The following is a 72,089-nucleotide window of genomic DNA, read 5'->3' as shown; positions in this document are numbered from 1 at the left end:
GCTGAATTAATATGCTTAGTGTAGATGCATGCACTCGACTTTATACAATCTGTTCCCAAAAATCGACTTCTGTAAAATCAGAGTACTTTCGTAGTGTAGACATGGCCTTAGGTCTTGTCCTCACTACAGTGAAGTCGAATTATACCTCAAGTGCTGTCTCTAACTCAAGTCCTGTCCACATACAAAACTCCTTAACTCGAGTATGATTATGCTTTTAACTCAAGTTGGCTGGCCCATCAAGGGGTATAGGTTAAACCCGGAGTCAGCGCAATGCACCAGCTGCTAACAGGACTACTCTGTGCAGCTCATGTTTTATTTTTCAATGTGATTACTCATGCCTGAGGTAAGCTAACTCAAGGGGAGTTAACTCAAGTGTAGATAACTTGAGTAAGATTTAGTTTAGTTCATAATACAGTATACTTCATGGGCCAGATCCTTAGCTGAGGTAAATTGAAGTCAATAGAGTTATGTTGATTTATACCAGCTAGGGTGATCACCTGTCCCTAATTGGGAAGGACAGTCCTGAAATGTACATTTCAAGTCCCAGTCCCAGGCTGAATGACTCCAGGAAAAACATTTGTCCCGAATTCCTGGCAGCATCATTCCGTGCCTGCCTGAGACTCAGTGGTGGTGCCAGCCTCTTCTTGGTGGGGGGTGGGGCTGAGGAGGGCCTTAGCCCCCCCTCGCCATGAGACCCCTCCCTCTGCTTCTTCTCTTTCCCCTGGGGCCCCACCCCTAGCCAGGCCAGAAACTGTAGCCTGGCAGAAGTTAGAGCCACCCAGGGATCCTAGGCTGCGGTGGAAAGCCCCATACCCTCCACCTGCCCTGGGCGGCACACCCCAGGGGGCAGGGACATGGGCCAGGAACTGATCTTGGTCAGGTGGAGGGTCTGGGGCTCCCCAAAGCAGCCCAGGCTCCATGGGTGGCTCTTACCACTGCCTAGCTTCAGCTTCTGGCCTGGCCAGGGGGCAGGGCCTCAGGGGGAAGAGGAGAAGCCAGGGGAAGGGCCATTGAGGGGGCGGGACTCCTGCATGTGTCCCATTTTTGCATTTTGAAAAGGTTGTCACCCTAATATTACCAGTTGAGGTCTGTCTCTGTTATCTCTGTGGGTCTGGCCTCAGCTGTAAGTTCTGTTCATATTCTCCTGGACACCGAACAGACTATGACCTACCTTTTTGAAAGTGGCCTCTCATTTTGGGAGATTCAATTCAATTTTCAGGACCCCAACCTAAGACATTTTCCAAAATCAGTAGCCACTTTTGAAAATGTAGGGTTATCACTAAAAACTTAAACAATGAGGAGTCCTTGTGGCACCTTAGAGACTAACAAATTTATGTGGGCATAAGCTTTCGTGGGCTAAAACCCACTTCATCAGATGCAGCGAGTGAGAAATACAGTAGGCAGGCATAAATATTACAGCACAGGAAAAGATGGGAGTTGCCTTACCAAGTGGGGGGTCAGTGCTAACAAGGCCAATTCAAACAGGGTGGATGAAGCCGATTATTTAATTTATTTTATTATTTATTTATTATTTTATTATATTTATTAATTGGCCTTGTTAGCACTGCTCCCCCCCCCCCTTGGTAAGGTAACTCCAATCTTTTCATGTGCTGTAATATATATACCTGCCTACGATATTTCCATGCATCTGGTGAAGTGGGTTTTAGCCTATGAAAGCTTATGCACAAATAAATTTGTTAGTCTCTAAGGTGCCATGAGGATGCCTCGTTATTTTTGCTGATACAGACTAACATGGCTACCCATCTGAAACCTGTCACTAAAAACTTAATGACTTAATGAAAAGGCAGCATTGTCCAATGAACTCCAGATCACCAACATCATTTATGATCACATCTTCATGGAACTTTAAACTGCTATATCATTTTAAAAATTATTAAAACTTTGCATGAACTTATTATTTAAAGATTGCAAGGTGCTTTACACATTAATTAAACCTCAGTCATAACACCCTTGACAGGTAGGCAAGTGCTGTATTATTATCCCCATTTTACATGTTGGTAAAGATGTTATACCAATAAAATAAAAACCAGCAGGATCTTATTAAAGGGGAAAAGGCAAAATGCCACATTTATTGTGAATACAGAAAGAATCATAGTAAGCAGTTATAGTTATAATATTCCATTCAATTTTATATTTATGCACACATTCATTCATACACACACACACACACACACACACACACACACACACAGGTTCTGTAAGGTTGTTATCATAGTTACCAGCCTTAGAGTTGCTCATGCTAAGCCACTGGCCAGGTGGCTGGACACGAGGAGGGAGCAGGGCCTTGTCAGATGCACATCTGATGCTCCTGGAAGTTGGTTTGCAGAATCAGACCCCCAAAGTTCTCACTTTCTAGAGTCCATTTTTATAGGAATTTATTCCTATGCCAGTCTATGGGAATTGCTTCATCATGCTGTTGCTGAATCAATCAGCAGATGGCACACTCCTGACGGCTCTGTGCTGCCAGATGTTATCTTGTTCTTTGGTTCTCCCATTCTTGAGGCTGTTGGGTGGATTCCAGTCTGCCCTCCGGGGGGTCCTCTGGTTATTTCCACTTGACGCCTTCTTCAGCCGTTGGACACTAGATTCTTAGGTGCATCCTCTATCTCTATTTTAATCACAGTTGTTAACAAAGCGAGATGAATACAACTAAAGGGCGGGGAGTCTCTGGGTGCTGTTTCTGTTGTTACAGAGTATTGCTTTGAGTCTCTCTCTGTGTGAGTAGTTGTTGTTACAAAGAATTGTTTTGAGAACAGACTCTGTCTTAGAATGTACCAACACAATTAGCAGCTTGCAAGTTTCACACATAGAGGGAGAGAAACAGTACCAAAAACCAAGAGACCTCTTAATTAGTAATACCCTGGAATTTAAACTATGGGGAATCAAACTCATTTGTGATTTTAATACAGAACTTCTTTAATATGATCCAACATAATCCCCCTTTTGACACTAAGATTTATAATTGTCAGTGTCACTTTCTATTTAGCCTATTCAAGAGAAGGTACTGTGAGGCAATTTGAGTTTGTGATTCCAATTCATCCCACATACATGATCCTAGTGATCTGTACTACAAGGTTCTGGGGCAACAGGCAAGATGAGGCACACCCACTTTTGAGGAGTCCATTCGGTACAACCTCTAGTGTCCAATAGCTTCCTCCCTCCCCAGCCCACTGGCTCGAGGTCCAGGATAGCCAGAAGGATCCCATGTGTAATAAGGGGAGTGGGCTAACCTTCAATACCTTTGCCTCCAGGGACTGTTGGTGTGCAATTTTGATAACAATTTCTCCCATTAACAAGTCTGGTTTTACAATACTGGAAACATATTGCATCCATTCATATTGATAAGTGTCAAACAATGATCTCTTTCTTTGTTTTAACAAATGCATCAAACCCTTAATATTTCCCAATATGACCCAGAACATTTCGTGTTCCAAAGTAGCTAGGGCAAGTGTCTGCATTTCAGTGCATCCCATAGCTATGGCTGTGTAGTTTCCTATTTCTAAATTTTTTCTTATGCATAAGCTATGTGGTAGTACTAAGCCATTGCCAAAGATTCAGTCAGGCTTTAAGGTTACCCAGACCAATTTGGACCAAGACTTCATTGGCACGTACTTGTTTTTTTATCAGGTTGTCCTGTAGCTGGGAAAGAGAGCTTAATTTATTTTTAATTACCTGCAGGTCTGCAGTATTTTTTTTTAAACATACAACAGTGCTAGCAACAAGACAAGATAAAACATAGAACACAAAACACAATTCCTATTGTGACAGTAGATTCATGGTATTGGGTTGCTCTTCAGCTGGCATCAGCTTTTCCTGATTTTCTGAAAGACAAAAGAACATGTTTCTACCCTTTTTTGGGGGTGGCAGATTATTGCTTAAAATATTTCTTTTACAAATACCCTTGTTGATTGCAGGCAAAACAGAGGAATTACCCCCATATTTTCCTGGTTTTGTTCTATAGGCAGGCCAGGTTTCAATGGCTTCTATCTTTTAAGAGTTATGGGGAAATTATCCCACTGGTTAGTCATTAAATCCATGAGGTGGGGTACCTCAGTTTTCCTTCTTATACAGCAGACCAAGTTTATAACGTTTTTCCTGCTGTGTTAAGCTTTAAGTTTATTTACAGGTAATAGCTGAGACGCATCATTATCATATGACCTAAAAGGATTTTTCCAAAAAGCATACACACTATACATTAAAAGAAAAGGAGTACTTGTGGCACCTTAGAGACAAACAAATTTATTTGAGGATAAGCTTTCGTGAGCTACAGCTCACTTCATCGGATGCATTCAATGGAAAATACACTGGGGAGATTTATATACACAGATACACAGAGAACATGAAACAATGGGTGTTACCATACACACTGTAAGGAAGGTGATCACTTAAGATGAGCTATTACCAGGAGGGGGGGGGACGGAGGAGGAGAAAAACTTTTGTAGTGATAATCAAAGTGAGCCATTTCCAGCAGTTGACAAGAACGTCTGAGGAACAGTGGGGGCGGGGGGGGGGGGAAACGGGACCAGAGAGTCAGAGAACACTTCAATCTCTCTGGTCACTCGGTTACAGACCTGAGGGTGGCTATTCTTCAACAAAAAAACTTCAAAAACAGACTTCAACGAGAGACTGCTGAATTGGAATTAATTTGCAAACTGGATACAATTAACTTAGGCTTGAATAGAGATTGGGAGTGGATGGGTCATTACACAAAGTAAAACTATTTCCCTATGTTTATTCTCCCCCCCCGCCCACCGTTCCTCACACGTTCTTGTCAGCTGCTGGAAAATGCCCACCTTGATTATCACTACAAAAGGTTTTCCTCCTCCTCCCCCCCACTTACAATGTGTATGGTAACACCCATTGTTTCATGTTCTCTGTGTATCTGTGTATATAAATCTCCCCAGTGTATTTTCCATTGAATGCATCTGATGAAGTGAGCTGTAGCTCATGAAAGCTTATGCTCAAAGAAATTTGTTAGTCTCTAAGGTGCCATAAGTACTCCTTTTCTTTTTGCGAATACAGACTAACACAGCTGCTACTCTGAAACCTGACACTATACATTGTTACAGGAGTACTTATTATCATTACATTTATTAAAATTATCTTGTTATGCCATGCCTTTTATTTAGACAATTTGTTTGCTGTCTAGGTATGTACTTTATCTGCAGCTCCTTTGTGCTGCTAGTTCTTTCCTTCCTTTATCATTTAGGTAATTTGCATTTTCACAGACACTTCCTGCTTTTGGATTTAAAGCCATCAGCAGCTCAGAGACTCTATCTTAAAAGGGACACAATCAACTTTCACCAGAGTTTTGATTATTTTTTTAACTTCTGCTTCCAAAACGCACAGCAATCTGAAAAAGAAAACCCAACCTATTATGGCTCCCTTTGGAGCCCTAATAGCATTTTAATTAAGTAGCATGGTATGTTTGCATTTCTTTTTCTCCTTCTACAATATACCATGCACATGTTCTGGGACAAATGCACATTTCTTCCACAATGACAGGTTTCAGAGTAGCAGCCGTGTTAGTCTGTATTCGCAAAAAGAAAAGGAGTACTTGTGGCACCTTAGAGACTAACAAATTTATTTGAGCATAAGCTTTCGTGAGCTACAGATGCATCCGATGAAATGAGCTGTAGCTCACGAAAGCTTATGCTCAAATAAATTTGTTAGTCTCTAAGGTGCCAAAAATATCCTTTTCTTTATTCCTTCCATAGTTTAACTTCTATAACATTATCCATATTAATTTTTACATAAGGTGTAACTATTTCTTTTTTTTTTTTGCTTACAGAGTTTTCATGTATCTTTATCATAGTGACAGTCTGATTACTCAGAGCCATTTTAAAACTCAGTATTTTTAACATTGCTTCTTTTTGTTTTGTGCACCTCACCCCTGCTGTTGGTTCAGAGGGGCACTGTCTTTTTTAATTTCTTATTATTTATTTATTTATTTGCTACAGCTCTCATCTGCTAATTTTGTTACAAAAACAAACAAACAAACAAAAAGAATACAGAATTTTTTTTTCTGTTTTCCTGATTTTGACTGCCCTGCTGCAGCCACAACTTAAAAACATTTAAAATTTTGTAAAGCATTGAGTTACCTTTTTGGGATTTGGCGCCAAACAACACTAATTTCCTGTGTCTAGCAAAAAGGTCTGTCAGTTTTGCAACTTTGAATTAAAGAGTCAAATGGATTTTTAGTGGCATTATTTAAAACAAAAACAAATCATTTGGTCCTCAGAACTTTACATATTTACACACACACAGAGATAGATACATACACATTTTCTTTTCCTTAACATCCCTTCCACACTGCTCTGTTTTTTCATCTTACATTCCTTTTATAGATCTGAGGCAGTTAAGTTCCAATAGAACCCTCTTATGTTCTTTTAGCAAATTTGACTAAATTGTCCAGTCAAATGATTTTAATCAGTTTATTTTTGCCTGGCTAATTTACAGACATTCCTTTGGAAAAGGGCCCATTTTTCCTTCAGAATGGCTGCAAAGAAACCAAGAATGCTCTTTCTCTAACACTTTTCCTTTTTAACATTTTCACAAAGTTTAGCTGCTTAATTCCCTCCAGCCTCTGCAGAGTTAGCTTTTTCACTCTCTTTTCTCTTTGTAATTATGAAGGGGGTGCTGTACATAGGACCTTCTCCCCCTTCACTGCTACCTGTTTAGAGGCAAAGCCCATCTCAGACTCTTAGTGACTCACAAAAACTATGATTTGCAGGTGCTCTGCCCTGCTTCAAGGTTAATTTCTTTACCATACCTTGGAGCACATGATTCTCTCTTTCAATTTTCTCAGAGGCTTCGGCTTGGTCTGCCAGGAATCTTCCTCTCTTTTTGCATTCCTGGACTACCTCTTTCACTATTTTCAGCTGACTTTGGGTATTTGTAGCCAGCACCTTCCAATTGTCTGCTCCCTTTTTCGTTTGTGCCTTTTCCTCTTTACATGAAGACAAGCGGAGGTAAGAATCCAACAGGCCTCCCACAGCAACCAAATTGCTGCTACATCTCTTTTGGCAGCACTAGAAGGTTTGTATATGAGGATATACTGAGCCAATCTATCCTCTAGGTCTGAAATAGTGCAGACATCAGCTAGGGCTTGTTTAGTCCAAGTACTGTGCCCAAATTTTTGAAGGATTTGTTTAAAAGGTGTAATTTCTTTAACAAAAGGTGAGGTTGGAGTTCCTTCTGACTCCATTCCTCTCTATGGTACTGGCTTACCCTGTTTTCTTTTAAACATCTTAACACAGTATTTCAATCTCTTTGTCACTCCTGGTATTACTCAGCGAGTGACAGAGCCTAGATTCTGAAATCGCAGCTTATCAAATTTCCTCGTTACACCTGGTACAGGTCAGCGAGTGACAAAGCCCAGAGTCTCTGATCCTGCTGCTCCTTGTTCCAGCGAGCAGCACTGCCTGGCCCTTAGGCCTTCTTGTTGCCCCGATACTTCAGTGAACAATAGGACTTGGATTCTGTAATATAAATATAATGTAATATAATATAAATTATAGCTTAATTTATACACTTTCCCCTGCTGCCTTCCCGGAGGCCAGCAGGTCTGGTTAACCTGATCGTTTTTAGTAATCTTAGCTTAATTTATATACTTTCCCCTGCTACCTTCCCGGAGGCCAGCAGGTCTGGTTAACCTGATCGTTTTTAGTAATCTTAACTTAATTTATACACTTTCTCCTGCTACCTTCCTCATAGAAATGCCTAGCTCAATAGAGCTGGCACTGTGCACACCAATATTTACAATAACTCAGGTTTTTTACCAATATTTCCCCTTTTGCAATTCTCCACCAAAATGTTATACCAATAAAATAAAACCCAGCAGGATCTTATTAAAGGGGAAAAGGCAAAATGCCACATTTATTGTGAATACAGAAAGAATCATAGTAAGCAGTTATAGTTATAATATTCCATTCAATTTTATATTTATTCACACATTCATTCATACACACACACACACACACACAGGTTCTGTAAGGTTGTTATCATAGTTACCAGCCTTAGAGTTGCTCATGCTAAGCCACTGGCCAGGTGGCTGGACACGAGGAGGGAGCAGGGCCTTGTCAGATGCACCTCTGATGCTCCTGGAAGATGGTTTGCAGAATCAGACCCCAAAGTTCTCACTTTCTAGAGTCCATTTTTATAGGAATTTCTTCCCATGCCTGTCTATGGGAATTGCTTCATCATGCTGTTGCTGAATCAATCAGCAGATGGCACACTCCTGACGGCTCTGTGCTGCCAGATGTTATCTTGTTCTTTGGTTCTCCCATTCTTGAGGCTGTTCGGTGGATTCCAGTCTGCCATCCGGGGGGTCCTCTGGTTATTTCCACTTGACGCCTTCTTCAGCCGATGGACACTGGATTCTTAGGCTGGCACCTCCCTGATCATTCAGTTATTATCTACACCAAGCATCCATGCACATACATCCTCTATCTCTATTTTAATCACAATTGTTAACAAACCGAGATGAATACAATTAAAGGGCGGGGAGTCTCTGGGTGCTGTTTTTGTTGTTACAGAGTATTGCTTTGAGTCTCTCTCTGAGTGAGTAGTTGTTGTTACAAAGAATTGCTTTGAGAACAGACTCTGTCTTAGAATGTACTAACACAATTAGCAGCTTGCAAGTTTCACACATAGAGGGAGAGAAACAGTACCAAAAACCCAGAGACCTCTTAATTAGTAATACCCTGGAATTTAAACTATGGGGAATCAAACTCATTTGTGATTTTAATACAGAACTTCTTTAATATGATCCAACAAAGAGAGGCAAAGGGGTTAGCCACAAATTTTCAAATGCGGCCTCTAAATATGGGTGCCTCAATTTTCAGGTGCCCAGATTTAGACAATAAAAATACAATATAATCCAATGTCTGGAAGTAGAAGCTAGACAAATTCAGACTGGAAATAAGGTATACATTAAAATTTTAACAGAGAATAATTAACCATTGGAACAATTTACTAAGGGTCGTGGTGGATTCTTCATCACTGGCAACTTTAAAATCAAGAATGGATGTTTTTCTAAATGCTAAACTCTAGGAATTATTTTTTGGGAGTTCTGTGGTTTGTGTTATACAGGAGGTCAGATTAGATGATCACAGTGGTCTCTTCTGGCTTTGGAATCTATGAATCTACCTTAAATGTCTAGATTTGGGATCCTGAAAATTGAGTCACCCAAATTAAAAAGCCACTTTTGGAAATCCGGCCCTAGGTGCCTTGTCCAAGATAACACAGTGAGTCGGTAGCATAGTCAGAAATAGATCCCAGTTCCCTGCTTTATTCACTAGATGCCACTCCTCTGTTGTTGTTGTTTTTAAAATTAAGTGTCTGATCTAATTTCTACTGAAGTGATTGGAAAGACTTCCAGAAGTCTTGGATCAAGTTCACAGAGCCAAATTCTGCCCTGATTTACACATTCATAGATTCATAGATACTAAGGTCAGAAGGGACCATTCTGACCATCTAGTCCGACCTCCTGCACAGCGCAGGCCACAGAATCTCACCCACCCACTCCTATGAAAAACCTCACCCATGTCTGAGCTATTGAAGTCCTTAAATCATGGTTCAAAGACTTCAAGGAGCAGAGAAGCCTCCCTCAAGTCAACCATGCCCCATGCTACAGAGGAAGGCAAAAAACCTCCAGGGCCTCTCCAATCTGCCCTGGAGGAAAATTCCTTCCCGACCCCAAATATGGCAATCAGCTAAACCCTGAGCATATGGGCAAGATTCACCAGCCAGATACCCAGGAAAGAATTTTCTATAGTAACTCAGATCCATCTAATATCCCATCTCAGGGGATTTGGCCTATTTACCCTGAATATTTAAAGATCAATTACTTACCAAAATCCCATTATCCCATCATACCATCTCCTCCATAAACTTATCGAGTAGAATCTTAAAACCAGATAGATCTTTTGACCCCACTGCTTCCCTTGGAAGGTTATTCCAAAACTTCACTTCTCTGATGGTTAAAAACCTTCGTCTGATTTCAAGTCTAAACTTCCTGGTGGCCAGTTTATACCCATTTGTTCTTGTGTCCACATTGGTGCTGAGCTTAAATAATTCCTCTCCCTCTCCTGTATTTATCCCTCTGATATATTTATAGAGAGCAATCATATCTCCCCTCAACCTTCTTTTAGTTAGGCTAAACAAGCCAAGCTCCTTAAGTCTCCTTTCATAAAACAAGTTTTCCATTCCTCGGATCATCCTAGTAGCCCTTCTCTGTACCTGCTCCAGTTTGAATTCATCCTTTTTAAACATGGGAGACCAGAACTGCACACAGTATTCTAGGTGAGGTCTCACCAGTGCCTTGTATAATGGTACTAAAACCTCCTTATCCCTACTGGAAATGCCTCTCCTGATGCATCCCAAAACCGCATTAGCTTTTTTCACAGCCATATCACATTGGCAGCTCATAGTCATCCTATGATCAACTAATACTCCAAGGTCCTTCTCCTCTTCCGTTACTTCTAATTGATGCGTCCCCAACTTATAACTAAAATTCTTGTTATTAATCCCTAAATGCATAACCTTACACTTCTCACTATTAAATTTCATCCTATTACTATTACTCCAGTTTACAAGGTCCTCCAGATCCTCCTGTATAATATCCCGATCCTTCTCCGAATTGGCAATACCTCCCAGCTTTGTATCATCTGCAAACTTAATTAGCACACTCCCACTTTTTGTGCCAAGGTCAGTAATAAAAAGATTAAATAAGATTGGTCCCAAAACCGATCCCTGAGGAACTCCACTGGTAACCTCCCTCCAACCTGACAGTTCGCCTTTCAGTAGGACCCGTTGCAGTCTCCCCTTAACCAATTCTTTATCCACCTTTTGATGTTCATATTGATCCCCATCTTCTCCAATTTAACTAATAATTCCCCATGTGGCACGGTATCAAATGCCTTACTGAAATCTAGGTAAATTAGATCCACTGCATTTCCTTTATCTAAAAAATCTGTTACTTTTTCAAAAAAGGAGATTAGGTTGGTTTGGCACGATCTACCTTTTGTAAAACCATGTTGTATTTTGTCCCATTTACCATTGACTTCAATGTCCTTAACTAATTTCTCCTTCAAAATTTTTTCCAGGACCTTGCATACTACAGATGTCAAACTAACTGGCCTGTAGTTACCCGGATCACTTTTTTTTTCCTTTCTTAAAAATAGGAACTATATTAGCAATTCTCCAATCATTCGGTACTATTCCTGAGTTTACAGATTCATTAAAAATTCTTGCTAATGGGCTTGCAATTTCAGGTGCCAATTCCTTTAATATTCTTGGATGAAGATTATCTGGGCCCCCCGATTTAGTCCCATTAAGCTGTTTCAGTTTCGCTTCTACCTCTGATATGGTAATATCTACCTCTATATCCTCCTTCCCATTTGTCATGCTACCATTATCCCCAAGATCCTCTTTAGCCTTATTAAAGACTGAGGCAAAGTATTTGTTTAGATATTGGGCCATGCCTAGATTATCTTTAACCTCCACTCCATCCTCAGTGTTAAGCGGCCCCACTTCTTCCTTCCTAGTTTTCTTCTTATTTATATGGCTATAGAACCTTTTTACTATTGGTTTTAATTCCCTTTGCAAGGTCCAACTCTACTCGACTTTTAGCCTGTCTCACTTTATCCCTACATGTTCTGACCTCAATTAGGTAGCTTTCCTTGCTGATCCCTCCCATCTTCCACTCCCTGTATGCTTTCTGCTTCTTCTTAATCACCTCTCTAAGATGCTTGCTCATCCAGCTTGGTCTACAACTCCTTACTATGAATTTTTTCCCCTTTCTTGGGATACAGGCTTCCGATAGCATCTGCAGCTTTGATTTAAAGTAATCCCAGGCCTCCTCTACCTTTAGATCCATAAAATCTTCAGTCCAATCCACTTCCCTAACTAATTTCCTTAATTTTTGAAAGTCAGCCCTTTTGAAATCAAAAACCTTAGTTGCAGATTATTTTTGTAAAAAGAAAAGGAGTACTTGTGGCACCTTAGAGACTAACAAATTTATTAGAGCATAAGCTTTCGTGAGCTACAGCTCACTTCATCGGATGCATTTGGTGGAAAAAAAAGAGGAGAGATTTATATACACACACACAGAGAACATGAAACAATGGGTTTATCATACACACTGTAAGGAGAATGATCACTTAAGATAAGCCATCACCAACAGCAGGGGGGGGAAAGGAGGAAAACCTTTCATGGTGAAAAGCAGGTAGGCTAATTCCAGCAGTTAACAAGAATATCAGAGGAACAGTGGGGGGTGGGGTGGGAGGGAGAAATACCATGGGAAATAGTTTTACTTTGTGTAATGACTCATCCATTCCCAGTCTCTATTCAAGCCTAAGTTAATTGTATCCAGTTTGCAAATTAATTCCAATTCAGCAGTCTCTCGTTGGAGTCTGTTTTTGAAGCTTTTTTGTTGAAGTATAGCCACTCTTAGGTCTGTGATCGAGTGACCAGAGAGATTGAAGTGTTCTCCAACTGGTTTTTGAATGTTATAATTCTTGACGTCTGATTTGTGTCCATTCATTCTTTTACGTAGAGACTGTCCAGTTTGGCCAATGTACATGGCAGAGGGGCATTGCTGGCACATGATGGCATATATCACATTGGTAGATGCGCAGGTGAACGAGCCTCTGATAGTGTGGCTGATGTGATTAGGCTCTATGATGGTATCCCCTGAATAGATATGTGGACAGAGTTGGCAATGGGCTTTGTTGCAAGGATAGGTTCCTGGGTTAGTGGTTCTGCGCTACATTGCGACATTGATGACATCTTCATCATCTGGACCCATGGAAAAGAAGCTCTTGAGGAATTCCACCATGATTTCAACAATTTCCATCCCACCATCAACCTCAGCCTAGACCAGTCCACACAAGAGATCCACTTCCTGGACACTACGGTGCTAATAAGCGATGGTCACATAAACACCACCGTATATCGGAAACCTACTGACCGCTATTCCTACCTACATGCCTCTAGCTTTCATCCAGATCATACCACTCGATCCATTGTCTACAGCCAAGCGCTACGATATAACCGCATTTGCTCCAACCCCTCAGACAGAGACAAACACCTACAAGATCTCTATCATGCATTCCTACAACTACAATACCCACCTGCTGAAGTGAAGAAACAGATTGACAGAGCCAGAAGAGTACCCAGAAGTCACCTACTACAGGACAGGCCCAACAAAGAAAACAACAGAACGCCACTAGCCATCACCTTCAGCCCCCAACTAAAACCTCTCCAACGCAGCATCAAGGATCTACAACCTATCCTGAAGGACGAGCCATCACTCTCTCAGATCTTGGGAGACAGACCAGTCCTTGCTTACAAACAGCCCCCCAATCTGAAGCAAATACTCACCAGCAACCACACACCACACAACAGAACCACTAACCCAGGAACCTATCCTTGCAACAAAGCCCGTTGCCAACTCTGTCCACATATCTATTCAGGGGATACCATCATAGGGCCTAATCACATCAGCCACACTATCAGAGGCTCGTTCACCTGCGCATCTACCAATGTGATATATGCCATCATGTGCCAGCAATGTCCCTCTGCCATGTACATTGGCCAAACTGGACAGTCTCTACGTAAAAGAATGAATGGACACAAATCAGACGTCAAGAATTATAACATTCAAAAACCAGTTGGAGAACACTTCAATCTCTCTGGTCACTCGATCACAGACCTAAGAGTGGCTATACTTCAACAAAAAAGCTTCAAAAACAGACTCCAACGAGAGACTGCTGAATTGGAATTAATTTGCAAACTGGATACAATTAACTTAGGCTTGAATAGAGACTGGGAATGGATGAGTCATTACACAAAGTAAAACTATTTCCCCATGGTATTTCTCCCTCCCACCCCACCCCCCACTGTTCCTCTGATATTCTTGTTAACTGCTGGAATTAGCCTACCTGCTTGTCACCATGAAAGGTTTTCCTCCTTCCCCCCCCCCCCCCCCCCCCGCTGTTGGTGATGGCTTATCTTAAGTGATCACTCTCCTTACAGTGTGTATGATAAACCCATTGTTTCATGTTCTCTGTGTGTGTGTGTGTGTATATAAATCTCTCCTCTTTTTTTTCCTCCAAATGCATCCGATGAAGTGAGCTGTAGCTCACGAAAGCTTATGCTCTAATAAATTTGTTAGTCTCTAAGGTGCCACAAGTACTCCTTTTCTTTTTGCGAATACAGACTAACACGGCTGCTACTCTGAAACATTTATTTTTGTGAATCCTTCCATTTAGTTTGAACTGAATTAGCTCATGATCACTTGAGCCAAGATTGTCCCCTACAACCATTTCTTCTATGAGGTCCTCGCTACTCACCAAAATTAAATCTAAAATGGCATCCCCTCTAGTCGGTTGAGCAACTACTTGATGAAGGAATCCATCAGCTATCGCATCTAGGAAAATCTGAGCCCTATTATTATTACTAGCACTGGTCCTCCAGTCTATATCTGGGAAGTTAAAGTCTCCTATGATCACGCAGTTTCCATTAGTATTTACTTGATTAAAGACATTAAAAAGGGCTCTATCCATATCCAAATTAGATCCCGGAGGTCTATAGCACACCCCAAGCACTATCATAGGAGAGGCTTTACTAGTTTTCTTCCCCAATGTAATTTTTGCCCAGACGGACTCTGTCTTATCCATTGCATCGCTTCTTATTTCTTTACATTCTACCTCATCATTGATATACAATGCTACTCCACCCCCTTTACCTTTGTTTCTGTCTTTCCTAAAGAGCACATACCCTTCAATACCTGTAGTCCAGCCATGACTATTATTCCACCATGTTTCTGTTATCCCTATAATATCTGGTTTCACTTCCTGCACCAGTAGCTCTAGTTCCTCCATTTTGTTACCTAGACTCCTCGCATTGGTGTACAAACATCTTAATTTTTGCTGTTTGGACTCGCTCACATTTTGTACCCTATTAGGCACAGTCATTCTACAGCCAGTATAACCTATTAGACTAGTATCCACACCGCCCTCGCTCCTTATATACATTCTCCTACCCACGGCTGTATCCTTTCTTACTTCATCTTCTTCCCTCTCAATGCTAAAATCTGGCGTGGAGATTTTCTGGACATCTCCCATCCATCTCCCCCCCAATTCCTTGATTTTCCTTGATTACATTGATTTTCATGGGATTATCTGGGGTGTTAGCCAAGACGAATATGGACTATACGGTAGCCACTGAGTACAGTGGTTAGCTACATATGCTCAAACTTGTGGGAATATCTAGGAGAGGTCATTATTGAAGGCTTCATGGGAGAAGTAGTGCATTATAAGGATGAATTTGAAGAAAGAGAGGGGATTTGGAACTCAGGAAGAGGAATGCATGTTTTCCCCCTGAAACCAGGCAAAACTGGGTATTTCTTCTGTGTATTGCTTTTAGTTCTTCAGTTCATCCTCAGTTCAGTGCACCCAAGTGAACCCCAAATTCAAAGTGAAACTCAGGGGTGGTAAACACATATGAAACAAAGCCAGAAAAAAAGTGTTGCATTGAAATCCTGCAAATTGAAAGCTTAAAGCTTTGCATAACTCTAATTATTAGAGGAAACCACTAGTCAAACAATTTTGCACACAGCAAGGTGTACAAGCAACCCTTGGCCATAGGTCAGAGTTCACCAGATAGTACCATCTCCAAAATATTTTCAAGCTTGCATAATGTTGTCTCAGCAACACTTCTGTGTAATTAAGTAAAATGAGTTTTGAGACAAAGCAAGTGGACACATAGTCAGATAACAGATCTTTGGATAAACATCTGGCTGTTTTGAGTCTCGATCACAGAAAGCCTTCTCCCACTCCCTCCCTTTTCCTCTAATTACTCACACTGGCTTTTGCAAACAACCCTTGGCTGTGCAAACAACTAAAGGTTTCAGGGAGATCACACAGCAGGCAACATACTGTCAATGGATAAATATGTGGCTTGTTTCCCAAGGTCTCCTAATTTTATCATTGCTGATGTTGAGTCATTGCTGTAAGAGTAGATTGGGCTAGCTATTTCTCACCATAAACCAGGCTTTGTACATTGTCCAAGTGGAGAAGAGAATGGAGATAGGTGCATAAGGGCATGGGAAGGGATACAAAAAGAAAGAGTATGCGGAAGGGAGGGAAAAAAGGAGAGCAGATTGAAGAATAGAATGTAGACAGGTAAATTAAAGGAGAAAGAAGGACCAATTATTTCAAAAGTTATGAAGTTGTTACAAGCACATGTACATTCAGAGAACTCTATATAAGTTTAACAATAACAATATTAATGAAAACCAAGACATTTTTATAAGAAAGAGATTGTAGCACACACGCTAAAACCTAGTCTGAAAATCCTTTTATTCCATCTATTAGGATTCATGTTCATTCTTGATTTAAACAAAGTAGTTTGCTGTGTTATATTGTTTTATTGCATTTTATTGCCATTTCTGGTAGCACCTACACACTTTCTAAACAGAGAAGACATGATCCATTTTGTAATGGTGGGAAGGCAATGGCAGACCCTTCCCCAGAAAAAACAGCCCTTCACTTTCCCAGAGTTGAAGAAATACCTGAACAATAGAAAATCATCATAAGATTGGAAAAAACAAAGTGTTTGTGATAATGCCAACACTAGAACAAATTCTGCTTTCAGTAATACTAGTGTCAACCTGGAGTAATGCTTCTGACTTCATTCCAGATTTATATCAGTATAAATGACAGCAGAATTTGGTCGTTTATGTAAACAACTAAGAGGACCTATTGTAGTTAGTACACGATCTCTACATTAATAACAGAACAGAGCTATTAAAGGAGTAAGTGGACAATCAAATATGCCCTGCAAGACAGAATGATGGCATAATTAGATTCCAAATCACACATTATACTCTACAAGGTAATATTACAGCTTGTATTCTGATTCTTAATATGATGTAGATATATATATGTTTACATTTCCTTTCTCAGAATCATAGAATATGAGGGTTGGAAGTGACCTCAGGAGGTCATCTAGTCCAACCCCCTGCTCAAAGCAGGACCAATCCCCAATTTTTGCCCCATCCCTAAATGGCCCCCTCAAGGATTGAACTCACAACCCTGGGTTTAACAGGCCAATGCTCAAACCACTGAGCTATCCCCCAAGTTACTTGTGCCATTGAGCTTAACTGGAAAATTAATAAAGAGTTTATGGCAAAAAAAATACGGCACTGATGTACAGCTGATCAATATAACCAGGGGACATTGATCAGTGGCACAGAGCAATGCTTTCATTGCCTTAAAAATCAATACTGGAGGATGACAGACACACACATATATACTCAGCTTGGTTACCAGCCACTCCACAGACAAAATTCAGAGTTTTTCTAATAAAACAAATTTTTGGTTTGTTTAGGCCAAATTAATCACTCCAGAAAGTTTGAAGAAAGTCAGCCAAAGACTAACAGACAGACTTTTGGTTTGGCGATTTGAAGCATAAACAGCCATCCTGCTGTCTTTGAACCATCCTATGCTATGTTTTTGTTTTGACCTGCACAGGAAGGTAAGTTGATCTATCTCAGTTTAATGGTGCAGATCCTCAGTTGATGTAATTAGAGTTCTGGAGCTAGTTTTCTAGGAGCTGTGACAATTTACACCAACTGGAGGATCTGCCCCCATGTATTTAACAGCCTTTCCCTCTGAGCACAAAGGGTATGGAAGAGGAACAACAATAAAACAGGGGTTCTGTATTCAAATTGAACCTTTTATTTGCTTTTAAGAAGGCTTAAAAGGAATATGTTGCTTATTGCCCTTCACTGGTGGTGAAGAAAAGAGGAAAATCAGTATTTATAGAACTGTTTGGGGTTTTTTGGGAACATCGCCATTTTGATTCTGTATTATGTCCAAACTAATTGGCAAAGTAACCATTTCTTAAGGTAAATGTTAAAAAGGCAATTTCATGTGTCACAAGCTATCTTTGGCATTTTTACAATGCTGTTTTTCTTTGGTGTTTCTATTGAATACTCTACATATTATTAACTAATCTTCTGAAAAGATAAAGATCACTACTTTCAGACCCAAATGGTGAGCTGGATTCAGTCACTCTTACTCACGCAGAGCAATGCTTTCTATAGTACCATCAATGGAATGACAGACCCGAAGAGATCCATTTTAGAAATGAGAAATGCACTCCTATTGGCTCCTCATTTGACATTACAATAAAACCTCACTAATTCTCAGTTCACTAATCCTCAGAACCTCATAGTCTTCGCAAAAGAACTAGCCTTCTCTACTGCCTTCTCAGCAAAGATCAATAATAGGTGCTATAATAGTCTCACATGCCTAAGATTTCATTACTTACACAATGCACTCCTGCGTATTTCCTGTTATAGTATGCTACTTATCAGACATAAATAAATCTAAAGAACAAAGATATATTTGATGCCAGACTTTTATTTGGTTGGTTCTTGCTTTCACAATGGATCTCCCAGTTACTAGTGAAAATGAGTGAGGTGCTATTGTTTACTTTATCATTGGAAAATGTGCATTTCATTGCATTAGCACACATATATTTGCCCTGTGATAAAGGGCACACTTGCAGGCTTTTTATGACTTAAGTTCTTTCTTTCTTCCCTTTCTTTGATCTTTGAGCACTTCTGCTCCAGACATCCAAGGTGAAATTCTGGCCCTACTGACATCAATGAGAGTTTTACCATTGATTTAAGTGGGGTAATGATTTCACAGACACCCCATTTTTGAGCCAGTTTTGTCACTTGCAGACCACATGCAACAGCACATTATTTCTGTTATCTCAGGTAAAAAGTTTCTTGCCCATTGAACACCAGATCCTCAGCTAGCTGTAAATTGGGATAGCTTCATTAAAATCAATGATAAGTACTGTAGATATAAGCAGCATTTTAGCAGTGTAGTGGGAAGGTAGGTACAGGCAGCCAGGATTGTAGGAGGCTAATCCTTTGCTGGACAGGAGGGCTGCTGATGGGTCTAGCTAACTCATGAATCACTACCCTATATTAGACCAGGAATAGCTAGAATTAAGAAACTGAGGTTACTGTGCAAGAGAGAGAAAGAAGAGACTTAAAGATAAAGAAAGGGTAGGGAATGGCAACTGATTGATATGCTTATCTAGAAAACAATTTGTACTGGTCTGAACACAAGATCCTCTTTAGGAAGCTGACACCTGGAGTGAGTTAGCCATGAACCTGGTTGCTGTTTCAAATCTTTATGCAACAAGCACAGGTGAGGTGAGCCATATAAATGCATGGATGGATGGATGGATACCATAGAATCGTAGGACTGGAAGGGACCTCGAGAGGCATTTAGTCCAGTCCCCTGCACGCACAGCAGGACTAAGTATTATCTAGACCATTCCCAACAGATGTTTGTTCAAGCTGCTCTTTAAAATCTCCAATGATGAAGTTTCCACAACCTCCCAAGGCAATTTATTTCAGTGCTTAAGCACTCTGACAGGAAGTTTTTTCTAATGTCCAACCTAAACCACCGTTGCTGAAATTTAAGCCTATTGCTTCTTGGCCTTGCCTCAGAGGTTAAGGAGAATAATTTTTCTCCCTTCTTCTTGTAACTTTTTAGGTACTTGAAAATTGTTATCATGTCCCCTCTCCATCTTCTCTTCTCCAGACTAAACAAATCCAATTTTTCAATCTTCCCTCGTAGGTCATGTTTTCTAGTCGCTTAATCATTTTTGTTGCTCTTTTCTGGACTTTCTCCAATTTTTCCACATCTTTCCTGAAAGGTGGCACCCAGAAGTGAACACAATACTCCAGTTGAGGCCTAATCAGTGAAGAGTAGAGTGGAAGAATTACTTCTTGTGTTTTGTTTACAACACTCCTGCTAATACGTCCCAAAATTATGTTTGCTTATTTTGCAACAGTGTCACATTGTTGACTCATATTTAGCTTGTGATCCACTATGACCCCCAGATCCCTTTCTGCAGTACTTCTTCCTAGGCAGTCATTTCCCATTTTGTATGTGTGCAGCTGATTGTTCCTTCCTAAGTGGAATAATTTGAATTTGTACTTATTGAATTTCATCCTATTTACTTCAGGCCATTTCTCCAGTTTGTCCAGATCATTTTGAATTTTATCCTCCAAAGCACTTGCAACTCCTCCCAGGTTGGTATTGTCTGCAAACTTTATAAGTGTATTCTCTATACCATTGTTTAAATTATTGATGAAGATATTGAGCAGAACTGGACCCAGAATTGATCCCTGTGGGACCCCACTTGATATGCCCTTCCAGCTTGACTGTGAGCCACTGATAACTATTCTCTGGCAATGGTTTTCCACTTTATAGTTTCTTCAGCTGAGTTGCATTTCCTTAGTTTGTTTATGAGAAGGTCATGCAACATGGTATCAAAATCCTTGCTAAAGTCAAGATATACCACATCTACCACTTCCCCCCTCTCCCTTGTTACCCTCTTGTCTGTGTTAAATATTTTTAACATGACATTGGAAAGGACACAACTGCCTTTTGTAAGGACAAATCATGGCCCTGGGTGTGCTTCACTGAAGGAAGCAGTAGCTCCTGACCTTCCTGTCTTGGATGCACACTGACCTGACCGATCCTGAGTGTGAGACCCAACACACCATGGGGCACTCCCTCCAATACTGGTAAATTGTCAGTGTTCAGAGGGGCCAGGAACCCCCCTAACAGTCTTTTGTTGATCCTGACCTGCTCTTCTACCCCATCCTCACTAAGACCACATAGGGTATTAAAGCTGTAGGATGCCGTCACCTTGTACAGCTCTTGCCTTACTTACTTACAGTGTTATGTGGGATTATGCAGGAAGGCTCAGTCCCCCTCCCTTTATGGCTGGGTTTGGAGGAGTAGCTTTACCACAGTGGAGCCCATCCTCTCCCTGAGTAAGATCATTTTATGGGCCATGCAGTCTGTTCAGTTCTCCCTGGCTGTCAGTCAGCCATAGGGAAGACTTCCCTTCCCCTACCCCAAGTCATGGATATTGGGGAGCTCATATATGGCAGTTTAAGGCCACAGTCACAGACTCTGCCTGTGTGGAGTGAGGGGGTTTTGCACTCAGAGAGGGGCTCCTAAACCCTTAGGAATCACAGATGTGACTATGAAGCAGGCCTAGGCAGCTAGAGAAAATACTGCTTGAGCAGGGGGTGGGCTGCAGAACACTGAAAGCCACCGGAGCACAGACTGGAAAGGTTTCATATCTCTGGCATCTCCCATTACAATATTCCAGTTAAACATAACCTAGCTCTTATATAGATCTCAAAGCACTTCACACAGGAGGTGAGTATCATTATCCCCGTTTTACAGATGGGGAAACTTAGGCAAACGTAGGTAAAATGGCTTGCCCAAGACCACCCTGCTGTCCAGAGGCAGAGCTAAGAATAGAAGCCAGGTCTCTTGAGTCCTTGGTGGTGCGCTATATATTAGGCCACGGTGCCTCCCTCTATCTATACCTATTTTATTATTTCAGTGATTTGTGCTGTATGACAAATAACAAATCAAACACACTTGCTAATGCAAGTGTTTAGCAGGAGCAGCAGCAGCACCACTACCTCAACGTTGTCAGAGTGCTATCGCCCAGGCAAAAGGAAGCAGAAGATATAAGCTGGCCAGGCAAGTGGCACCTCTCAGCACTACAGTTGCTCTATAGGCAGAGACTATCAGAGAGCAGGGAGCTCTCAGATATTTGGTGGTTGTTAATGGGCTGGGCTGGTGCAAGTGCAGCCATGGCCTGTTACTTACAGTGCTTTATGTGTATATTTTGCCAGTAATTTGTGAATACATTTTCTATCAAATCAAGTACCTGGCCGTGCTCAGTATGTCTCTTCCCTCAGTCTAATTTGTCTGTGTTTAATATTTCTTTTAAAATGTCATGATATTATTTTTCGCTGAGCCCATCTCTTGTGTTCCTTCAAGGCCTTTCTTTGCCCTCTGCGCCTCCACTCTCTCCTGCCCATCCCTGTGTAGAATTTCCCTTCAATATTCTCACTCTCTCCTACTTGGGACTGTGCTCTTGCTTCCCTCCCACCCCCAGCACACACACACACACACACACACACACTTAATCAGACCTCAACCTCTTTCATATCCCTCCACTCATCTTTCTTTCCCTGTCTTTGCTCACACTTTTCCCTTCTTCTCCTCCATGGCTGACCTTGTCTAGTCCCACAGAACTGCACGCCTTCACCATGCACCTGCCTACAGCATGACAGCCCCACTCTGGCTTTCACCAGCTGTGGTTACTACCTGCAGGGTGACCCCAACACACACCCTGTCCTGAATTTTTCCCAAACCATCAGCCGTGAATTGTCCAGCCCTCTCCTGGGCCATGCAGAGAATTAATACATCTTGTTTGCTCCTTGAAAGAGACAAAAGCATTGTTATTAACTTACCTGAGGTAACTCCACCCATCCCTGCAAACACAGCACTGAGTTGGTTTATAGTAAAAATAAAACCATTTTATTAGCAATAGTACATAGGTTAAGTGATGCCAAGTAAAAGAAATAAAAGTAAAAAAGAAACACACTTTCTAGTGACTAAAACTGAACCTAGAAAGGCACAGGCTTTGTTCAAGGTGTTTTTTCTCACCAATCTTTCTTTGTCCCAGTCATGGCTGAATTTCTCGCAGTCAGGACCTTCCACAGAAGTACAAGGTGCTGGCTTCCCATGGATTCCTAAGTAAAAGATCTTTGCCTAAGCAGGTTTCTCATCTATATTCAGTTCCCAGAGACTTCATCTCTCCTTGATTGAAGGACCCATCTTTCTCAGCTTGCAAGAGCGCTGTTCCTTTGTGTCTGTCTAGTGATAGATGCCAAAAACGGCGTCTGCCCTTGTTTATATCTTCCAAAGTTCAATTATCTTGCTTCAAGAGGGAGGATGACCTCATGCTGTTCTTCCCTTCCTGTGGACTTTCCATCCCCCTACTGATTTCTATATAAATGGGGCTTCTGTTGTTTTTGGTCACACCTTGCTTAATTTCTCTGGAGACAGGTAGATAGCAGCCTTCCCTCCTCTCTGGGTAAAACCTGTTTCTCCCTTTGTTTGGTCACAGACTCTAAAGCATAATATCAATGAGTATCCACAATTCCTGAAGTAGTGTTAATACATACAATTCACACTGATATTAATCACCTGTGTGTCATAGGCTTTCATAAAACACCTCACTAGTTATACTTTTCTAATACAGTAATATTTATACAAGCAGTTGATTCAGTTGCTTACCACTTGAGGTTCGGACCCCCTGTCTTTATAGCCAGATAAAGTTTCTCTTCCTCCCCCCCTTGTTAGGATTGTTTACCTAGTATGTAAATGGACCTTCATTGACTCTGCCTAATGACTGGGTTGGTCTAAGAAGCACACACATTCCTTTGTCTAGGGCAAGCTATTTACGAACTCCCCCTGACATGCCTGGTTTAAACACACATTAGTGATGATCCCAGCATATATCCATAACTCTTAATACCCACCAACTACATACAGCATGCAAGAATATTAATGATCTGTTAGTTATTAGTTTTCCAGTGACACATTACATGACACCTTTTAGATACAGATTATAATCATAGTGAGTTGGGATACATTGAATTGATCAGGCCATCTGAAACTCATTACCTGATAGCAGCAAGCCCCTGGCTCTCTGGCCCTGGGATGCTCTTAGGGTCATACTCTCCCATCACACACATGAACCACCCCATGCTCATCTTATACACTGCCACCATATGCACACAACCCAACTATCAACCCTCTGTAGTACCTGTCTGCTTTCCCCAAGCTGCAGTTCCCCACCTCTGCCATCCTACAAACTCTTATTCTTTCACCTGGCCTTGTGCTCCAACCCCCTCACCCATATCTGAGGTCCTATCTGCTGTGTCTCCTCCTTCTCTTCCCCCCCTTGTTGGCTGGTCTTTGACCAGTTGGAAGAGTCACAGTTCTGGGGACAGGCTGGGAGCCAATGGTACTCCTGACCACTTTACAGTGAGAAGCAGAATTCCTTCCAGTCCCTGCTCAGCAATGGGCCTTGCAGAAGAAGTGGAGGAAGAAGCTGCTGCCTCTTGTGTTTTGCTTCCTAATGGCTATAGAAAGTGCTGCAGGGAGCAATAGCAGTTTATTGGACTCAGAGGTGATCAAACCTCTTGGGGCCTAAGCCCAAACCCCATGTATCAGCTGACTATGGAACCAGCTCTACACTACGGGCAAAGACTGGGCCAGACTTTGACATAGAGCAAAACTGCTCTGTGAAAAACAAAAAGACTTTTCTTTAAGAGCGTCCCACTGTATTTCGCCATCATCTTGTACATTCTTTTGGCTTAATACATTCATATTTATTTTTTGCATTACATTTGTTTCTTTTTTTGGCCTTCCTAATATGTGACATCATGCACAACTTAAAAGGTTGTGGCAGGAAAAAGGACTGCACTGACCTACAGCAAATCAATGTGACCTAGGGGAGGCATTGACCAGTGGAACAGTGCCTTAAAAAAATCAATACTGCAGGGTGACATGCAGCCTGTGCGCGGGCCAACCAGGGATAGTTTTGGATATTTCCTCATTCTTTGGGGAGAAACTCCTGTTTGTTTAATGGAATCTATCACTCAAGAACATTTCTGTACCTCTCTGAGGCTGGTACAGGGAGAGGGGAAATATAAAACTTTAAGCCAGTTGAAAAATCACTTTGCTGTTTAGCAAGCTGAAACATTGGTAGCTATTTTAATCCTGTATAGCCAGGTAAGCAGAGATATTTTCTTACTTTCTTCAGCTTTACATAGGTTAACGTATTGAGAGCTCTAATTAAAAAGCAGAAGGCTACTGCAGACACAGTCTTGTTCACTGAAGTTGAAGGGAGTGGGTTTGATTCTTCTTTGTAAGATTGGCAAGATGTTCAAGTCTCTCTGGTTTGTCTTCTCTTCTGTAACTTGATCAGATTCAGCCCTGATGTGGGCAGGTGCAAGCTGCAATGACTTCAGTGGGAGAAGCCCTCGCTGAACTTGGCTGTCGATGCTTAGGTTGATTCTCCTTGCAGTCTGTAGCAATAGTCAGACATTGCAAAGATAGTACACCAGATCCTCATCTGGTGTAATTCATTTTAACTCTGGTGAAGTTGTTTGAGCTATGTTGATTTACATCAGCCAATGATCTGGCCCTATGGGTATATCTGAAAGCTGCACAAGGGGAATATGAAACTTCCCTACATGATTTGACTCTTACAGAAATGTGGTTAAGCTGTATGTGCTTATTTTGAGAAAATGGTAGTGCAAACAGACAAGGGTTGGCATGCACAGGAAGAGAGCAAGGGTTAAAATGCAAAGTAAGTGTAGATGGGCAAAAGCAAATTTTTTTAAGAAAAGGCAAATACACAAGACTGACAAAGAAAAAATGACAAAGGAAAAATATCTACATCCATTTCCCCTCCCTCTTCATCCTTCCTTTGTAAGTTGCCTATCTATTCAGATTTTTTTTTCTCTCTTTGAGCCAGGGACTGTCTTCGTAAATGATTGTAAAATGCTCTGCCCAATTTTGGGCACTGTCTGAATAGTAAGCAATGATAGTGAGAGGCAAGAATTACCATTCTTAAACATATCACTCTAAAATCGTTTAATTACAGATAACTTGTTTAAAAGATGAATTACTGTATGTAATACTTGTAAAATGCTCAGAAGGTGTGGTATGTAAATGCTAAATTTTGTTGTTAAATCTGTAGCAGTGGAGAACAATGCAAATTACACTCTTTAGAAATGCAGACTGACAAAAAGACTGGCAATCTCTACTATGTGACAGCAATATCCTGCATTTCTGGGAATCCCTTCACTGTAGCCCTCAGTTCCACTGTACCAAGTTCAAACTTCATGTCATACACAACTCACTGGTCCTCTCTTCTCTCTTAACTCATTGCCCTGACGTCCCTTCTCTGCCAGTAATGCCAGCTTCAACCATCAGCTTGTCTGCTTCTCCCTCAAATATTTTTCTGCTTTCTTCCACACTGCCCCTTATGCCTGGGACACCCTCCATGAACTGCTCTCTAAAGCTACTACCCATTCCTCCTTCACATCCCTTCTCAAGACCCACTTCTGCTACAATACCAATGAAAAATCAGCCAATTTATAATGGCTAAACTGAGGAGCATTCCAGGCACTGGAAGTCTGATACTGACTTTTTTGTTATTCCAAAAATATTTGCACAGTATATATAAAAATGTATGTCTGTGTATAAAAATTGCATATAGTTTGATCATTTCCCCCCTTCCCTACACTTTATAAATCACTCCTCTTTTTAGATGATAAACTTCTTGAAGGCAGAGATCTACCTGCCTGTATCTACCTCTATTTTATACAGTGTTTAGCACAATGGGTCCTTGATCCTTTTAGTCACTATGGCAATATGAATATTTATTAATAATAGCAGTTATTATAATAATAATAATTGTGGGTTTCTACTAGATGTTAATAGCACAGTGAAAATAATAATAATAATAAAAAACCCCAATTCCTGTAATCTCAAACTTCAAACCTCTCATGGAGAACTATTTGTGGATCAGGTTCCAGTATCAATCAGATCTCCCTCCTTTGGGGGTTGGTGATATCTGTGAGTTTAGTATTAAACCTCTAATCTGTTTCTGTTCTTTATTTAATATTTTAGCAGTAGCCTCTGAAAACTGTGCATTGTGTATATAGTGCACTAACCCTGATAAGGACATGTTATCTAAAGATTTCATTCTGATTGAACCAGCTGATGAAGAAGCACACCATACTGAAATACAATCAATCTATCGTCTGTACAGTACTAAAGTGGGTCATATAGAAGTCCTCTCACATCAGAGGGGATAGTAGAAAGAAATTTCTGTGGTGGGAACATCATGGAGTTTCCCTATCTCTTTGTCCCTTTTCATGGGTTTCATCTTGAGAGGATGCTGTCCGGCCTGGGATCTGAAGCCTTTCTTTTCTAGATCAATGGTGTGAATCCAATCCAAATCCACAGTGACTGAAAGTTACCTTTCAGTATCCTATGTGAGAAGGACTGGAAATATGAGTTCACTTCTTAGTGGATAGATTTCCACGCCGTAAACCACTCAATCACTATTGGTATTATCTTGTAGTGTTGTTATAGCTGTGTTGTTCCCAGGATATTAGAGAGACAAGTCAGGTTAATATTTAAAAATAAAAAAAAATCAAATGAAGATTTGTTGTATTACTAAGACAAGGTGAGTGAGGTAATATCACTCCACACCACACCATTGATCTAACTTCTGATGGAGAAAGAGACCAGCTTTTGAGTTTACACAGAACTCTTCTTCAGGTATGGGAAAGGTACTCAGGTAAATACAAGCTGGAACAGATTGTTTAGCAAAAGTAGTTAACACATATTCTAAGAGACCATTCAAGGTGAAGTGGCTTGTTAACACCTGACCATGACTCGTCTTTTGAAGGTGTTGTGCGGGATTTCTTTAGAGGACTGAGAGGTCAGATACAGAGTGATCATGTTGTGAAATGTGTTCACCCATGGGTGATATGGACTTTTTGTCTTTTATCATTGTTCTGTGTGAGTTCGTTTGAGAGCATAGTGATCTGGTTTCATCCATATAGTTGTTATTGGGGCATTTAGTGCATTGGATAAGGTATGCCATATGTTGTGATAGGCATGCGTAGGACCCATGGATCTTGAAAGGTATGTTGTGGGGGGTGTTGATCATCATAGCAGTAGAAATGTGTCTGCAGGTTTTGCATCTGGCAAGATCTGGTGCTGCTTTGAATTGGTGGGTTTGATCTGTGGGGAGCTTGCTTCTGATGATCAGCTTGGCAAGGTTGCGGGGTGGTGACCTGAAGACGAGTTCCATTTAAGCTCAAAAGCTCATCTCTTGGACCAACAGAAGTTGGTCCAGAAAAAGTTATTACCTCACCCATCTTGTCTCTGTCTTTTTTTCTTTTTTCTTTTTTGTAGACTGAGTAGAGAAGCAAAGAAATGAATGGGCATGAAGTCTAAATCATGCTCTCCCTCTGAGGTCTTGTCTTCTTTGGAAATTTTCCCCAATTCCAGTAGTTAATAGCCATCTGCCAAAGTAGTTGCATTGGTGCAACACTCAAGGGTAGACAAGGAAAACAGTGATTTGCACGGTGGACTTACCCAAGTTTCAAGCAAGTATAAGAGGTGCTGGTGCAAACTGAGGGTTTCTTTGTCTGTACTTTGGGATTAGACCACTGCAATTACATCAGTGGCTGTCCTTTGGTTGCTGGCATTTGGGGAAATTCTCAATGTAAACAAGGCCTTAGAGGAAATCCTTCCAGGATTAGCAGTGTGGGGAAGCTTTACTGTTGTTGTTGATGCCAAATGTGTGCTGTAGAAAAATAGTGGCCCCCAATAGCTTAATTATGGAGTAAAGATTCACTATTGGGTATGAGTTACCAGGCATATTTTTAGTATAGAATGGGACATATTAGCAAAAAAACCTGACAGCCAGAAAATATAGAGCCGCTGCTTTTCACAATACAACGGTCTTTGCACTTTTCTGAAGATGAGATGACCTGGCACTATTAGCTACTGTGTGTCTCAGGCAAATATCTGCTCTCCACAAATACCCACAGAACTACATGTACCTCTGCACTGGTTTTCTTTTAAATAAGTTTAGCCCTCATATAGGGACCAATCAGACAGTCCTGAAACTGAAGTCCTCTTCTCGAACAAGCACACCACACAGGCAACAGCAATGTAACCTGCTCCAAACCATGCTATCTATGCACCTCATGCCAAGCCTGAAGATCTAACCAATTGAAAGAGGATGTCTCAGTCTCATGCCTATTCAGTCCTTGACCCCACTCCTTAGATTGTTAGGAAGGAAGCACTCCTTAGATTGTTAGGATGTGAACAGCTGTTCTGTAGGAACTAGAATGAAACCACCAATTCATTTCACATCAGACACAGCCATTTCACATAGGACACTGAGCAACCAATATTTGTTTACTACTAACCAGGGCCAGTTTTGAACTGGTGGTGAACAACTCTATATAGAGTTGAGCCTTTCTTAAATAAATGGTTAATTGAAAATATCTTGCTTCATAACAAGTGTCACATACTTTAAAGTTCTTTCCAACAAAGAAAGAAAACTATTGCCTTGTAAAGTCTCACTGTTTTTTAAACTGTGCCATGACCCATACTTTCCTCTCTCATTTCTTTCCACAGGGGTGAGCTACAATGTGCACTGGAAAGTGTTCAAAGTGCATTGGGGTCGTGTTATTCCCATTAGCTGTATGTGCCATAATCTCCAATCTTCTCCTGTACTTCCCCAATGGAAATGTTATAGAGACCGACAAGATAACTGATTTGGTCTGGTTTTTCCATGGCATTCTTGGAGCTGGGATACTGGTAAGAGAGAAATTTTGTCATTGTTGTTGTTGTTTTAATTATTTCAACTTTTTAAAGATTATCAATGCCTCTGTCAATTCCAAATAACAATCCATGGGGGCTGCCTTTACATTTGTAGATGACACAACTTATCTGTGGGAAAAAGTTTAAAACTATTTGGGGTCTAAAACTGAGAAGGCATCTTTCCAGAGGGCTAAGGGGAAATCACCTATATAAAGAAATATAACTTCTTTATGAAAATCCTGGTGTCCAAAGAAATTCCAAATTACAAATATTAAAGGAAACAAAAATGTTGGCTTTTCATTATTTATGTAGTAAACACACACACCAGTTTCTTTGAGGCTCAATGTGTAAATTCAGCTTTAGGTTGTAAGTTCTCACATTTATTGAGTTGTTTTGCCTTGTTGCTCCTTTCATTAGGCACTGAAACTTGTTTGGGCTTGCCCTTATTGGAGCTGTTGTCAAAATCAAGTAGTGCTGAACTGCTCCTCTATTTTTGAGCACTGTTTGAATTCCAAATAGCTGTTACGAAAATGGTTGAACCTTTTTTTTACTTTTGGTCATTTTTCTGTGAATATGTGGGTGACCAGGTATTTGTCCACATGCATGTTTAGGGAATGCCTGTTCTTTGTGTGAATTCCCTCAGTTGTATATGCATTGTGTTTGAATAGATTGTATGAAGTGCTTGTCCTTGTCCATACATATTCAGTCATGCAATCAAGGAGCAGGAAAAAAAGCCATGCAACCGAGGTGACAAATCATATACCACAAATAATGAACAGTAAAGAGTCTAAGTGAATAGACCACAGACACTAAATAGGCTGTCATCTCCTCACATAAAGGAGGAGATGAAATGTACTCCTCACTGAATATTTATGAACAACAAATCCATAAAAATCAAAGTCTGTTCTCGGTAAGGCCCTGATCCAAAACCCACTGAAGTTAATGGAAAAACTCCTATTAAGTATAAAGGGCTTGGATCAGGCCCATATTTCACAAACAGAAAAATGAGTAAATTGTCTGCTATGAATAGCTTGCCTGGCTCTTCTTGTGTACCATCCACCTACTCCATAGGCCTATCCCTCATGCTGAGTTTTGGATGTATGAACAGGGAGTCTGAACAAAGATTAAAACTGTACCACAGGTACTTGTGAAAAATTCATACCATTCCAAGCCCAAGGGCCACTGGCTTTCAATGAAAGGAAAGACTAATGTTCAGCATGAGAGCCCTGTGTCACATTCAGAACATGACTTCTCTTGAGGGGTCTAATAAGGCTAGGCTGTGACCAGGATGGTGCGCAGCAAAAGTGGACACAGAGAAGGGAAGAGGCGTTGCACTGATCTCCAAAACACTGACAACTGCACTACGAGAAGTTATTGATCAGCAAAACAGTGCTGTTAAGTGTGTATGTTTTCCATGAAATTATGTGATAGACTGAGAAAGAGGTGTGAATAGACAAAGTGTGGGAGAAGGGGAGTATTATCCCCACGTGATAGCAAGGGAACTGAAACATGAAGAAATTAAACAACTTGTTCAAGGTCGCATAGAAAGTCAGTCTCACACTGGGAACTGAATCCAGGTTCCTGTGTACCACACCAGTGCCAGAACTACAAGAACAACCTTCCCGTTTAGTAGCCAGCTTTGGCTCATTTCAACCTTACTCTCTCCTTGTCTTCCACAGCTGCTTTTTAAAAGACATGCCCTTATAAAAACAGAACACATAACTTTATTTTGCTTAAAACCCCTCAATTTCCTTATTTTGCAAATTCAGACATTTAAGGAAAGGAAGAATGACTCATTTGTTACGAGTACTCGATGCTGCAAACGTAGAATGACACCATTGGGAAGTGACTGAACCCCCGCAACACATAGACCCCCACCTCACTGATGCCAGCGTACTGGCAAATTTTCATTCTAACCTCAAAAGGCAAGAAGATACAGATGTTCAGAAAAGCGAGACGCAACAAACAAGCCCTGAACTCCAAACAAATGAACTTGCTCAAAGCAGAGACAAAATAGCCCACTCACAGACTAGACAGGAGGCCTTCAAGGAAAACGAGGGTAGTGAGGGAAGCAGGGCTGCTGATTCAGTAGATGGCACTCTTGCCTCTCAGTCAATACTCTAAAATGCCTGAGGAAGGTACTAGAGGACACTGTGTTGCTGGGGTTGCGTTGTTGACTACCTGCACTTTTCGCAACAGGAGAATTTTTTTAATCCCAATGTCCTAGCCAAATTCCAACAGAAGTATTTTCATTCTGCTCACATAAATTCTCCACTGAGGTTCACTTACAATGGATGTTATATTCTTCGCTTTCTGCCCAGAGCACTTGTGGAAGTGTTGCGATGAACTGTTAAAGGGATACTGTCAGGTTGAAATCTAGTCAGTTTAAAAAAAAAGAGAGTTAATAGTAGTTTCAAATACACCACCTGTCCCCGAGTCCATCCTGCCTTCCATTCCCTTGTTAGACAGCCACAGTGAAATGCTTTTCTCTCCCAAGTTGCTGCATGAAAGAGCTACACAAACGACAGTGGACTCAGCTATTTTATGAACATAAAGGGGGATTTTTTGTTCTGGTTACTGGACACAGACAGACCATGTAGTTCTCCAACCAGTTTGGTCTAGGGCAGCGTTTCTCAAACTGGGGGTCCACAAGGGTACTCCAGGGGGTCTATGGACCCCGCTGATCAACTCCTCCCTCAACTCTTCCCCCTCCCTCCCAGCACCTCCTGCATACCAGGGAACATCTGTTCCCCCCTGGAGTGCAGGAGGCGCTAGGAGGGAGGGGAAGGAGGGGGAATGGGGAGTGCTCGGGGGATGGGGTGGAAAGAGGCAGGAAAGAGGAGGGGTATGGGTGGAGCAGGGGCAGGAAGAGGTGGGGAGGGGGAGGGTCTTGGGGGAAGCTGTGGCTGGGGGCAGTGCTTGGGGCTGAGCGGTGGGCTTGGGGGTCCCTACCAAAATTTTAAATCAAAATGGGGATCATCGGATTACTAAAGTTTGAGAACCGCTGGTCTAGGGAGACCCTATGTGGCGTGATAGCACATCCTGCCATGGCACAGTCATGGACGGGACTGCTGGCTACACCTTATCAACTTGACTCCAGCTAATAATTACCATGGATCAAACTGAGCTGAGCTCAGAGAGTGTTGACTGAATTGTGTTGTTTGCACCTTCCTGTGGTCTAACACGAAAGGTCAAATTCAGGGATGATGAGTAAGATGGTGCAATTTAAATCCCCTCACTCTAGTTTAGGACCAGATTCTCAACTGGTGTAAACTGGTGTAGCTCCACTGAAGCCAATGGAGCTACATTGGTTTACACTAGCTGCAAATCTGCCCTTCAATCCCCTTAATACTGCACTTAACTTCCTTAGGCCTGGTCTACACTGGGGGTGGGGGATCGGTTTAAGTTATGCAACTTAAGTTATTCACGTAGCTGAAGTTGACTTAGATCTACTCACCGCGGTGTCTTCACTGCGGTGAGTCAACTGCTGATGCTCCCCCGTCGACTCCGCCTGCACCTCTCGCTCCGGTGGAGTACCGGAGTCGACAGGAGAGTGCTTGGTGGTCGATTTATTGCTTCTAGACTAGACGCGATAAATCGACCCCCGCTGGATCCATCGCTGCCCACCGATCCAGCGGGTAATGTAGACAAGCCCTTAGAGTCAGTTGGAATACCATAGGGCTACCTAAAGTCACTCTGCCAATGCGCAAGAGAGTCTCTGTTGGCGTACCACACAGTGAAGAGCCAGAAGTAGCTAAAAGTAGCTTCATCCTATGAGCCCACTTAATTCACACATTGTTGTCCAACTAAAGCTGAGTATATGGAGACCTCGTGCATTAATTCAATATGTGCTTAACTTACAGGTTATTTTGCCAGCATTTATGATGCTGGGTGCAGGTGGAGCTGGATGTTGCGCTAACAGATGTGGGGTAAGCAACAATTTCCATGCTGAAAAGGGCAATCACTATGATCCGGGAATAACAACCCGTAAGTGGAAGCTGAGCAGATGGAAAGGAACAAAGCACGCAACCACTGACAGTCCAATCCTCCCAATACAGAAACAGGGCTTGACCTGCAGAATCCCTGTGCTTAGCATATGATTGATTGACCTCATCACAGGAGCAGCCTCATCTAGCAAGAATGTTAATATATTGGAGTGTTTATATAAACTAGTATCTATCCCAAGGCCAGATTTGGGGCATTTAGCCACAATAATAAGTACAGAATGGAGTGGGACAAAGTAGCACTACCCCCTCCAAGAAGAGCAAATCACTGCTCCAGTTTCATGGTGCACAGGGGGAGTTGGCAAACTATACCATCCTCTAGGGTGGCACAGCCTAGCCCCTTTCCTGTGGCTGTTCATGTGAGGACAGTGCCAGGGTCCTGCCTCTCCTTCCTCCCTCTGGTGATGGTTCTTTTCCATGGGTGCATGAAGGGAGAAATCTCTGTGCTCCCCTAAATGCAGGGACTGGGGGCTGTCCCTCACCCTTGTACAGAGCTGATGTGACAGCTGCCATCTTGTCCAACATACCTGGGAGTGAACAGGGTACCTACATCTAGAGGTGAAACCTGTTACAGGATGAGCTAAAGCCAAGTCTCTATAGCTGGGACTGTAACAGACTCAAATCTTCTGCAGGGCATCACTGAGACGGACCTATAACCCATATCCTCCAGTGAGTTACACACCAGAGATGGAAAGGCTCTCTGTGCTCTCTCCACCCACCACAGGCCAGGGACAATTTGTCCCTCAAAAATTACAAACATGACAGAGCAAACAAACTGTGAGGGTATCTCAATTAATCTCCATGCCTTGTACATTAATTGTTGTTTCTGATGTACTGCGGTTTTCGTTAGCCAGGATAAACTGACTTAGAAATGTTTTTCTAGTCAGTTCCTTGCTAGCAGTAGCCTGTAACTAGAACTGAGCAATAAAATATTTTCATCAATACAAAGTGAGCTGTAGCTCACGAAAGCTTATGCTCTAATAAATTTGTTAGTCTCTAAGGTGCCACAAGTACTCCTTTTCTTTTTGCGAATACAGACTAACACGGCTGCTACTCTGAAACCAGTTTACATTTAGTAAGACTCATAATGAGGTCATTCTACATTGTTAAGGTGCTTTACAAAATTTAAGGAATTTAATCTGATTTTAAGTAATTGCCTTTGATCTGACAAAGCGTTGGATGGACATGGCAACAAGTCACAACCCGATATGGCCAGCTGGTCAATTGCTCTGCAGTACATGCTATATCACAACAGGTGAAATAAGCTAAATGGGGCTCAGGTCCACCAGAATTACTGGTGCACCCCAAACACAGCTGTTCTTCCAGTCTAGTCCCTGCCCCCCAGGCAGAGTTTCAGACTGTTCCTCCCAGCACAACACTCAGCCTAGACAGACACTCCCTTCTAGCCCCCTATGATGTATTCTGGCTTTGTTCCCACTCCTGAGTCCTTGATCCCTCGGCCAGCTAAGACAATAAGAGGTATCTAACTGGCACCACTCAGCTCCACTATCCTTCCACTTGCTACTCTGCCGCTGACTCACTACTAAAAAGAAAAGGAGGACTTGTGGCACCTTAGAGACTAACAAATTTATTTGAGCATAAGCTTTCGAGAGCTAGCTCACTTCATTGGATGCATTCGATGAAGTGAGCTGTAGCTCACGAAAGCTTATGCTCTAATAAATTTGTTAGTCTCTAAGGTGCCACAAGTACTCCTTTTCTTTTTGCAAATACAGACTAACACAGCTGCTACTCTGAAACCTGACTCACTACTGCATCCCTGACTGTGAGCTGAGATCCCAAAAGTCTGGCCTTAGCCTTCCCTGCTCTGACAGCTGGTGCATACACACTTCAGCTTTACAGTTGTTATTATTTGTATTGCAGTAGTCCCAAAGGCCCCAATATGGGATCAGGCTCCATTGTGCTAAGCACTGTAAATGCATCTAGAATGAAAAGACAGTCCCTATCTCAAAGCGCTTACAAGCTAAATATAAGACAAGAGCCACCAATGACTATAACGAACAGTGGAAAAGGTGACAATCAGACTCTACAAGTAAATACATGGAGAAGAGATGGCTGACAGCAAACAGTTCTTTAATCTAGCAGAAAAAGGCATAACAAGAACCAGCGGCTGGATGCTGAAGCTACACAAATTCAGACTAGAAATAAGGTACACATTTATGAGGAAGGGTAACTATGTGGAACAGCTCACCTCGCCACATGGTAGATTCTCCATCACTCACAGTCTGAGTCAAGACTGGATATATTTTTACAAGCTATTTTACAGCTTAAGCAGAAGTTATGGCTTGATGCAGAAATTAGATGGGGAGAAGCCCATGGTAATAGAGAAATGTTCTGACTAGTGTAATAAGCAATAGTCTCAGTACACCAATGGCTCAGCCACTTTTGAGTTATTTATAAGCACCGCAGCAGAGATGAGTTTTAAGGAGAGATTTGAAGGATGATATAAGGAAATGGCTCTGCAGATTTTTTACAGGGAGCTGGAATATTCAAAATTGTTTTGCCAGTGATTCACAAACAACGACAAGGGGCTTCAGCAACGGGGGGGAAAGGGTTAATGTGTTTGTACAGTGCTTCGCATAATGGGGCCCTGATCCTCACTGGGGCCTTTGGGCGCTCATGCAATACAAATGGTAAATAAGTATAAATCTAACTATCATCCTTTTATTTGTCTCATTAAGTTCTCCATTTCAATCTGCAGTGATTTATGCAGACTAATTATATGTTATGGAATGGATCTTTCTGTTAATACATTTTAAATGATTGCCTTTTAACTTCATTAAACGCCCTTTTGTTCTTTCATTATGGGAATGGGTATAATAAATTTTGGAAAGTAACAACCTAGAGGAGCTTCTGTGTCCTGCAGGAGGGGATGTATTCCTCCAAAAACATGCTCACCACTATGGTATAATGAGAGGAAATCCCTCAAATATTTCCTGTAACAGGAGCATCGTTATCTAGTAGTCCCTTAACCTGAGCCATTTATAAGAGGTATTAGTGCAGGGCTAGCCTCTACCCACTTTTTGCAGGGAAAGGGAGGGCTTAAGGGATCAGGCAAAAATCACAGTCTTTTGGCTTTTAGTGTGTAAGAACCAGGGGAGTCCGGTGTGAGCTACAGCACTAGATCCTTCAACGGATTCCCCTACTGCCCACTAGCAAAGGTGGGTGGGTATAATGGGGAACTCAGCTTGCGGCCTGTAAAAGGGAATAGCAGACATACTCAGGCCTGAGCTGCCCAACCATTCCTGGAGACATTGTGCCTAAAACAGGAGCACAATCACCCCAGGAGCTGCCTCCAATGTCCTGCCCTTCCACTCTGCACAATTAAGGGCAACAAGCTTAAAGCCCACAATCTTGTCCATAATTTGGGTCTCCTGCCTCATGATGCAGAAGTAACATACCATAAAACTTCTCTGCTATATATCATAATGCACAAGGGGGCCTAATTAAGCTTTGCAACCTCAATTCTGGCTTTTCCTAATTTCTGAGTGCTTGATGTTTCAATCTTGGCTGTAACTTTTTTGTAGCATCCTACGTTTTAAAAAAAGCATACTGAAAAAAACACAGAAATTCCATCATGTGGAACCATAATAACCTTCACATGTTTCATCAATAGGTTTGGAACTGTTAGATCTACAACACAAACCTTTGCCATTTGACCTAAGGCAGTAACCAATAACAGTAGTAGGTTGTAGTAGTAGTAGTAGTAGGTTGACATCCTCTATGTAGATCAGCCACTCAAGGAAAATGAGACACACTTTTACCAGTGGGTTTTACAGATATTTGTTGACAGCAGAGAACATTGAAACTCAGGAATCCCAAGTTTGATTCCATGTTCTGGACTGGAGAGTTCTCCAGTGGCTAAAGACCTTTCTCCTTCTGCCCCCTCCTGTCTTAATCTTCATCTCCCGCCCCAGCTTCTGTAAATCTCCACCACAAAGCTACTTCCTTCTCCTTCCATGCTACCAAGGCACCAGCAACAGAAGCATTAAGATCACTGGACAATCTTCCTGGTGGCACCACAGCAGCTCCCAATAGCTCAGAGGAGCAGCTGCAGGGAAATTCCTGCTCAGCCCCTGTAGTCCCAGCATGGAGCATACTCAGTCATGGTGGAAAAACAATGTATTTTCCCTCATGTTGTTCCTGGAATTGGCTGAACCATTTTATCCAAAACTTTCTAATAAATAAATCCAGGCTGAGCCAGACACCCAACATGGAAAATTTTATCCCAAATGGTTAAAGTTTGGCAAAGTTATAAGCAACCAAAAGCACATCTTATAACAGGAAGTATTAGGCAACCCTAATTAAAGGCACCACTGGTAGCACCACTTATAAAAGTTTTCCATATACAAACAGCAACCATATACTTTTAGATCATTAAAAGTGGCTGGCTGAGGGAATCAGTCTTATAGGCTGCCAACACTGGCGGAACTCCAGACAATTAAAGGGGTAAACACCAAGGAAGGAGAAAAACTATTTGAGCTAAAGGACAATCCTAATATTTAAGTGCTAATGTTGATTTATTTAATCCATGCCTGTTGGGTGTGGTGCTCTGTTCCCCTCTAGTGGCACCTAGATCTCCTAGAAGTTAATGAATCTGCTACAGCCTTGGCTAAAAGCTTTTAACTCATGCAGTAGAGCAGTGGTCTTCAAACTTTTTACCTTGCGCCTCCTCTTATCCCTGTCCTCACCCCCCACCCATGGAAGCAGGAGCAGGGCCATGGCTCCGGGAGGGTGGGTAGCAGGCAGGAGTAAGGGGGCTGAGGCTGGGGCTACAGCAGAGGGTGGGAGTGGATCCTGGGTGGTTGGCTGACCCTTCGCCAGAGCCCCAGGTGCAGGGTGGGCAGCTAGGACCCCGGGCACAGGGTCGGTAGCCACGGCTGGGAGCCAATCCCTGGGCATGGGGCCAGCAGCAGAGCTAGACAGTGCTCGCTCCCCGTCCCCCTGTGGGGGTTGGTCTGAGCCCCAGCCTCACCCCCCCGAACATTACTCTGCATCCGCCTAGGGGAATACTCCCCCAGATTGTAGACCTCTGCAGTAGAGGGTCATGCACTAAGCTTTAGAGCAGGGGTGGGGAACGTTTTTCTATCAGGGGCCTTTGACCCACAGAAAAAGTCAGTCGTGGGCTACACATAGTCCTGCAGGGGGGTGCAGAGGCTCGGGACTTCCTCTAGGCTCTGGGGTGGGACCAGAAATGAGGGCTTCAGGGTGGAGGAGGGGGCTCCGGGCAGGGATGGGGGGTTGGGGTGCAGGAGGGGGCTCTGGGCTGGGTCCAAGGGGTTTGGAGTACGAGAGTGGGCCCAGGGCTGGGGCAGGGAGTTGGGGTGCAGGAGGAAGTTCAGAGTGCAGGCTCCAGGAGGGAGTTTGGATGGGGGGGTTCCAATCTGGGACAGGGGGGTTGGGGTGCAGCTGGGAGTGGGGGGTCTGGGAGGAAGTTTGGGTGCAGGAGGGGGAGACTTGCAGCAGGCCGGATGAAATGAAGCAGTGAGCCAGATCCAGCCCGCATGTCATAGATTCCCTATCCCTGCTTTAGAGGTCCCAGGTTGATTCTACCTGCCAATGACCAGGGTCTATCAGAGGTACATTGACACAAGAACAAATGGGTATAAACTGGCCATCAACAAGTTTTAGGCTTGAAATTAGATGAAGATTTCTAACTATTAGAGGAGTAAAGTTTGCCAGCAGCTGGGAATGGGCGATAGGAGATAGATCACTTGATGATCATCTGTTCTGTTCATTCCCTCTGGAGCACCTGGCATTGGTCACTGTCAAAAGACAGGATACTGGGCTAGATGGACCTTTGGTCTGACCCAGTATGGCCGTCCTTATGTTCTTATGTTCTGAAATTGCCTTCCAAGGGGAGCAGTGGGGGGCAAAAAAACTAACTGGCTTCAAAACTGAGCTTAATACATTTATGGAGGGGATGGTATGATTGCCTGCAATGGCACATAGCCAATCTGCAACTGCTAGCAGCAAATATCTCCAATGGCCGATGATGGGACACTAAATGGGTAGTCTCTGAGTACTATAGAGAATTATTTCCCAGGTGTCTAGCGGAGGGAGGGGGGAGGGTCTTGCCGACATGCTCTGTAACTTGAAGTCTTTAAATCATGATTCGAGGACTTCAGTAATTCAGCCAGAGGTTCTGGGTCTATTACAGGAGGGGCTGGGTGAGGCTCTGTGGCCTGTGATGTATAAGAGGTCAGCCGAGATGATCAAGATGGACTTTTCTCATTTTACAGTCGGGGAGCGAGCCTCCCAGCCCAGGTAGAGAGACTCGCACTAGCTCTGCTTGAGCCAGCACACTGAAAACAGTAGCATGGGCGGCAGCTCAGGCCAGCCACCCGAGTCCAAGCCCACCTGGCCCCCTGGTCTGAGTGTTGGTGCTAGCCTGAGCCATTGCCTAAGCCACAACATCCACACTGCTATTCGAGCTAGTGCAAGTCTATCTACTTGGGCTGGAAGCATGCTCCCAGCTGCAGTGTAGACATACCCATCCAGTCCTATGTTCCTAAAGGTCTGGGCTTCACCCACCTCTGCAGGCAGGTGGGATGCAATTTGCACCTTTCTTCAGTCCAGGGGGTAGCTGCACCAGAGTTGGAAAGATTCAACAACTTCAAATTCCTGCAGCAGAGAAGCAGGCCCCAAAGTACGGTTGTTATTATTTATTGCCCAAATGCAAAACAGCTAAAGAGGGGTTCCTTTTCCATTCACAGTCTGAGGTGTCCATAATACTCTGTGACCATACAGATGATGTTCAGGGCCTTCTCCCTTTCAGATGCTGCTCTCTGTGCTGCTGGCTGTGCTGGGAATTGCAGGAGGGGTATACTGTGTGGTCATCTCATCCTTGGGACTGATTAATGGGCCTCTTTGTGACACCGGTGATGGAGAATATATCTACCCTTTCCGGAATGACACACTGACGTAAGTATGATGTACTGACTCTTCCAAACTGCAAGGGCCAATTTTCCTTCAAACAGGAAATCTAGGTTTTTCTGAAATGAATTGATGTTCTGCGCTATCAGATCCTGAATCTGTATTATTCTGAGTGAGCAGGCCCCAGCCATCCTTCACTTGGTCCAAGTTCTCTGCCTTATTCTCTGAGAAGCTGCCTGCTTTTGTTTTGGAGGACACAGGTGCTTTGTTTCCATTGAGCTATTGACCAGACTTGTGTGATGGCTGTGCGATAGAATCATAGAATCATAGAATCATAGAATATCAGGGTTGGAAGGGACCCCAGAAGGTCATCTAGTCCAACCCCCTGCTCAAAGCAGGACCAAGTCCCAGTTAAATCATCCTAGCCAGGGCTTTGTCAAGCCTGACCTTAAAAACCTCTAAGGAAGGAGATTCTACCACCTCCCTAGGTAACGCATTCCAGTGTTTCACCACCCTCTTAGTGAAAAAGTTTTTCCTAATATCCAATCTAAACCTCCCCCATTGCAACTTGAGACCATTACTCCTCGTTCTGTCATCTGCTACCATTGAGAACAGTCTAGAGCCATCCTCTTTGAAACCCCCTTTCAGGTAGTTGAAAGCAGCTATCAAATCCCCCCTCATTCTTCTCTTCTGCAGACTAAACAATCCCAGCTCCCTCAGCCTCTCCTCGTAAGTCATGTGCTCTAGACCCCTAATCATTTTTGTTGCCCTTCGCTGTACTCTTTCCAATTTATCCACATCCTTCTTGTAGTGTGGGGCCCAAAACTGGACACAGTACTCCAGATGAGGCCTCACCAGTGTCGAATAGAGGGGAACGATCACGTCCCTCGATCTGCTCGCTATGCCCCTACTTATACATCCCAAAATGCCATTGGCCTTCTTGGCAACAAGGGCACACTGCTGACTCATATCCAGCTTCTCGTCAACTGTCACCCCTAGGTCCTTTTCCGCAGAACTGCTGCCGAGCCATTCGGTCCCTAGTCTGTAGCGGTGCATTGGATTCTTCCATCCTAAGTGCAGGACCCTGCACTTATCCTTATTGAACCTCATTAGATTTCTTTTGGCCCAATCTTCCAATTTGTCTAGGTCCTTCTGTATCCTATCCCTCCCCTCCAGCGTATCTACCACTCCTCCCAGTTTAGTATCATCCGCAAATTTGCTGAGAGTGCAATCCACACCATCCTCCAGATCATTTATGAAGATATTGAACAAAACGGGCCCCAGGACCGACCCCTGGGGCACTCCACTTGACACCGGCTGCCAACTAGACATGGAGCCATTGATCACTACCCGTTGAGCCCGACAATCTAGCCAGCTTTCTACCCACCTTATAGTGCATTCATCCAGCCCATACTTCCTTAACTTGCTGACAAGAATGCTGTGGGAGACCGTGTCAAAAGCTTTGCTAAAGTCAAGAAACAGTACATCTACTGCTTTCCCTTCATCCACAGAACCAGTAATCTCATCATAAAAGGCGATTAGATTAGTCAGGCATGACCTTCCCTTGGTGAATCCATGCTGACTGTTCCTGATCACTTTCCTCTCCTCTAAGTGCTTCAGGATTGATTCTTTGAGGACCTGCTCCATGATTTTTCCAGGGACTGAGGTGAGGCTGACCGGCCTGTAGTTCCCAGGATCCTCCTTCTTCCCTTTTTTAAAGATGGGCACTACATTAGCCTTTTTCCAGTCATCCGGGACTTCCCCCGTTCGCCACGAGTTTTCAAAGATAATGGCCAAGGGCTCTGCAATCACAGCCGCCAATTCCCTCAGCACTCTCGGATGCAATTCGTCCGGCCCCATGGACTTGTGCACGTCCAGCTTTTCTAAATAGTCCCTAACCACCTCTATCTCTACAGAGGGCTGGCCATCTCTTCCCCATTTTGTGATGCCCAGCACAGCAGTCTGGGAGCTGACCTTGTTAGTGAAAACAGAGGCAAAAAAAGCATTGAGTACATTAGCTTTTTCCACATCCTCTGTCACTAGCTTGCCTCCCTCATTCAGTAAGGGGCCCACACTTTCCTTGGCTTTCTTCTTGTTGCCAACATACCTGAAGAAACCCTTCTTGTTACTCTTGACATCTCTTGCTAGCTGCAGCTCCAGGTGCGATTTGGCCCTCCTGATATCTTTCCTACATGCCCGAGCAATATTTTTATACTCTTCCCTGGTCATATGTCCAACCTTCCACTTCTTGTAAGCTTCTTTTTTATGTTTAAGATCCGCTAGGATTTCACCATTAAGCCAAGCTGGTCGCCTGCCATATTTACTATTCTTTCGACTCATCGGGATGGTTTGTCCCTGTAACCTCAACAGGGATTCCTTGAAATACAGCCAGCTCTCCTGGACTCCCTTCCCTTTCATGTTAGTCCCCCAGGGGATCCTGGCCATCTGTTCCCTGAGGGAGTCAAAGTCTGCTTTCCTGAAGTCCAGGGTCCGTATCCTGCTGCTTACCTTTCTTCCCTGCATCAGGATCCTGAACTCAACCAACTCATGGTCACTGCCTCCCAGATTCCCATCCACTTTTGCTTCCCCCACTAATTCTACCCGGTTTGTGAGCAGCAGGTCAAGATACTTTCATGGGACTGTATGAGATATGAGCCTTGACTCCTATTAAAGTCAAAGGGAGTCACATGGCTAAAACATCACACAGTTGGATGGAAATCTACCAAATTGAGCCCTCTCCTACATCCCTCTGAAAAGCAAAGCAAAAATCTCTTCATTGGCTTTTTGCAAGTGAACCCTGACAACATCTTGCAAAGTGGACTGGAGAATGCTGATCAGATATTGCAACTGGGTCAGATATTACCACAGATTATGGGCACATTTTTGATATTCTGTGGACTTTTGTATTTTGCCATTAAAATTTGTCCTGAAACAAAACACAGTATCTTATGCAGGCAGCCATGTAATGCAAACCTAATTCTCCATGGCCCTGCACCTTATGTTGTCATTTACACCTTTGCAAAGTGGGCATAAAATGCTACCAGACCACTGTGTTAGAGTTTTACATTCACTTTTCACTTTGCAAATGACTTCTAAAGATAGCAAGAAGGAGAGAATCAGGCCCAATCTTTGAGTATAATGCTTAACAGATGAAGTCTTTTTGAATCACTCTTCATAATAAGTTGTCAATTATTTTTTCTACTTACAGAGACAATTATTTGTTTAATCAGACAACATGGAGCATTTGCAAAGAACCTGAAAACATTATTATGTGGAATATTGTCTTGTTTTCTCTTCTCTTGGGGATTGGTACAATTGAAGCTGTTCTTTGTTTTATTCAAGTCATCAATGGACTTATTGGATTCATATGTGGCACATGCATGAGGAAAAGAAAGGTGAGTATCTGATGTAAGATATCACAAAGTAAATATTATTTTTACTAGTTTTTATCAGACTCTATGATAATTTTATCCCCACTTTTGACAGAACCCCAGTAAATTGTTCTGATAGTGTGTAATATCAGATATGTAAACAAATGATGCAAATCTCAAGGACATTTTAAATAGTTGGACAAATAACAAAAAGTAATGCCCCATTTAAAAAACATAACACTATTTATTCCCACGTGGAGAGGGGACAAAGAGTCTAATGCTGTGGTTATTTAGGACTACCTTTTCAAAAGCAACTAGTGATTTGGGGAATCTCAATTTGCAGGTACTGAATTTGAGCTACATAAAAAGATCTGATTTTTAGATGATACTTAGCACCCACCCTCTGAAAAGCAAGTGTCTCAGGTTGGGCACTCAATAACTGAGGCACCCAAAATCATTAGTTTTCAGAGTAGCAGCCGTGTTAGTCTGTATTCGCAAAAAGAAAAGGGGTACTTGTGGCACCTTAGAGACTAACAAATTTTCGTGAGCTCACGAAAGCTTATGCTCTAATAAATTTGTTAGTCTCTAAGGTGCCACAAGTATTCCTTTTCTTTTTTCAAAATCATTAGTCACTTTTCAAAATGCAGGGATTGAAGCCCATCTATGGATATACAGGTTTCAAGATCATGTTATCTGTGGGTTGTAATGAGGCAGAAATCTTTTCTTGGCTTGCAAGTCTCTTCTTTTGCAAGAAAAACACCTTTACATTTTGATTTCTCTCCACAAGGAGGTTGCCATTTATTTTAACTTAATAAGATTCCTGTAGCAAGCCTGATATCCATCTGGAACTTTAATTAACTTGACATTCTTTCCTTCCTTGCCTTTCAGACACATATTGCTGGAATGTAAATCACCTACAAAGAATGCTAGTGACAAGCATAGACCTGCGGGGATTCATGTGTAATCATAATGTGTTGTGCTGTATTTGTGGGGACAGAGGGACCCCAAGATGTTCAGGAGTTTCAGAACAACTCCAGAACATTTTATAAAGATATCTGGATGGGAGGGGGTGGATTATATAAAACTTTTGAGGTCACAGATTCTTTTTTGTCTCCTCTAAGATCCCAGGCTAAGTCTCTGGTACTGGCAACATGATGCTGTCTTTTCAAGAGCACCTGGCATATATAAACATTCAATCACAAACATTCTCCAATTAAAATTCATTGCTTACCCCGCAAGTGCTGCCCTGTGTAGAAAGCATGTCACTTTGAAGTGCTGACTGTTGTGTATGGGAATCTGGACTGAATGTAATCATTGCTAATATAAAGATTTATCAGCTTTACTGAACTCATCCACACTGGTTGGATGTCTAACGATGCTCATTAATGCTCCCCAAACCCTATCCTGGCCCTGTGTAAAACTGGAATGGATTCTCTGGCAATGCTCTATCTATGTTTGCAGTGTTGTTGTAATCGTGTCGGTCCCAGTATATTAGAGAGACAAGGTGGGTGAGGTAATATCTTTTATTGGACCAACTTCTGTTGGTGAGAGACAAAAGCTTTTGAGCTTACACAGAGCTCATCTTCAGGTCATGCTCTTTCTATTTCTATCCCTTTGGTACGTAAGCAGTGGTCTTCAGTCAATACCGGACTCAGAAAGGGTATTTTCAGGACCTAGCAGTAGCGATATTGTTTAAATAAGGCCAATATTTGTAGCACTGTGGAGGCCCTGTGCAGCAGGCAGTTGGCCAGTTTCTAACCTGCTTTAACCTCTGTGGAGCCAGCCTCCACTCACACTTCTGTGGGTGCTGTAGGAGGCTGTGGTGGTCTGTAAAGTGCTAATGCTGCACTGAAAATCAGCACTTCAAAGGTAATAATGTTGCACATTGGGTAACCTTGGAGATGCATTTGGCCCAACATGCAAGGCATGTTGTGTAGCAACCAACTAGCCAATAACTAGCCTTATTGAACTATAAGGAGGAAAAAAAATTCAGACTCATTTCCAGGGGAGTCTGATATGCACATCCTAGTGTAGAACATATTCATATTCAGTATTTAATTTTTTTAAATTGCATATCTGATCATTCTTGTGCACGCTTTTCTGAGAAACTGAAGCTAGCCCTGAGAGGCACCAAATGGCATCATTCTCAGTACTACAGCAAGCAATGATCCCACAAAGTGCTGATTGTGAGACCAAGCCCTAAATGCTAAATCCGTGTGATTGATAAATTCCAGAAAGTCTGTGAATTCTTTGTCATTTTATTGGCCACTTCAAAGGCTAATTCCTAAATTGTCACTGATTCTTCTGCTTAAGACAAAAAGTAGTAAGATATTTTACATATATATCAGAAGCTCTTCAAAACTGCCTAACTGTAAAGTTAGGTTACTTTGGATCTGTTTTGCAAAAGGAGAAACCTTTGTTTCCTCTTTCAAAAATGTTTTTTGACTACTGCATTTGATCACACAAATGGACATTTTTCCCTGTCCCCTTAGGAATTTTCACACAGAAGTATCCGGTCACTCATGCTGTCACCTGATATATGCATGCAGATCCCTCATTCAAACAAATAAATGCCAGTTATGTTCAGGCAACGGGTGTATTTTAGGGGATGCAGCTTAAGCACCAATATTTAAAATTTTTGCCCATCATGTTTTAAAGCATATTCTCTTAAATAAAAGCAAGAGAGAAATACACAGGTTGGCTAAGGTTTTCAAATACTAATAAAGGATGTGGATGCATCCAAATTCTGTAAGTGGCTCCAAAAGTTCCAGCTGTTCTATACAGTGAAGTATGCAAGGGGCTATGATCAGAGATGAGGTTCACAGTACTACTGTTCCTTTTACAGCAGCAATCTTTTTAATTTAAAACTGATGAAAAATTAAATAAAATGCGGTGTTTTCTTTGGCTAAATTGTGTAAATTTTGTCCTTTCACTGCATGCAAACGCACTGCAGATTATCTCACGTTTTACAATTTAAATGGGTTGCTTATTGTCATGTCCTGAGAAATGTGCAGCTGCTGTAGAGTGACCTGTATGAACGTGCTTCTAGTGTATTAAACCCGTAGAGCCTGATTCTCAGTTACACTAAGGGGCCATAATGTCCCTGAGAATTCAGGCCTTTGTTCCTAGCACTTCAGCAGTGCTTCATAGACAGTATGTGATCAAATGGTTCACAGCCACTGTGCTGCAGCCATTAGTTTACACAGACAGAACCTGCTAGCAACCAGCTCCTTTCACCCACCTCTCCTCTTCATACAGGTCCATGTGTCTGCCCCACCCTTACACCAGCTGTCATGAGGGTCCTCTCCTAGGCCAGCTGGCCTGACTCCCTGGTACCACTCAACTCTCCAGACGCGTCCTTAGTGCTGCTTGCTTCACTACTGCCTGCCTGCTTCTCCTGCTCCTGCAGCACCAGCATCTACTGTCTGCCACTACCTCTCTGCTCTGGCTGTATGCTCCTGCTCCTAGACTCACCCTCCTCCATCACTTCAGCCCTGACACAGCCAATCATCACCCACCTGACCACCCCGCACCCACTCTATGCCAACTAGCCTCCCTCCTACTGCTATTTCCTCCCCACCTCCCAAGGAAACCAGAAGTTAACTGGCTGGAACAGGTTACTCTCTATTATGAAGAGCTGCCTCGTTAGATGTTGTTTCTTCAAATGGGTTTCTGCAGTGGAAGCAAAGTAAGTGGACAGGCGGCTTGCTGCTGAGAGTTTGGTTGCAAAGAGGGGAGACGTTAAGGGAAAGCCTATCTTGAATATGGGTCAGGCAGGAGCTTTGGCACAGAAGAACTGTTTTGAATGTGTAGCTGTGACAGTGAAACTTGTGAGAACTTACTGGAGCAGCGTTTTCAAGGAAAAGCTGCTTTGAAACTCATGTAAAGAAACAATAACTGATTAGACAACTCTTTATAAAACCATATAATCTCTTACACTGCATCACAGCAAGCATGAAGGAATAAAACAATCACTAATAAACTCTACTGAGCCTGTAGGAAAAACATTAACTCTGTTAAAAAGAGAACCCAAACTCTTGTCAGCTAGAACTGGGCAAATTATTCATTTTGAATACAATTTCTTTGCAAATTTATCCTTTTCTTCTGTTTGCAAATTATTCCTGTGCTGACCCTAATTTCTATCTCTTTATTCATTATTCATATGTATTTCTCAAGTAGTTTAGGCAAACAAATTTCAGCCTATCAGATATTCATGAGCAGTCTGCTAGGACTGGTCACTTAAGTCACATGGTATCATTTCTGCTCCCTGATTGGATGACTGAAACTTTTTAAACAGGAGGAGAATAGATGATGAAAAAACCATGCTTCTAATGTTCTGATGAATGTACCCAAACTGTGGTCACTAGTTGGGAGTAGCACTGCCAACCATCCCAGTCTCGCCATGAATCTCCCAGAATCAGGCTCTATCTCCTGGAAGCTAAGGAAGCCAAACCAGGAGATTTTAGGTGCTAAATGTCCGGCGGCACAGGGGGCTAAGGCCGGCTCCCTGCCTCCCTTGACCCCGCACCGCTCCCAGAAGCAGCCGGCACGTTCCTGCAGGCCCTGGTGGGGGACAGGGGGGTCTCGGCATGCTGCCCCCATCCCAAATGCCTACTTTGCAATTCCCATTGGCCAGGAACTGCAGCCAATGGGAGCTGCGGGGACAGCGCCTGCAGGCGGTGCAGTGCATGGAGCCTCCCTGACCCTCAGCCCCTGCCTAGAAGCCGCTGTCAGAGGGATTTGTTGGTCACTTTTGGGAGCTGCCCGAGGTAAGCGTTGCCTAGCCGGAGCCCACACCCCTCACCTCCTCCCACACCCCAACCCTCTGCCCCAGCCCAGAGCCTGCACCCCACAGCCAAACTCCCTCCCAGAGCCCGCACCTCCTCCACATGCCAACCCCCTGCTCCAGCCTGGTGAAAGTGAGTGAGGGTGGGGGAGAGTGAGCAACAGAGGGAGGGGGGATGGAGGAAGTGGGGGCAGGGCCTCAGAGAAGGCGTGGAAAAGGGGGCAGGGCAAGGATGTTTGGGTTTGTGCAATTAGACAGTTGGCAACCCTAGTGGGGATGAAACCTACGTCTTTTAGCACCAAACCCACAGGCTCTACCATTTTACCTGAAGCAGTAACTCCTTTAGCTGTTGCATCCGATGAAGTGAGCTGTAGCTCACGAAAGCTTATGCTCTAATAAATTTGTTAGTCTCTAAGGTGCCACAAGTACTCCTTTCCTTTAGCTGTGAGTATGCAGCAGGCTGTTATAATTGCTGGGGCCAGCTATTAGACACACATGCACACACACACACCACAGCCAGTGCATTACACTCATATTTCTTAAACCTCCAGCAATCATGAAGTTTAAATGAATTCCCAGTAGCCATTCAAATACTTGAGAATGATTAATATTAGGGTCCTGTACATGACAGTGAACCAAACCAAACACTTTTATTCACAAAAATATATGCCAACTACTTTGTGGCTTATTTGACCAGCTCTTTTCCCAGCCCAGGAATAGTCTGTTAGAGCCAGACAACCAGATATCAAAAGGAAGATGGCAGCCCTTTGGTTCAGATAGTCAGAATCCACATGGCTGTTGAAGACAGTTTCTGTGCCTAGGACAACTCCGAGTGCAATGTCATTATTAAGAACTGGTGTAGCCAGGAGATCAACCAAAACCCAAGCAATTTCCTCAAGTAAAGGGGTCAGGGAGGCAGATAAGTGATTACACAAACATATATACTGAGTGTGTGAGAGAGAGAATCAAGCAGACATGTGCCAGCTCCAGGGGTCCTGCTAACCTTAACAAGCCTAAAACATCCATCCTGATCAGCTCACATAAACAGTCACTGAAGGTTTTGCTGCCTGGTGACCATCTCTATACTCAAGTCAGCCCAGCTTGTGCCAGTATTCAGAGAAAGAAACTGACATGTCTGGTCTCTAGAATAAGTAAGAAAAGCTAAGTGTATTTCTGTAATCTCTTTGTTACAAGTTCTCCTGCATTAGAGGTGTTTAATGTAATCTGTATGTTCTCAAATAGATCACTATTTGTTTGTCTCATCCACCATGGGATCATTTGTTTTACGAATATCTGTAAATATTAAATATTATTCTAAAGGTGTTTTCTAGTTTGATTTGTGCTAGGGTGACCAGATGTCCTGATTTTAAAGGGACAGTCACGATATTCAGGGCTTTGTCTTATGTAGGCATCTATTATCCCCCATCACACTTACTATCTGGTCGCCCTAATATTGATGGGAAACTTGGCTGTGATCATCCCCAAAGGGAACTAGGGGACTGAGTAAGAACACAGTCCCCTGGGGTTTGCATGTGTTTAGAGCTCAAGCCTGTAACTGAGGCCTGGTCTACACTGGGTGGGGATGGGGGGAATTAATCTAAGTTACGCAACTTCAGCTACGTGAATAACGTAGCTGAAGTTGACGTACTTAGAACTACTTACCGCGGTGTCTTCACTGCAGTAGGTCAACTGCTGATGATCCCCCATCGACTCCGCCTACGCTTCTCGCTCCGGTGGAGTACCAGAGTCGATGGGAGAGCGCTCGGCGGTCGATTTATCACATCTTCACTAGACGCGATAAATCATCCCCTGCTGGATCGATCGTACCATCCCCTCCATAAACTTATCAAGCTCAGTCTTGAAGCCAGTTAGGTGTTTTTCCCCCACTGATCCCCTTGGAAGGCTGTTCCAGAACTTCACTCCTCTGATGGTTAGAAACCTTAACCTAATATCAAGCCTAAACTTGTTGATGTCCTGTTTATATCCATTTGTTCTTGTGTCCACGATGGCACTTAACTTAAATAACCCCTTTCCCTCCCTGGTATTTATCCTTCTGGTGTATATATCTGTACTATGTTTTGTTAATAAACTATGTTGATGGAGTAGAGGTCATGCTTGCATGGAATTACTGGGGACCCAAGAGGGAAACTGAGGCAATGAGCCACCTACTGGCCTGCCCCAGGCCACACATTTACAATACAGACCAAAGTGGGGATGTGTAATCTAGAATTTATGGGGCAAGTGTTCAAGAAGATAACCAGATGCTTTGCATTGAGCATAACTGCACATTACAATGGAGGATAGGTGCCTCAGGTCAAATGGTAAGGATATATCTGTCTATGTTAGGCATTTATTATTCACTTCTCAGTCTTGTATCTCAGCACTCTATATAAAAGACTGAATAAAAGCATGTTCCATTCTGAATGGACTATACTTTTCTTGCTATGCTGAAGCTCACCCACAGCTACATTCAGACTCGGAAATGCACTTGGAGAAAAGAAAAGTTCCTAGAAGTGATTTGAGTCTTATTATTATTTAATAGTGATTTGGGCCTTACTCAATTCTATGGTCTGCACTATACAGGAGATCAAACTAGATGATCACAATGATCCCTTGTGGCCTTAGACTCTATGATGTCCTTCTATTAACGGAAGGTCAACCAGGAAGACTAATGCAGTCTCTATGCCATACTCAAGCCTCAAACTATACCTAAAGGGGCCAAGAACACCAGATATTACCTAAGCTGCAAGTTTCAGCACTGTAATGTGCCAGTATAGACAGTGCATCAGTGCTGGGAGCTACACCCCTCCTGGAGGTGGGTTTTTTAGAGGGTGCTTTAACGTTGCCAGTGAAGACATGCCCTTAGTCAAGAATTCTTGATTTAAGACCCAAATGCTTTCTTCTTTTCTGTTTAACTCTAAATATAGGCGACTCCTCTATAGAAAGACTAAACCTCCTCTGTCCTTCAGAAGAACAGTGTGTATCTCTTCTTGAGTCTTTAATTTCTCCAATTTAGAAAACTTATTGTTTTATCATTTCTGTCCCTAGAACTTTCTTCTTCTCTCTCTTTGTATCTTTGAGTGATATAAAGTTCCAAAATGTGTAGCCAATTCTGTTTAATCATCGTGTTTTACATATTTCTACAAAAAAAATGTGTTCTTATCATAGTCAGTCACTGCTGTCTTGGAGGCAAAATCTGCATCTTCCTCCACTGTTTTTAGAGGGGCCCTTCCTTGTCTACTTTCTATTTGGACCTCAGATACATACCAATATGGTTTTCAAAGGACTAGACAGTTGCATGATGGTGTATACAGCATCTGTAGCTATATAAGCCAGGCTACAGTTACAAGAGCAATCATTCCTAATGTTTCTAGGCATAAACTGATCACTTACTTCCATTTAGGATCTCAAAGAACTTTATGAACATCAATGAATTAAGCCTCATGTGAAGAGGGGAATAAACTTAATTCTCAATTTTATAGCTGGGAAAACTTGAGGTACACAGAACTGAAGTCACTTATCAAAGGGCACTCAGGAAATCAGTGGCAAAGCAGGGAACAGAAAGACTATCTTTTTCCTTTCAATAGCAATGTAATATTACACAACTAAGTACATTATGGGAAGGTTATGTCTTCCTCTGAAGCAATTAATCTTATTCACTGTTGGAAGCAGGATGTTGCTGAAATACATGAACATTGGTCTGTTCCAGTATTGCAAATCCTATGTTCCTACAATGTTTATTACTGACAATAGAATGTGTGGGGGTGCAAAGCCATCACTTGTGTGACTGCAATGAGGATGTTGTTACTGACTTTTAAACAAGTAAGGTTTGTGTGGTGAGAAGCTCCACATATATCTCTGCTCCTTTATGAGAAAAACATGACTCTGAAGCATTGACTTGTAGTTTATAATACAGCTGAACTTAAACAAGGTTTGGAGGCCAAATGTGGGTGGCCCAGACTGGTAATGGATATGGAAATGTCACCTGTAGGTTGCACCTGGTAATGAAGTGATGCTGTAGCTCACGAAAGCTTATGCATTTGTTAGTCTCTAAGGTGCCACAAGTACTCCTTTTCTGTAGATTGCTGTGTCAAATTCAGTCTAGCTCAGAGCTGACAGAATGTTCCTGCCATCCAATAGTTGCTTTGAGACACCCTTGTGAAATGAATGTGAGATCTCAGTCCGGGTCTTAGTAGTGGATAGGTGTCCAGATCTTAAAAATCATTATCACAATTAATGCTAATTGCCTAAGGTAAAGACTTTACTTAGAGCTAAATTATGCCCTCCAAGGCACACACGCACAACTGCCATTGACTTCAAAAGATTAAAATCTGGCCTTTAATTTGACAAATTAGTTCACATTTCTACTTTTCTTTGAAAATGTAAATTGCTGTACAAATGCTAAGTATTCTTATGCAATAGACTCGTCAGCAAGCAAATCACGTGCAATTTACTTTTTCTCCTTGAGAGGCAATTTCATCCCAGCACAATGTGTTTCTCAGTTACGTTTTTTTTTTTTAAACCTCACCTCCAATAACTACATTTTTTTCAGTTGTGTGTATGTACCAAATCCCACTGTGTGGCCAGATCCTTTAAATAAAATCTGCCTAGAGACAGTAAAAGTAGTAACCTTAGGTCCTTAGCCCTCTCACTAAAAGTAGATCTTTGAGAGTTGTGTGAGGATATATGACTGTTCTACATGTGAACCAAATCTAAACAGTTACCATGCATGAGCACAGAAGTCACTTTCCCACAAAGAAATACTCATGTGCCTTTTTTTATAAAGGGTTAAAAGGTCACCTCTGATTAAACAGAAAGGGAGGATGATGCAGTACTTTAAATATTTTTTTATTTGTTTTAAACATTAGCCACATTAGTTATAGTCAGAAACTGCTCGGTTTAAGTTGTTTGAGGGCATGGAAAGGGAAGAAAGTGTTTGGAGACCCCTAGGTTTTAATCTGGCCAGATTTGATAAAAACAGTCACTCTTGTTTGGAAAGCTGGTACAGCTCCAAGATAAAATGAATATTTATGGCTGTGTTATTAACCCCTAGGGCTCCACATCCTGCAATTGGCTCTGCTCACGGTCAGAGGCAGGGCCGTCCCTAGCCATTTTGGTGCCCCAAGCCTCTGTGGGGGTGGGGGACTGGCCTCAGGCCTCTGCGGGGGGGGGGGTTGGAGGGGCAAGCTGGCTCCAGGCCTCTGCGGGGGGCAGGAGCAGGCTTGGGGGCAGGGGGGAAACCACCCCTCCAGCCTGAGCTGGCGGAGCAGGCTGGGGCCAGGTCTCTCCTCTTCCCAACGGTGAGTGCAGGGCAGAGCCAACCTCGCACTCATGGGGCGGTGGGAAGTGAAGTGACCTGGCCCTAGCCCACTCCGCTCTGCTCCCCTGGCTCCCAGGCTTGGGTAGAGCAGGGGTTGGAAGACGTGGGGCTGGGCAGAGCAGGGGCAGGGGCCATGGGGAAGAGGCAGAGCAGGGGCTGGAGCAGTATACAGCTGCCTAGGGCACCAGGAAATTTGGTGGCCCACACTTCCTGGTGCCCTGCACAGCTGCGTACTTTGCATATAGGTACGGACAGCCCTGGTCAGAGGGATCAAAGGCAGCTGAGAGATCTAAGAGAATCAGCCTGGACATTTGATCCTCCACCATGACCAGGAGAACATCATTACCCAGCATCACCCAGCTTATGCAGGGACAGCTGGCCCACTGCCCTTGTGAAGCAAATCCCTGAAAATTAGAGTTGGCAAAAAAATTTCTATCAAAACTGTTTTTCAACATTCTAAAAGTGGCTGCTTTCTGTCAAAAATTTAGATTTTTTTGTTGAAAAACTGAGCACCTAAAAAACAAAAAACTTCATCCAAACACAGAAATATTTTGATTTCCAAATGCTGCAGTGTAGTTCAGTTGCCTCATATTCCAATTCTCTTCTATGGGCTGGGCTCCCTGTCCAGACTACATCTCCCATGATGCACCATGGTCAGTACTCCCATGATGCACTGCCTCCACTCTCCAAAAAGGGGATCATGATGAACAGCTCATAGAGAAAAGGAGCTTCAGGCACAGACTACAGCTCCCACAAAGTACTGTGACAGCATTTCTAAATTAAAATATTTCAGTTTTGGCCAAAGTTTTCAAGTATTAAAATTTGCACCAAAACTAATTTCCATGGAAAATTTAGACTTTTTTTTTTCATTTTTCAATGTTTTCCAGGGTTGAGGAGACATTTTAAAATCAGCTCTGACAAAAATCTTCTCCAGCAGCAAATCTAGTGTTTTCTTGCTGGCTTTTACTATATAGGAAGGATATGGATTCAGCTCCCAGCTTATTTTACCTCTGTATTTGGCAACAGTGCAATTGCTGTGACAAATTGGAGAGGGTTCAGAGAAGAGCCAGGATAATGAACAAAGAATTAGAAAACACACTTTATAGTGATAGACTAAAGGAACTCAATCTATTTAGCTTAACAAAGAGAAGATTAAGCGGTCACTTGATTACAATCTATAACTACCTCCATGGGGAACAAATAACGGGCTCTTCAATCCAATAGAAAAAGGTATCACATATCCAATGGCCAGAAGTTGAAGCTAGACAAATTTGGACTGAAAATAAGGTATACATTTTAAAAAGTGAGAGTAATTAACCATTGGAACAACTTATCAGCGGTCCTGGTAGATTCTTCTTCACCAACAATTTTTAAATCATGATTCGATGTTTTTCTAAAAGATATGCTCTAAGTCATGAATTATTTTGGAGAAGTTCTATGGCCTGTATTATGCAGTGGGTCAGACTAGATGATCACAATGGTCCCTTCTGGCCTTGGAATCTATGAATCTAAAAGTTATGTTTAAATACAGCAAATACAACTTCTTGATACAGAATTTAGATTTAATGTCCACATAGGCTGGATCTGGGTGACTTATCCAAAAAGTAACATGAAAATTCTTCACAGCAAGAAAAACTCGACTTAGTAAACAAGAGAAGACAGCCCACATTCACCAGGCTATTCATTACCTGGAACAGTTTCACTTTCTAGGACTTTGCAGATGCTGTGATGAAGGTGAAAGTTAGTGCCTCTTAGTAACATACCACACTGAAAATGTATATTTAAAATGTACAGTATTTCTCACCTAGCTTTTTATATCTATACATTTAGGGCCAAATTCTGATACTCTTATTCAGGCTGAATAGTACCTGATTTTAATAAATCACTAAAAGACTACAGTACTATTCAGCCTTTTTCTTTTTTAAATGAAAACAACCACACTATTTCTATTTGTACAAATCCCCCTGTCAGATTGAAGCAAAGTTTACACAAATCTTGCTTCCTCTGCCATTTCTAATGAATTTTTCATATTACAGTTTGATGTCAGATTCATCTGTTTTGTCAAAAATTTAGTTAAAAACCTCTCATATAATTGCACTTTGAACACATCTCTCACTCAAACAAAATTTTTGCTGTTAGATTAGAATTTCTGGGCCACAAACCCAGCAGCATGAAGGACCTTGAACTGGCCTTCATTCTGCTATCAGTGCAATCAGGACAGCTTCATACTGCTTCCAGAATGTTTTGAGAACACTGTACACAGAGGGATTGCCAATGGATTGTTTACAGAATGCTATAATAAAATTTTTTTAAAAAAACAAGGTTCTCCTCAGGTCTTTCTCTTCAAGACTCTCCACAGCCGCAATCAATGTACGTTAGTTCTTAGTGTAGTGTTAAACTAAAGGTCATCTGTGAGCTCTGCCACGTGAGTTTCACAAAATTGCTGCCCCCTTGATCTCTGCATGAGGTGGTGTGTTTGGAAGAAACTGTTAAGATGTTTTGGACTTATAAATTCCAGCTAAGAATGCAAATGAAGGACTGTTCAAGAAACAATCTTTGATATGATCCTGGCATCAAGGATCATATCTCAGTGGACAGAAGGAGAAAGACTGAAAGTCTACTGCCCAGAGCAGGATTTCAGCCACAGATCAACCAAAACGCTGACATCTAAACTATATAAATTACTCACACCCGACTATGTAAGGGATTCCTATTGGAGGTTCGTTATCTGTTTGAAGGACAGCTTCTTAAATTTATCAAAGAAAGATTTCTCTTTCTAATTACCTGAGAAACATTCTAATAGGAGTTAGTTAAATACAGCCTCCAGAGAAACAGCTGTGTTACCTGTTATTTTATGGTACGGTGCAACACTGTCTGCACCCCTGCCTGCCTTTAGTAATGGAACTGATGTGAGCTTGAATTGAATAAGGCATTGCTACTCATTCAGCTGATCATTGATTTTTTCTTTCCTGAATTTCTTTTTATTATAATGATTTTTTTTTAATTTCAGTCAACTTTGTTCAGACAAGATTCTCATCCACATATGTGCTGACCTCATAATGAGAACCAAGCAAAACAGATACTGATTATTCACATGCCAATGCATTCATACAAAATATTACATTTCCCCTCATTGATTTCAGACTGACATTATACAACACATAAATGCTTATTTGCCTTAGTCCCAATCCCTTATCTACCCCACTCTACTTCCACCCAGAAGGCAGGATTGGATATTTCCTCAAGAAGGGTGGAGACTGAAAGATGGAGACATAGCATCCAGTACCTTGACCAAAATTTTGGCTCATAATTCTTTTTGGTACTGTGTGAGCACTACTGAATCCATATTCATCTCTGTGGTCCAGAATAAACTGCAGAAAATGGCTCTGAATATACCTGGCTTGGTAGCTTTAATTGTGTTTTATGCAATAACTTTAGCCATTGGAATTTGGGCTTCTTGGAAAAGCAAAAAGGACCAGAAGAAAGGGAAACCAAGTGAGATGATCATAGTGGGGAGCAGGAACATGAATTTTTTCATTGGATTATTCACTGCAACTGGTAAGTGTTCTGAAAGGAAATTTGTTTATCTTATTAAAACATTCAGGTTGAGCTTTTCTCATTCACAACATAAATTTGCTCTTCTAAGTCTGGGATATGGAAGTTTTATTAGCATTGTGGGCCAGATTGTGCCAGCTCTACTCACACTGAGCAGTCCCTAATGCCTTGAGTAGTCCCACTTAAATTAGTGGGACTCCTTGAGGAATATGATACTACTCAAGTGGTTCTAATTTAGGGCAAGATTCTGCTACCTTCACTCGTGCATCCGATGAAGTGAGCTGTAGCTCACGAAAGCTTATGCTCAAATAAATTTGTTAGTCTCTAAGGTGCCACAAGTACTCCTTTTCTTTTTGCGAATACAGACTAACACGGCTGCTACTCTGAAACCGTTCACTCGTGTTGAATACCTTACTTGTTATATGGGATATGGTGCTGCTCATCATGAGTAAGGCTATCAGAATCTGCCTATAAAGAAGGATGTATATATAGTTCTTTAAAGCATTTACACACTATGCTTCTGACACCTCTTCTATTTCTTCTGTGTTTTCCCATCATCAGAGATTTTTCCCTCTTACCTGTCATTAGGGGAATGCTGTCCCAAGTGACATTTGTCTGGCCAGCAGATTTGCTTAGTTTTAGTCTAAGCTGAAGACTCACTTTTTTGAATGCAGTATGTGTTTGACTGTTGTTTTAAGGGATTTATTTTCTTAAGCACACATTTGCTATTGTAAAGGACCATGATACATGGGAATTATGTTCTATAAATTATTAAGGAACAATAAATGAAATGCTATTTGCTCCTGCTATCTGCTCCAGCCAGTGTCTACCATAAACAAAAATAGAAATAAAAATAAACTTATTGCTTGGAAATATTCTGAACATTAATGAGTTTTCCATGCAAATGTAGCTATTCACTTTGAGTATCACCTCTCCAGAATTTTACTCAGGCCAGGTCTACACTGCAATGTTTTGTCAGCATAGCTATGTTGGACAGGGGTGTGAAAAACTCTCATCCCCCAGCCAACACAGCTATGCTGGAAAAACCCCCAGAACAGATTCAGCTATGCTGACACAAGAGTACTTCTGTTGCCATAGCTAATGTCATCCAGGAAGGTGATGTTATTATCCTGGCAGAAAAACTCCTGTCAATCTACACTGCATCCCCTATAGGTGCTTTTGCCAGTATAACTGTATCCACAGAACCTGTGTAGTGTAAACTAGCCTTTAGAGTCAGATTCTGATAAATGTGATAATTGTGAAGTAAAAAAAATCTGGAGTAAATGTAAGTGTGAGTAAACACTCACCAATGTGAATAGAGGTTCACAATCTGGCTCTGTACTTTTCAATATGTTTTATGAGAGTAGTAAGGCAATATATGTCTCATCACTATTTCTTCTGCCCCCCCCCCTTTTTTTTCAGCAACATGGGTCGGAGGAGCATATATCAATGGTACAGCTGAAACTGTCTATCTTCCCACAAGAGGACTAGTGTGGGTCCAGGCGCCAATAGGATTTGCTTTGTCCCTTGTTATTGGTAAAAAAAAAAAAAAAAGCATGTTATAAATCTTTTTTTTTTTTAATCCAGTGTTATGAATCTAAAAAATTCAGCCTCTCCCAGTGTTGACCGGGTCTTTTCCCTGCTACCCAGAACATACAGGTTCACAGACAGACTCTTGAGCTGAAGAAGTATGTCTTTTATTTGCTGATTCAATGAGAGATCAGTCCACCGAAACATGGCACAGCATAGGGTTAAATGCTAGCGCATACACACATTCAGGTGCTCACCTTAAATACATTGTTACAAAATTAATCATTATAGATGTAAACACTTTTCTGCCTAACACTAAGATTAGTTTGCTAACTCAGTTGTTTACCTGATCAGGTTGTTGACCAAGATGTTCCCCTGATTGAACCGCTGACCAGTTGTTCATCTGATTGAAGTGCTGGCTCAGCTTTTCACTTGGCTGTTCCCCCTCCCTGCCAGACAAGCAGACATCTTTTCATATGTCCCAACATCTACAATATACATTCTACATATTACATATTCTACACTCAGATAACTGTCAAATACTCAGGCTCTTTAAATTATTCTGAATGAAGTGTCAGATAGTGGACATCCAAAAAGTGATATAATTGGCCTTTATTGGACTATGTTCCGCATACATACAATAGATTCAGGATGAGAATTCAAGAGATTAATAATGGGAGGATTAGGGCCTAAAATGCAGAACTCAATGGGGCTCTGTGCAGATGCAGAGATTCACCCGCATGAGACAATCTACAGCAAGAGAATCTTATTTGTGCGTTTTGCTTGCATGTGATATTCTGTAATACTATTTTTCTCCAATATCCTTTTGGCAGTAGGAACATCATGCCCTCAACAAAATGTAATTCTTTCTTTGAAATGTTTGTGGAGCTAAAAAGTATCACCATGATTTCCCCACCAAAATACATTCTCCTAACACCTTAAATCTCAATGCATGTTTGCTACAGAAGACCTAGCCAAGCCCCTGAGTGGACAGTCACCAGTCAGCTGTAATTGTACCAACTTTGGAGCCCATGTTCTTCCAAGCCAACTGGATCTGGTCAGCATCCAGTCACTGCTTCTAACTCTGGGCCTCTCAGAATATGTCTACACAACAATGTAAGCCTAAAATTAGTGGGGCTCAAGTTGACCTGACTCAACCGTGGGCTTGAGCATTTACATTGCATTTTAACCCGAGGTTAAGGATTTTCTGACCCCTGGTGTGCTCACTTGTAACACTGATAGACCCCGGTCATCGGGATTGAACCTGGGCTCTTTGGAGCTAAATACATGAGCCTCTACTGCATGAGTTAAATGCCATATGGCCCTTAGCTAAGGTTGTAGAGCAGACTCATTAATCTCTCTCTAAGTGGTCTCGGTGCCACTACATATGGGGTTCTCAATCTTTTGTACTGGTGATCCCTTTCCTATAGCAAGTCTTTGAGTGTGCCCCCCTCCCTTATAAATTAAAAACACTTTTTAATATATTTAACACCATTATAAATGCTGGAGGCAAAGTGGGGTTTGGGGTGGAGGCTGACAGTTTGCGACCCCCCATGTAATAACCTCGTGACCCCCTGAGGGGTCCCAACCCCCAGTTTGAGAACCCCTGCCCTAGATGGGACAGAACCACACACCCAAGAGATGTGTGAGTTACACACACACATGCGCATGCGCGTGCACCAGGGTCAACACTCTCGGCCTAGGAATGTGTTGCACTGTGAGAAAACTCTACTGTCTATGCTGTTGACTAATGCTAGCTATTGATGGGACTCAGGTGCCCATAAGGATCACATGAGTACATAAGCTGCATAATTAGCTTATTTGGTGGCTGTCTCAGTAGAATGACTGGGGTTTGAGAAGGCTTTATACTGAACTACCATCTAACCAGACAACTAGGCTCTCCACCAGTTTAGGATGAGTCAGGAAAATGCACATGTGCAGCTGTTCTGAGGAGAATTAGCACATCAGGCTCCCGGGCTGTCAAACTATGAAAGTGAAACTTCACAATTCTTAATTTCTGAAATGGGATGTTCAGTGATGGTGTTTTCGTTTGGCTGGTTTTTTATTTACTTTTGTCTGTCTGTTTCAAAGTTTGACATAAAAGGCAGGTTTCAGAGGAAACACATTCCAGCTCGGCTGGCAGCAGAGCAGTGAAGTGCATCCCCATGTGCTCCAGCACCTCCCAGGATCCCTTATTCCTGCCCCGACACACCCTGGGAGGCTGTGGGGAAGTTTGGGGGCTGGCTCCCACTCACTGCCCTGACAGCACACACTGCCTGGGCACTCTGCACATGCAGCCCCCAGGGGGGCCGGAGAGCAGAGCGGAGACCAAGCAGCAGCCCTGCAGGGAGGGAAAGCGGTCAGGGTGTTGAGGGTCATCTTTCCCCGGCCATGCTGAGCTGGGAGTTCTGGTCCCCCCCCCCCCCCGCAGGGCAGTCGCTTGATCCCTGCTCTTCTCTCTAGGACCCCCGCCTTCCCTAGGGTTGCATGTCCAGTAGACAAGGGGTTAACCTGCTGATTCGACCTGCTGCCATTTGCAAAGGGAGGTGCAGCTTCCATTTGCAATAGAGTGCAACAGATGGCATCACAGATCGTCGGCATAGAGAAGACTAAGGAAGTTGCCCGAAGGAACTCTGGGATACATTCAGAGGACTTCTGGGACCCGAGTCAAGCTGGGACCCCGTGCACAAAGGAAAGCAATAGAGCTCGAACGCCAGGTCCCAGTGCCAGCTTAATGTTTGCCCGGACCCTCCAGCCCTGCAGGGTCCTGGGAACCTAGGTCCGAGCCCTTGGTTAGCACAATTGGTATGTGGACGCAAGGGAGTTAGATTTGAGCCCAGGCTTAAGCCTAGGCTTACACTGCTGGGTAGACATACCCTAAGGCCCACTAGTGGGTCCAGACCTCTTGTCTGGCCCCCTCTGTGGGTGCTCTGGATTGTAATTTAACTCTTTGGGGACACATGGCAAGTAAAGTAAAGAACACAGGCTTTGCTCTGGAGCTTTTAAAATCACAGTAAGCTTTGCTGTCAAAGCATACAAGAGTTACAGATCTCTAGGAAAACAACAGGAGCCTGAATGCTCTTTTCCCTGTGTCTACTATGCTCATCCCTTCTTGTGAATCCTTAGGCCTAGTCCATGTGTCAAGTAGGTAGGCCCCGTGGGCCCTTTACCTTCTGAAGTCTCTGTTGTTCAGCAAGAGAGTGAGGACCAAGAGCAGATCTTACCTTTAAATAAGGTTTCAGTCCCCTTTGTCACGTTATCTATTGACCAGCTTCATGATCTCAGTCAGGTGGTTGAAGTCCTACTCCCCTGGGAGACAAACTAGGCGAACCAGTTTCCTTTAGCCTGGCCACTGGTTTCAGCAAATCCAGTGTTCTGACAAGCATCACGGATGACTCTTGTGTTAGTTGCTTTAGGGAGGCGCCCTGCATTACAATAAGCTGCCTTGGTCTGTCCTTGGCATCTCTAGGCAGGCACAACGAGACACTCCAAATGCAAGTCATATTCTTCAAAATGGCAGTTACAATGTCAAGGGCAGGTCACAATGAGATACAGCCATACACCAGTCCATCACATAAAGCTGGAATAGTGGGTGTGCAACAGTGCCATTTTAAGCCAGCTTCCCCCGGAAGCATGTAGTAGGAATTTAGCAGAATCCTACAAGTAGAGACAAGAAAGAGCTGCTCTTACACTGGGAAATATCTGCCCTGTGAAGAGCACTATGAGCTTGATCCAAAGCCCACTGAAATCAATGGAAAAATGCCTACTGACTTCCATTTCAATCAGGCCCTAAAGCAGTAGCCTATGGGCACGGCAACCCTTTCTCACATGAGTAATCCTTACCAACACAAGAAGCCCCATTCAGAGACTGCAGATCCAGTCCAGCACCCATTCCTCATGTCAGTAATCCCCAGACAAGCAGTCCTGAAGGCATCAGGATTTGGCACTACATACATTCATCAATTTTAATGGAACTACTTGTTTGAGTGAGAATTGCCTATATGAGGACGGAGTGTAGGACTGAGCTCAGTTCATGAGGTGCTGACATTAAAAACAAGATAATTTAATTTTGGAGGAGGCATAGGGGAGCTGCAGGTTTCATTGTATGTAACTGAGGGCAGCATTTATCTCAGTATGTTGCATGGCATCTAGCATTCACAAAATCAAGGACAAACCTATTGCCTTATATCGACCAAAGCACCTGGGCAGCGGGTAGCATAGACAGGGGAAGGCTGTGCCTCCCCAAAGAACCTGGCGTGGCCTCGCCCACACTCCACCCAGAAAGCCCCCTTTTGCTTGCTCTTGTCCTTCTCCCTTGGTCCCAGCCCAGCTGGTCACTTGTGTTCAGGGAAGCAGGCTGGGGCTGGGGCTAGGGTTAGGGTGGCCATGGCCTGCCTGCGGCCGGGACTTGGGGTGGCTGGGGCTACCTAGCACTGAAGGGCCCTCAGGCACTGGGGCCACACTGTCCAGTGCTGAGGGGGGAGATGCCAGAGCTGGGACTGTCCGCCCTGTGCTTGCGGGAGCTCGGGGATTAGGGCTGGCGGACATGGGGAGGGTGGGGCTCTGAGATCCAGCGGGGCTTCAGGCAGGCGCTAGCCTCCCTGCGCCAGTGGGTCACCCACTGCCCATGCCAAAGTGCACTTTTTTCAGATGATGTAAGACCCTTTACAGTGAAAACTCTGTAGGGCCTTGCATTGCCTGAAGAAGATGGTTACTGATGAGAAGTGCACTTTAAAAAGCTTGGTAAATGTGGATATTTAATGAGGTGATCAGCTGATGGACATTTTAACAGGAAACATTAGCAAATTATTCCAGTGTGACCGGTGAACATTGACTAATGCTGGCTTTAATGCAGATATCATTTGGAGCAAAAGGACAGTTCTGACAATTTCTTAGGAGATGTGTATAAAATTCAATGACAATATTATCATTTCTGATAGGTGGCCTCTTCTTTGTAAATCCAATGAGATCCAAAAATTATGTGACAATGATGGATCCTCTCCAAGAAACATACGGGAACATGATTGGAAGCCTTCTCTTTATTCCACCTTTAATAGGAGATATATTCTGGTTTGCAGCTATTCTTGCTTCATTAGGTAAATATATTTGCTCAGCAGTTGTATTTGATAGAAAGATGATGTAGCAAAACACAGAGGACAAGGGAAAGACAGCCATGGATAGCTCTGCTTTACACCACCTTTTGCGGATTATGTGTTCATCGCTAATTCATGAAAATATATTATTTATTCCCTTTCCTAATGTTTCTTGTGCATGTTTAAAGTAAAACTGATGGAAATATAAAATTCACATTTCCATAGTACTAGGTAATGATGTGTATTTATTTACTGTCATCCTGATATTATAAATGAGGAAACTGAATTGCAGAGAGCTTAAGTGACTTGGCCAAGGTCACAAAGTAAGTTGGTGGCAGTACAAGAAACAAAACTCCAGAATCCTTGGCTTCTAGCCAGGTGCCCTAACCGCTAGACTACATTACCATTGGTATCATTTAACAACTTATTTGTATAATAAGAAACTTGCATATATAAGACCTGTTATGATTGTTCAAACTGTCTTTGTCTGCAGGGGCAACAATGAGAGTCATTTTGGATATTGGAGGCTATTTGGCCATAATCATATCGGCATGCACTGTTATACTCTACACTTTACTGGGAGGGCTATACTCAGTTGCATACACAGATGTGATACAGCTGATTTTTATTGTGCTCAGCCTGGTAAGTTCAATGCATTTCTGTGTTATCTGTTTACTCAATATTTCATAATCAAAGATGAGAGACAAAATTCCTCTCGCATTTTCACCAGTCTCAGTCCAAAGTAGGTCTATTGACACTGGTCTCAGACCCCAAAGCTCTACTTTAGGTGTAAAAACAAAAAGGCCCCAGGACTACATAAAGCCAGTTTTTCAACTCTTACTTGGGTTGAGTAGCACTTACTCATACTGTCTATTCACATGAGTAAAGATAGCAGAATCTAGTCCGTAATTATCTTGGCTGGAAATAAACAAAACCCAAGGAGACGGTTATCCAAAAACGCCAATTAATTTAAATAAAGCAACCATGCTTTTAACTACACGATGCAAGACACAAGGCGTAATTCTTCCAGTCTACTCTGCACTGATTAGGCCTCACTGGAGTATTGGGTCCAGTTCTTGGAGCCAGATTTCAGGACAAATTGGAGAAAATCCAGAAAAGAACAACAACAATGATTAAAGGTTCTGAAAACATGACCTATAGGGGAAGATTGAAAAAGTTGAGTTTGTTTAGTCTGGAGATGAGAAGACTAAGATGGGACATGGTAACAGGTTTTCAAGTATATAAAAGTTTGTTACAAGGAAGAGGAGGAAATTTATTCTTGTTAATTTCTGAGGATAGGACTAGAAGCAATGGGCTTAAATTGCATCAAGAGAGGTTTAAGGTTGGACATTAGGAAAAGCTTCCTAACTGTCAGGGTAATTAAGCACTGGAATAAACTGCCTAGAGAGGTTGTGGAATCTCCGTCATTGGAAGTTTTAAAGAGTAGGTTGGACAAACACCTGTCGGGGTGGTCTAGATCAGTGGTTCCCAAACTTGTTCTGCTGCTTGTGCAGGGAAAGCCCCTGGAGAGCCGGGTCGGTTTGTTTACCTGCCGTGTCTGCAGGTTCGGCCAATCACGGCTCCCAGTGGCCACGATTCACTGCTCCAGGCCAATGGGAGCTGCTGGAAGCGGCGGCCAGTACATCCCTCGGCCCACACCGCTTCCAGCAGCTCCCATTGGCCTAGAGCAGCGAACCACAGCCACGGGAGCTGTGATCAGCCGAACCTGTAGACGTGGCAGGTAAACAAACCGGCCTGGCCTGCCAGGGGCTTTCCCACCACAAGTGGCGGAACAAGTTTGGGAACCACTGCTCTAGATAATACTTAGTCCTGCTTTGAGTGCAGGGGACTGGACTAGAAGACTCTTGAGGTCCCTTCCAGTCCTATATTTCTATGATGACCAGGCAGATGCAGGACAGGGCCCAAGAATGGGGGAAAACAAATTACTCTTTGCACCTCCTTTGTGCCTGGTGCACAGCTGAGAATGTACTCAATCTCTCTGTGTCTGAGTTTATCCAACATTACAACAGTGACAATAATTCATATATGGTGGCCCTTTCTGATGGACTCTACTTTTTCTGTTGATAACAGAACATTGACATACCAAATTCTTGGCATAGAGGATATGATACATGGAGTGAAGATTTTAACCTTAATGCATTAGTGAATTACAGTGGGCTGGCACTAGGATGACCAGATATCAAGTGTGAAAATCAGGACAGGTGGTGGAGGATCATAGGCACTTATATAAAACAAAGCCCCGAATATTGGGACTGTCCCTATAAAATCAGGACATCAGTCTAGCTGGCACTGAAAGACCTTGTAGAACAAGAAGGAATTTGAATGAGCTTGATGGAAATGCTTAGGGAAAAAGAGGGGGAATGAGATACAAGAACAGGAATAAAGAGTGGCATGAAATGAAGACGAGCAGGAGGAGGAGACAAAAGGGACAGTTAGGCAGCAGGCTTGAGATGGTTGTAGGAGGCAGGAGTGGGAGAGGAGGAAATTAGAGCAAAGGCAAGGCCAAGGAGCTTGGATAGGCTATAGAAGTGAGAGGAAGCTAGTGAAGAGATTCAGTGTTTCCATTTTAATCCCAGTGGATCTGTGTCCCATTTGCCCTGCTCAACTCTGCAACAGAAAACATTTATTACACTGCTGCTCAGGAATCCTACCAAGCCCCTTGGATTGGGCAAGTACAAACAGAATATCTTGGAAGGTGGCTGGATGACTTCTTATATCTGGTAAGAAATCTTTCTTGGATGGGCTAGTGGGGTGGGAAATTGGACTGGGTGAATGGTTTCATCATCCATTCCAAAGCCAGTTCACAGAGCTGGCAAAAGACTGATCCCTGAAACAAAGGCCACCGCCCACCAAACTTCAACTCTCTGCTCCCAAGCATCGAGGCACTAAGAAAGAATCACAAAAAAGGCATTTTTCAGTGGCCACATTCTCAGGAAACAGCTGGATCATTCTGGCTGAACTTTTAAAACAGTTAAAGTTTGTTAAATATATAAGCAACTGAAATTAAACTCTTATAATGGTGTAGGTAACCTTGATAACAGAAGGTGCTACTAGCCCTACCAATAAATAAAATAATACTAACAGGCATGGAATGTTGTCTCACTGCATTAACATTTGAATGTTTCAGGTTCTTGGTAGTATCCCGTGGCAAACTTATTTCCAACGAGTTCTCTCAGCCTCCTCACCAAGACAAGCAAAGCTCATTTCCTATCTCTCTGGATTGGGGAGCTTTTTAATGGCCATCCCCTCTGTGCTCATAGGGGCCGTAGCAGCATCCACAGGTAAAACTAAATCATGTGGCTTTAAGAAATGTACTTTTTTGCTCAAGGTTTAAAATCAGTGGCCAAGATTATTAAAATGGGGCCTAAAGATAGGACTACATTGTCCTGATTTAGGCACCTAAGAAAGCAGCTGGTTTCAGTGCCGAGCATCGAGTAGCTTTTACTGACATCAGTCGGAGTTGCTGGACGTTTAGCATTTTTGATACTCAGGCCACTTATTTAGGGGCCTGAATCAGAATGCTGGTATATATATATACCTAATATATACTTACATGTTTTACATTGGGTAAAGAAAGGGGCTGCCACATTTCTATTCTGTGCACAGTACAATACATACACTTGAGCACAAAAAGGGGAAAAAAAGACCAATAAAACTTATTTTCCCTCACTGCTTTATACTCATGATCTTTACTGCGTTGTGTCAGTATCATTGATCATGTTCAAGGGAGAAAATGCTCAAAGGAATTTAAAGATTCAGTGATAAAACAAAAACAAACTCCTCCCTCCTCCTTTCCCTCCAAAAAAAAATCTCAATCCTAGTTGGAGCAGGATCAAGCTCTTGTGGAAGTAAATAGCTTAAGCGTCAGAAAAGAATTTGATACTTATGGGCTAAAGCTGTCAGAGAAATCAGTGCGAAGACCCCACCTTTGAGCAATCAATGTCTGGAGGGAGGCCAGACCTCTCAGTGCCCTGTTCCCAGAAGCAGCAGAGGGGACACTCCTGCAGGCACATTGTGCCCTGGACCAACCATCCCTCCAATTGGTTGACTCAGTTCACTGCCAGTTTACCCAGCCGTATTGGACCATTGTGCCCCTTACTTGATACATAAACCAGTGTTAGGATTCGGCATTAACAACATATACATACTTTCTAGCTAGGTTTCCAAGGACTTTCAGTTCTTATGCTTCAGGACATACACTGATCACCACTTGGAGTCAGGAAACAACATAATCTAAGTTCTAGAACACAGTTTTTAACTGTGGAAGGATGGCTCTTTGTAGAAATACAGCTCTGAAGGCAACAAAAGCATGAATTAAATATTTAATTCTTCACCTCCTTTTTTTGTTCTGTGTTCAAGACTGGAACCAGACGAGCTATGGTCTTCCAACACCAGTGGAGAGAGGAGAGTCAGCCATGATACTGCCATTAGTGCTGCATTATCTCTGCCCGACCTACATTTCCATTGGTGGCTTGGGAGCGATCGCTGCTGCCGTCATGTCTTCTGCAGATTCAGCCCTTCTCTCTGCCAGCTCTATGTTTGCACACAACATCTACAGAAAAATTCTTAGGAAACAGGTGACAGATTCACCACTAGTATTTACAGCGGGGAGAAACTACTGAAAATCTGTGCAAAATTTTTGCTACCATTTCAGGTGTCTGATTTCAGATTCCCAAAATTTCAACTGTTTGTCAAATTTAGGGAAACTTTAATTTTCACATGACATTTGCTCTCCCCAGTACAGCACTGCTGTCTGCTGGAAGCCCGGAGATCCCAGACTTGAACACTTGTCTGTCATGACTGGGATATGTGACCTTGTCCAAATCATTTAGGCTCAGATTCTTAAAGGTATTTAGTCAATTGCTGTAGTCAGCATTGCAAGGCCCAACTGATTTAGGAGCCTAATCTAATTTTCAAAAGCAATTTAGGCCCTTAAGAGTCTAAATCCCATCAATGGTATTTTGGCTGTCAGTGATATTTTGGCTCCTAATTGCTGAAATCCTTTTGGAAAATGAATTTGGTTAGGTGCTGCAACACTGAGCACAGCAATGCCCAGTGCTTAATTTGTAAAGAAAGAGGTGCTCGGCTTCAAGCAATTAAGTGACGTGTCTCAACCGATTATTTTACATTCATAATTGATACAGCAAGTCCAGAGGTGCTGGGGCTATGAACTGCCAAGCCTACAGATGTCAGGGCTCAGCCCTGGCACAAATTAAGTACTGGCAATGCCTAAAAACCATTCAAAATCTGTGCCTTGACCTCTGGGAGCCTTGTTCTCCCATCTTTTAAAATGGGGGTAAGAACATTTAAGTAGAAGTGTTGTGAAACATAAATGTAACTGTGGTTAAAGGTCACAAATTGTGTTGTAACAAAGGTGAAATTCATAGATCACACCTCCATATCTCACAACAACAGGGACTGATTAATGCTTTAACAGACTGTATGTTATTGATACAACACAGAGAGACTGATTCCGCTCCCATTGCAGCAAATGGGAGTTTTACTATAGACTTCAATGGGGATAGCTTCAAGTCCGTAAAGGTATACAAGTCAGAAGTGGTAACAGTCCAAGAGCTACTGATTCCTATTCTTGTGGTCAACAGGCTAGCCCATGCTGCCAAAGTCAAACTGGGGTTTGCAAAAACACTGGAAGTTTGCAGAAGTTCTGTAAACTCAAAATGGCAAAAACAAAATTATTATGAGTATGGCAACTTTGGCTTGCAGGGCACAGGCTGCTGGGCTGTTTTATTGCTGTGTAGACTTTCAGGTTCGGGTTGCAGCCTGGGTTCTAGGACCCTCCGGGGTAGGAGGATCCTAGACCTCAGGCTCCAGCCCAAGCCTGGAAGTCTACACAACAATGAAACAACCCCACAGCCTGAGCTCCACGAGCTTGAATCAGAGGGCATGGGCCAACCGCGGGTTTTTCTTTGCTGTGTAGACATATTCTATGTTGCTCAGCTCCAGTATTTGATAGCTACTCTAATTCCAAAGATGTCTTTCAAAATGAACATAGAAAAACTCTACATTCAAACCTCTGGGCTAAGTCAAGACTAATTCAAATCCAGCCCAGGTTAGTAATGCTTACAGATAGCTTCTGATGGGCCAAACCAAAATTCTAGATCCAAATACCTCTGAATGTAGGTGTATTCAAAATCTGGATCCAGAACTAAATTCTTCAGCTGAAGTCTATTTGTAAAATTTGGATCTGGATATTATTTATCTGATCATTGTAAACTTGAGATTGGATTCAGGATCAGATTAAATGAGCCAGTAATGATTTCTACAACAATACTCCCTTATTTTACAGGCTACGGAGAAAGAAGTTGTCTCCATAATGAGGGTCTCCATGGTGGTTTTTGGGGCAGCAGCTGCAGGCCTGGCTTTTTACTTCCATTCTATTTATGATCTGTGGTTCCTGAGTGGTGAGCTGGTGTACGCCCTTCTCTTTCCCCAGCTCTGCTGCGTCCTCTTCATTCCCAACACCAACACATATGGCTCAGCTGCTGGATTCTTCTTCGGGTTCCTGTTAAGGCTGCTGGCAGGGGAGCCTTCCCTGAAAATCCCCCCTATAATCCACTACCCAGGCTGCTCCCTTGTGGATGGCGTCTACGTTCAGCTGTTTCCTTTTAAAACCTTCACCATGCTTCTCACTTTGGGGACTATCGTCGCTGTTTCATACCTGGTGGCATTTTTGTTTAAGAGAAACATCCTCCCTCGCAGATGGGATGTTTGCAGTGTAATAAAAGAAAATGGTGCATTCACCCACCCACCCTATGCAAGATAGAAGAACAGGTGAATTTACAAGCAGCTATGCTACTAGAGAATCATGATTAAATGCAGGGCATTACTGATCATTCTGCAGTTAAGTTAGCAGATCAATGACATTTCTTTTCCAGTCTTCTCTCGCCAATCATGAATTATTTGGTAGATTCGTAAAGAAAACAATAATTCCATTTGCACTATAAAAAAGGAATGAAGTCAGAATATGCAACAATTTAAGGGCATCTGGTGAAGGAATTTGATCTTGCAGTGGTTAGAAGTGTTAATATAATGAAATAACGCAATCCTTCTGCTTGTTCTTGGTACTAGGAGCTTGAAAAATGCAATAGGGATGAGAGGTTACAAAGTGAGTTGCCACAGATGTGAACTTCGTACGTGACACCTCCACATCACACAACAAAGGGGACTGATTGATCTTTTAACAAATTGTATTTTATTCATAAGACACACACAGGCTGATCCTGCTCCCATCGCAGCAAATGGGAATTTTACTACAGACTTCAATGGGGATAGCACCAGGCCTATGAAAGTATATAGACAAGTATGCTACCTTTTGAATTTGATATAGTCCCCAGTGAAATGGCAAAGCTATCTGTTGGGGGGAGAAATCAGATGTGGAAAAAAATAAGATACCCACTACTTTTACAGTGCATAAATTATATATTGGACCAACCAGGCTGTTGAAATCAATACTTTCCATTAGCTATACTGAATTTTACAGAGGTATGGTCTAATCACAGTTTAAACAGAAGTCTGGGAGCCGGAAATTCCTGAGTTCTATATAAGCATTTGCCAACGACTCCCTCTTGTGGTCCTGGTGAAGTCATTTAAACTATGGTCCCCAGTTTTATTATCTGCAAAATGGGGATAATGGCCCCAATTCAGAATCTCACTTAATCACATGCTTACCTGTAAGCAACTGAGCAATCTTATCTCTGTTTAACAAAGGACTTCAGCACATGCTTAACTTTAAGCACGTGAGCAGTCCCTTTGACTTCAGATTTTGAACATGCTGAAGTGCTTTGCTGAACCAGAAATGACAATACTTATCTACATCACATGAGGCGGTGATGATTAATTAGCTAAGGTTTGTAAAGAGGTTTGAAGATGAAAAGTTTTAAGTAAGGATCCACCCACTCCAGCTTTCACTGAAGTCATTCAAAACTTCCAGTGATTTGAGTGGGAGCAAGATTGTGTTTGTACACTGATTTGAACATAGAAGGCACTATACGTGGATACTTACCATTAAATCTCAGTTACCATATAAAGATACAAACATATTACCCAAAAAGAAGGTAATGTAATTGACACAAACAATTTCAATCCTTAGCCTTACCGCTGAGCCTGCTAACCATCCTGGTGTCTA

The 72,089-nt window shown here is 42.6% G+C and overlaps 2 protein-coding genes across 2 annotated transcripts; both read left to right on the top strand.

Moving 5' to 3' along the window:
• The first annotated feature begins 24,658 nt into the window (after positions 1–24,658).
• Positions 24,659–48,277, top strand: LOC119844243 (transmembrane 4 L6 family member 1-like). Its single transcript, XM_038374842.2, has 6 exons — positions 24,659–24,740; positions 29,184–29,366; positions 33,233–33,298; positions 40,170–40,315; positions 43,476–43,662; positions 44,527–48,277. The coding sequence occupies exons 2-6, from the start codon at positions 29,196–29,198 to the stop codon at positions 44,545–44,547; spliced, it is 591 nt and encodes a 196-aa protein (XP_038230770.1). The 5' UTR covers positions 24,659–24,740; positions 29,184–29,195; the 3' UTR covers positions 44,548–48,277.
• An 8,847-nt stretch (positions 48,278–57,124) lies between these two features.
• Positions 57,125–70,727, top strand: LOC119843800 (high-affinity choline transporter 1-like). The gene is made up of 8 exons (XM_038373680.2): positions 57,125–57,302; positions 58,722–58,835; positions 63,770–63,925; positions 64,416–64,564; positions 66,520–66,663; positions 67,071–67,224; positions 68,303–68,520; positions 70,251–70,727. The coding sequence occupies exons 1-8, from the start codon at positions 57,125–57,127 to the stop codon at positions 70,725–70,727; spliced, it is 1,590 nt and encodes a 529-aa protein (XP_038229608.1).
• The last annotated feature ends 1,362 nt before the right edge of the window (positions 70,728–72,089 follow it).

This window comes from Dermochelys coriacea, chromosome 1, assembly GCF_009764565.3.
Source record: "Dermochelys coriacea isolate rDerCor1 chromosome 1, rDerCor1.pri.v4, whole genome shotgun sequence".
NCBI classification, from domain to species: Eukaryota; Metazoa; Chordata; order Testudines; family Dermochelyidae; genus Dermochelys; species Dermochelys coriacea.
Note: the sequence above shows the minus strand (reverse complement) of the source record. Positions and strands in the feature narration are given on the sequence as shown.

Bases quoted from the DNA above. Each gene is read 5' to 3' on its own strand.
- LOC119844243 (XM_038374842.2), top strand. From the start codon at position 29,196: ATGTGCACTGGAAAGTGTTCAAAGTGCATTGGGGTCGTGTTATTCCCA. The intron at 29,367-33,232 runs GTAAGAGAGAAA...CTTAACTTACAG, and splicing joins TTCTTGGAGCTGGGATACTG to GTTATTTTGCCAGCATTTAT. The intron at 40,316-43,475 runs GTAAGTATGATG...TTCTACTTACAG, and splicing joins TTCCGGAATGACACACTGAC to AGACAATTATTTGTTTAATC.
- LOC119843800 (XM_038373680.2), top strand. From the start codon at position 57,125: ATGGCTCTGAATATACCTGGCTTGGTAGCTTTAATTGTGTTTTATGCA. The intron at 57,303-58,721 runs GTAAGTGTTCTG...CTTTTTTTTCAG, and splicing joins TGGATTATTCACTGCAACTG to CAACATGGGTCGGAGGAGCA. The intron at 64,565-66,519 runs GTAAGTTCAATG...TTTTAATCCCAG, and splicing joins TTTTTATTGTGCTCAGCCTG to TGGATCTGTGTCCCATTTGC.